Raw genomic sequence first — 72,089 nt, 5'->3', positions numbered from 1 at the left:
TACAATATCATCCACAAATTTCCCTATGAACTTGTAACAGTTCATATTTCTTCACTTTAGATTCAAAACGTTGATTATCCATTGATTACTTTTAATCCTAAGTAAAGTTTTGAACTGACCTGCATGAATGAGTTTTCTGATTCTTATCAAGAGGCCCCTTTTGACACTGATGGGATGTCTATAAACAGCATCCTCTTGCTACATGTACATTAAATTTTCTTTCAAATCAAACAGCTGAGATGAAATGTGCAACTTGTAGATAAGATAGATGAGTGATGACAGGTGGATAGATAGATAGATAGATAAAGTATCCCTCTGTAGGAATTCCATACAGCGCTCTGCAGCAGAACTAGTTTACACTTGACACAAAATTCTGAATAGTGATTTTTCTGAACACTGAAGGAAAACAATGGCATAATGAAATTATTTGTGAGACCATTCCCAGGACATAGGAAAGCTTGAGTCTAGAATTACCACATGCCATGAAATGAGTTAAGCCTGCCAGCTTAACTGTTTAGGATGAGATCAGGTGTAAGTTGTCTCTTTTTTCTCCCTCTCCCTTTCGGTATTCAAAGAGGTAAGGTCTAAGAATCATTCTTCTGGTAGAACTGGATATGAAACAGCATACATTGGGTGACAAATAAAAGAATTATGCTTTTTAAAATAGTTACGTACTGCAAGTACAAAGTAGAATTGAAAACATTTTTTTTCTTTCTTTTATCATGTACATTTTCTTCCGTCTTTAGGATTTGGGTGTGAATTCAGTAGCTTATTACTTCCTTAAGGATTCTTTCCAACCAAAATGTCTGTCACTGCTGAATCTGAACACTCAAACAAAGTGCTGACATTAAGCCACAAGAACCAATTTTCACAGAGAGCTACTTAAGTATTCTAGAGAAGCATTTTCGTATCAGACAGGCCTTAGGGTGTTTGTGATTTGTATAGTTTTAACTGGAAGGGAAAAAAAAAAGCGTAGCTGATAGCACGCATAAATGCCAAAAGCAATCTGAAAAGATTTTAAGAATAAACCTGCTTTGTTTCTTCTATTTGTTTCTTAGTGTTGATATCAGAACTATGATTCCTGTCATCCACTATTCTTTCAGGGGGGAACTGTGATTTCTTCAATCTGCACTGAGCTGCTAGTTAAAGGAAGCCATAAGAAATTGTTCTAAGGTAGGGATACTTTTCAGGGGCAATAGCCTGAAATGTAGCTATTTATAAAGTACTATGAAATTTAAGCTTGGCTGTGGCTCCCTTTTGCCCCGTTTTTCAATGTTGAACTCAAACAGTAAATCAATTACTTTTCTATACTAATTAACTAATCATTTTAACAGTATTCAGTAACTTATTTTCTTTTTTTCTTTGTGTTATTATCCTGGAGGGAAGGTGGGCCTGAAAATCCTTTAGCCTCATATTAAATATTTGTAAGGCTACTGAAAGATAACACACTATGAAACCCCTCTTTGTAACAGATGAAGTAAAAGCATGGAAAACTCTTTGTCTCCAGTATTATTACTCAATCCAGATTTGGAGGGACAGATTCTATGAGATTAGAAAATAGTGCCTTTTTTGCAATCATTTGGGTTTGGGGCCAGTTAGATAATGATATTGTATATGAACTTCTACTGGCTTTTGAGGCAGATAATTACACTCACTAGGGCACTGAATATAATTAATGATTTTCTGTGAGTGGCCCAAAAACTAGCTTTAAGAATAGATATACTGGATCATATGCATCTATAAAATACTTATAACTTAGTATAATATTTTAAGGATGAAGTATAGGATTGAGTGGTAATAGCAATCCTAAATGGGGAATGTAGTAAAAATTTTGGGAAATAAAAAAAGGCTGCGAAATAAGGAAACCTTTCTGCACTTATGTCTTCATTATTCTTCCTGCTATTGTAAATTATTTTCAGAAAGGGCAAACACTTTTTTGATATTGTGCTGGTTTTGGCTGGGAAAGAGTTAATTTTCTTTATAGCAGCTAGTATGGGGCTATGTTTTGGATTTGTGTTGAAAAGAGTGTTGATGATAACACACTGATGTTTTAGTTGTTGTTAAGTAATGTTTACACTAGCCAAGGACTTTTCAGCTTCCCATGTTCTGCCAGGTGCACAAGAAGTTGGGAGGGGGCACAGCGAGGATAGTGTATCCCAACTGACCAAAGGTCTATTCCATACCATATGATGTCATGCTCAGTATATAAAGCTGGGGAAGAAGAAGGAAGGGGGGACATTCGGAGTGATGGCATTTGTCTCCGTTAGATGTGATAGAGCCCTGCTTTCCTGGAGACGGCTGAACACCTGCCTGCTGATGGGAAGTAGTGAATGAATTCCTTGCTTTGCTTTGCTTGCGTGCGCGGCTTTTGCTTTCCCTATTAAACTGTCTTTATCTCAACCCAGAATTTTTCTCACTTTTACTCTTCCGATTCTCTCCCGCATCCCACCAGGGGGGAGTGAGCAAGCGGCTGTGTGGGGATTAGTTGCCAGCTGGGGTTAAACCACGACAGATATTAAGAAAATGAATGTTGTCTCTCAAAAGCAGAGACACTTAAAAATCTCATGCAATATATAACTTTTTTGATCCATTACACTAAATGATCAGAATGAGGACAAAGAAAGGAATTTATAACCATTATTTTAATGTATTCCTTGATATATTTTTTGTTTTATTTTCCTTTGGTTTTCTTTTTTTAAGTTATCAATATCACCAGAGAGTTTTCCTCTAAAGTGTGTAAGGCATTCCATAGTCTGGAAAACCAACAAACAAACAAACACAACAACTGGGGAAAGTTAAGGTTAAAAAAAAGTTCAAAATGAGAGCCTGCTCTGCTTAGAATATTCCGTCCTGTTCAGGGAATAATACCTACCCATTTAAGTGCTTCAGTAATGTAGTCTTATTACATGAGTGTTTCTTATTCATCTTTTCTATACAGAATAAAACATTCAGGTGTTTGAAGACAAAAAAAAATATAGTTTTTGCTGAAGAGGATATAGGCATTTATCTTTTCAACCAGAATAAAACCATTGTGTGTGGTCATCCATGTTCTGAAACACAATAGAAGAAAAGACCAGAAGAGGCTTGAAAGACTTCAGCTTTTTTTAATTATTATTATCATTTCAGGGGTTTGCATTATGGTTATTCACCCAGCCAAAATTTTATATTTCTCTTTCTTGTAACTTTATTTTTAAAAGGGTTTGTTATATTGTAAATTTTGTTATAGTCAAGGTGAAATTTGTCATGCTTTTTTCCTTAATGAATCAGCTTTGCCTCAGTCTCTTCTACCTATCAATAGAAAAAGTTCAAATACAGGAATTAACCTAGGAGATAATCACATATGGTAAGACGATAAGAAAAAAAAAACATATTACATATTTCATGTCTTTGCAACATAAGCAATTAAGAGTTCATCTGAATTAAAAAAAGAAGTAGGTAATAGAATAGATGCCTGCTCTTTTATTCTTTTAATAAACTTGAAAATATTTGAAAATGAACAGATTAGAAAATAAAAATGTAAAATTAGAAGGCAAAGTTCACATGTCAAATATATCTAATGAAAAAAATGCAGAGGATAATAGAATCTCAGCAGGGTTAGGTTGGCAACATGGAGAAGTGGATGAGTTGTAATAATATTGCAGTAATTGGCATATTGAGGTGCATAAAAGTTTTAACGTGAAAGATTTCCATTTTGTAAATTGTACGCATGCTTTTTAGTACAAAAGTCTTCTGAAATTCATTGGTTGCTGGAAATGTTTACAGTACAAAGAACACATTGACATTAGAAATTCTAAACATACACTAGTAAAAATTTTAAGGACTTGGCTTCTAGTTTTCTTCTATAATGCAGCCTTTTGGGAAGGCCTATGAAGTGGTAAAGTATTTCTTAACTGTGAGGAATCAATTTATTGGGTTCTGTAATACAGCTCTTTCCAATTCCAGCAGAAGGTATTAATGGCTGCAGTTATCATATGAGAGCAGTTTATTCAAATGCTACATGGCAAATCTGGAAATGAGAGGCTCATGTTTGGGCAAGGAAAGGTAATTTTATAGTAAAACGAGGCTAATGATGACCGGCTGAGAGAGTTGGGGTTGTTTAGCCTAGAGAAGAGAAGGCTCTGGGGAGACCTTATAGCAGCCTTCCAGTACTTAAAAGGAGCCTAAAGGAAATATGGGGAGGGAATCATTATCAGGGAGTGTAGTGATAGGACGAGGGGTAATGATTTAAAACTGAAAGAGGGTAGACTTAGATTAGATATTAGGAAGAAATTCTTTACTGTGAGAGAGGGTGGTGAGACACTGGAACAGGTTGCCCAGAGAAGCTGTGAATGCCCCCTCCATGGAAGCGTTCAAGGCTAGGTTGGATGGGGCTTTGAGCAACCTGGTCTAGTGGAAGGTATCCCTGCCCATGGCAGGGGGGTTGGAACTAGATGATCCAATTCAAAACATTCTATGATTCTATGATTTCTCCTGTTTGGCAGTTGAATGGAAAATATAAGGCAGAGGAGGTGTTTTTTTTTTTTAAAGATTTTTATTTTCTTATTTCTTTGTTTTGACTGTTTTGAAATAAAGCTATTGTTTCAAGACAAAAAATAATTTAATTTTTAAAATACTGTCTGAACCTTTTCAGAGATTTTTTCCTTCTGTAAAAATCTAAATGTGACATATTTGAAGATATTTTTATTACTTCAAAGCCATCTATTCATGCATTTTATTCCAATAAATAAACATCTCTGCTTTACTTTCATTTTACTAAGAATTTCAGAAACCCTGATGAAGCTTAGGAGTTCATTGAGTGAAGGTTAAGAAAGTTGTAGAAATTACATAATGACATAATCCTTACAGGTTAGGACTGGCCAATTTTGCTAGGAAAAAAAAATATCTTTAGAGATACTAAATTAGGATCATCTTTCATCCCAGCAACAACAACAACAAAAAAGCAAGCAGGCATCCTATGGATTTCATCTGGAGAGACATTATGTTGTGGTATGCACAACAAAAAAGAATTAAGTATGTTGAATTTCATATTGGAAAAGAATAGAAAATAGAGAGGAATTAATAGTTTATACTAATTTTAGTTTCCTAGCTTTACTGATTTTACTAATTGGTCAAAAGTGCAGTTTTTTTCTGAAAAGGAGGAGGTGAAATTTTTGAAGATTGTGTATACTGTGATAATTTTACAGAAATAAATAATTTAAATCATTCAGTTCTGTCAATCAAAACAGCATTCTACTTGTTTGTAGAAGTTAGGAAATTAGATCTTGCAGTTTGACTTTCTGAATTATGAGCAAGTCCATTACAAAAATAAGAGTATATTAGGTAAGCATATGAAAATAATTTTTAAATATGAAGATACAATTAAAGTTCGAGAATTTTTTAATTCTAAGGGTATGCAGAAATGGTCATCAATTTTTATATCATAATTGAAAATATTTTGTTTGGCAGAATGTCCTGGTTTCAGCTGAGATAGAGTTAATATTCTTCTTTATAGTGGCTGGTATGCAGCTATGTTTTGGATTTGTGCTGAAAACAGTGTTGATAATACAGAGATGTTTTAGTTGTTGCTGCACTAGTCAAGGACTTTTCAGCTTCCCATGCTCTGCCAGGTGCACAAGAAGTTGGGAGCCCTGCTTTCCTGGAGATGGCTGAACACCTGCCTGCCCATGGGAAGGAGTGAATGAATTCCTTGCTTTGCTGTGCTTGCGTGCGCAGCTTTTGCTTTACTTATTAAACTGTCTTTATCTCAACCCATGAGTTTTCTCACTTTTACTCTTCCGATTCTCTCCCCCATCCCACCGGGGGGGAGTGAGCGAGCGGCTGTGTGGTGCTTAGTTGTTGGCTGGGGCTAAACCACGACACAGAAATAAGATTGTTTTGGGAAAATTATTGCAGTTATGAGGTGGGGGGGGTCACATACTAAAATGTAGAAATCTAAAGTACATACTATAAAAATGACAGCAATACATTTCAATAACAGAACAGGTTAAAGAGGAAAATATAGATATTGTCATCAAAATGAATGCTATAAAGTTTCTTCCTCCAAATTACATAAATCTTTAGATTTTTTACAATGAAACTACTAAAAATGGTGGCTACATTTTTAATTCAGGCTGAAAATTATGCACTTTCATCTCCTTTGGAAGATGCTACATGCAGTCTACTAGAACTGAAGGCGGGGGAACTGGGACAGAGTGACATGAGGCCAAATGCAAGTGCTGAGCCATCAGATGTGTCCAGTGTTTTCTTGGAAACCAAGGGAGTGGAGGAAAGTCTATATTGCTTAACTACTTAGCTAGTTATACTAGTTAGTTCTAGTATAAATGCTTAAGAATCTTTTCTTTAAGAAAAAGCATTTATGGTTGTGGATGTTCAAGATAGTTGTACATAATCCAAACTGGGAAACTGCAGATAAACTTTCATCTCAATTCTGAGTGCTTATGTTCATTTTGTAAAATGAGGTCTGCTTCATCTGACTATGAACTTTATTCCAAAGCAACAGATGGATTGTTTTGTATCTTATGTAGGGAATAAAGGTAAAACCCAAATCACCCCAGGGTTAATGTAAAACAGATAACAGTGCAGAAGCTGTTGCATACTATGTCACAGAAAAATAGGATAAGAACATTGTTAAATGATCTCAGGAATCATGAAATTGTTCTAAGTTTGACAAAGGAAGAAGATGGTGTACTAAGAATTCGTTATCTTCAGGAATCCTCTGTTCCTCAGAAAATGGCACATGGGGTGAAGCATAAGGTTTTTATAGGGTCAAAAAAGATCGTGTCAGGTGTTGAAGGGCCTGATCAAGAACATGGGATTTGCCAAGATAGGTCAAAGCAAATTCATAACGTTATTCTAGAGGATCAGAGAGGAACCTTAAAGGAAAGAAAAAAAATCGTTCAATATGCCTGTCTTTTTTTATTCCAGTTACAACAACTGAATTACATTAATAAAGAAAGAGACATTGTGAAGTTTTAACTAAATATTAAATTTGCTCTTAATATTTCAAATCACGTTGTGATCCTTTTCAGCTTCTCACATTGTTGCCTTGACTCTTCCCAGAAATTCATAAGTGAAAACTAATTTTAGGTTTGTTCACATCCCAAGATAAGTACAGTGATTAACAGTGCGCTGATTGCTCTGTAATAACTGTTTGAGTATACTCTTTTATCTTACTTAAGAGTGAAACAAATATCTTCAAAGGTGGCTTTCTTTTTTTTCTTTTTTTTTTTTTTAACGCCTGAATACAATACACCAACATACTGTAGTCCATGACTATCAAGCTGGTTAAACAATAGTCAATTTAATAAGTGGTGTCATTCAAACTATCATATTTAAATGAAAAGCTAACAAAGCATGTGAGCTGCATGAAAAATGCTCATTAAGAATTATGTGTATTTAGGACAGAAATTAAATGCAGGGAGTATCTGTCTTTTGGGTTTTTTTCTCCCTTTCCCTTTCCTTATTAACTTGCATATATAATCATTTTAGTACCAGGATTTGTTATCATTGCTTTCATTTTAATCAACTAAAAAAACCCCCAATAAATGTTTTTTCCAGATTTGCCAAATACTAGATGATTTCATAATTTTTCCATTTCACAAAGACAAGAAACTAAATCCTTACAAAGTTATAGGGTTTGGGTTTTTTTCATTTTTTGTTTATTGTTTATCTGAAAGGATAAAGAAATGATCTTTTGTTAAATGTTTTAAGAATCAATATCCTGATGAAGTTGTAATTTATTGATGAAATCCAGTACGATTCTTTTATTTGAATATGTAGGACTTTTTCGTGCTGTGACAAGGACTCTTTAGAGTTCATACATGTTATGCATTTATTTTACATTCTCTCCCCCTTCCCACTGCAGGGGAGTGAGCGAGCGGCTGTGTGGTGCTTAGTTGCCGGCTGGGGTTAAGCCACAACAAAATGTTATTTAAGTAACATGGAAGAAGTGGGGAAATAGACTATGGATAAAAAGAATCATTGAAGGCAACTGGCAGAAATCAGATTTCTAAAAAGAAATTTGCTTCATTCGTTTGAGGAAATTTTAAGAACATTTCATGGAAATCTTAATAAGTTCTCACAGGACCCTGAATCAAAGATTAATGATTCCCTGGATTAATGAAATCCATAAAAATTATCTCCCAAAGAAACTGTAAGCTTCAGGATATATTTTTTCAGGCATGTAACAACTATATTTTTGTTAAGCTATAGTTATATTTTCATGTGAAAAATCACAAGAATACATGGTTTAACTATAAAGAACCATATCTCATTTTGCCTTTCTCAAGTGAACCAGTACTTATTTCAACTGAGCAGTTCCCAGAGACAAAATACCAAATTTAATCCTGATTGTATTATCTTTTAATCAACATTTAATTATGTTTTCATTTTTTGTATAATAAAGTCTGATCTAAGTTCTGAAGATTTCCTCTATACTGACAGGCATACAACTATTAATGTCTCCTGAGACTTAGAAGGATTTGTTCATTAGCATTTTAGTTCTGAAGTTTTTTGAAGTTATGGAGAAATTTGTTGTTGTTTTTAAATGAATTAAGTGATTGAAACAGCTAAATTGCTCTCCAAAGGATACATAAGGAAACTGAGAGGTGACATTCCTGTCCCCAGGCAAACTCCTAAAGGCTATTTTACCCATTGAGGATGCAAGTTGTAGAACTATTGTAACAGAAATATTCTTGTTTTGTGTATGAACATTCAATCAATTTTTTTGAATACTGCAAACTGCAACATTTTAAACCAAAAGGTAACCAAAAGGTGTTATTCAATGCCAGGATTTACCAGGATACAGATATATTAAAATTCTGTATTTCAGTTGTTAATAAGCTATTTAAAATACAAACAAACTGAATGTCTATGTATTTTTAGAATTCTATATTTTTTATTTCTATCATCTCCAACATATGAAAATTAAATGACAATTGTGTTTTAGATATAACAAGCATATCTTGAATAAACGCAGTGAGTATGGCAAATTTACACACACATTTAATAATTTTAATACATTTCTAACCATTTAAGACCTGTCTAAGCTTTAAGCTCGATCATACATTTCTGAAAAGGGCTTGATTAAGAAAAGAGTGAAAACCATCATAATAGGTGTAGTGTGTGGTACTGTAATAGCATACTTCTTTTACAGAAAAGTTAATTTTCGAAAGTAATTTGACCTAGTAGTCCTGTTACATTGGATGGTACCATATACAGTGATGTTAATTCACTGCAGTAGGAGGAAGTCTGATGTTGAAAGGCCCTAATCAGTAGTAAAAAACAAAAAAACCTAAATGTTGCTGCTTGTGATTAAGGTATAGTATAGGCAGAAAGAAAAACACTATTAAGCAATTTAAAAGACTAGCATATGCCTTCAGTCATTTTGATCTCCACAGACAGCTTCAAAATTTCTCAGTGCTGTTGGAATTGAAAGGCATAAAATGATATTCAGAAGTAGACCTTGGAATGGGAAGAAAAATGACTACTGGAAAAGAAGAAAACCTCTGAAATTAAGAACAGTAACCTTGAGTAGCTGTTGCTTGGTATTATCTAGCTATAAAACAATTTGTTGAGATGTACAGTACTCCAGATGGGGTCTCACTAGAGCGGAGTAGAGGGGGAGAATCACCTCCCTTGACCTGCTGGCCATGCTTCTTTTTATGCAGCTCAGGATCCAGTTGGCTTTCTGGGCTGCAAGCGCACATTGTTGGCTCATGTCCAGCTTTTCATCCAACAGTACCTCCAAGTCCTTCTCCACGAGGCTGCTCTCAATCCCTTCATCCCCAGCCTGTATTGATACTAGGGGTTGCCCCAACCCAGGTGCAGGACGCTGCACTTGGCCTTGTTGAACCTCATGAGGTTTGCACAGGCCCACTTCTCCAGCTTGTCCAGGTCCCTCTGGATGGCATTCCATCCCTCAGGCATGTCAACTGCAACACTCAGTTTGGTGTCGTCTGCAAACTTGCTGAGGGTGCACTTGATCCCACTATCTATGTCATTGATGAAGATATTAAACAGTACTGGTCCCAATATGGACCCCTGTGGGACACCACTTGTCACGTATTTCCACTTGGATATCAAGCCATCAACCACTACCCTCTGGATGTGACCATCCAACCAATTCCTCATCCACTGAACAGTCCACCCATCGAATCCATATCTCTCCAATTTAGAGAGAAGGATGTTGTGGGGGACCATGTCAAAGGCCTTACAGAAGTTCACATAGACAACATCCATAGCTCTTCCTTTGTCCACTGCTGTAGCTCTTCCCTTGTCAACTGATGTAGTCACTCTGTCATAGAAGGCCACTAGGTTGGTCAGGCAGGACTTGCCCTTGCTGAAGCCATGCTGGCTGTCTCAAATCACCTCCCTGTCCTTGTCTCATCCCACTCGGTGGGTTGCGAGATGGGTGAATCTTTTTGATTCCCCGGGGATTTGTGTACCGATAAAGGCCGATCTCTGCTCGGCAGAGCCGCAGGCCATTAGGGTCACGACAATGACTCAGAGGAACAGTCTGACTAGCAACTTTATCAACTAGCGAACTACAAACTTAACGAACTAGCAAGCTCAGTGAATGAACAGAGGCAATTTGGCAATGGAGCTATTTTCCAGGCAACCCATCACAATTCATCCAAAACTCATATGCCCATATATATATATATATATATATATTGGAAGAATAGAGGAAAAGAGAAGTGAGAAAAGGAAAAGAGAAGAGAGGAAGATAAAGAAAAGGAAAGGTATCACCACCCTTGGATACCGCAATGACGGTGACAGATGTGGCAATCCTCCAGTGATGGGCACATGCCGTTCCCTGGGGAAGGTGTCTCTTTATACTCTAATCCCTGCCTCAGGTCACACCCCTGGAGGACTTATGTTGTTCTGGTCCTCAAAAGTTCGCAGGCACTGGGGGAGGGGGGTGGTTGCGAGGAGTTTCATTCCAAGTTTTGGGTGGTTGCAGGCCCAATCCTTAGATAAAGCTGTGTGACTTCTGGCCATAGATGGTAACTGCGCATCCTCCAACGCACTCTTCTCATCCCGTGCTAGCTGACGTGCTGCACCTTATCTCGCTACAATGTTTGAGACAGTACCTCTTTCAGCGTCTCACAAGACAATACCTCTTTTAGTCTCTCCTCTGAAGAGCTCTCCCCATTCCATGCTAGCCAACTTGCCGTTGCCATGCAAACCGTGCCTCATCTCTTCACAATGTTTGATACATTAACTCTTTCAGTCTCTCACAGTCCTCCATATGCCTTAGCGTAGCTTCTAGGAGGATCTGTTCCATGATCTTCCCAGGCAGAGAGGTGAGGCTGATAGGTCGGTAGTTCCCAGGGTCCTCCTTTCTACCCTTTTTAAAAATGGGTGCAATATTTCCCTTCTTCCAGTCACCAGGGACTTCACCTGACCGCCATGACTTTTCAAATATCATGGAGAGTGGCTTGGCAACTACATCAGCCAATTCCCTCAGGACTCTGGGATGCATCTCATCAGGTCCCATAGACTTATGTATGTTCAGGTTCCTCAGGTGGTCTTGAATCTGATCTTCTCTTATAGTGGGAGGGGCTTTGCTCCACCAGTCCATCTCGCAGTCCATCCACTCGAGAGGTGTGGGAAGTGAGGTTGCCCGTGAAGACTGAGGCAAAAGAGTTGTTGAGTACCTCAGCCTTCTCCTTGTCCGTTGTTACCAGTTTGCCAGTCTTGTTCATCATCAGGGATATGCTTTCTCTGACCTTCCTTTTCTGGCTGACATAACTGTAGAAGCCCTTCTTATTTTTCTTTGCATCTCTTGCCAAGTTCAGCTCCATCCAGGCCTTGGCCTTCCTGACCCCATCCCTACAAAACCAGGCAGTGTCCCTATACTCTTCCCAGGATACCTGTCCCTGCTTCCACTGCCTGTGCATTTCCTTCTTGCCCTTTAGTTTAACCAGCAGGTCTCAACTCATCTATGCCGGTCTCTTGACTACCTTTCCTGATTTTTTACACTGGGTATCAAGAGCTCTTGCACTCTATTGAAAGTGTCCTTAAAAATCTGCCAGCTCTGTTATTGTTTAACTCCTTGAACAGCTGGAAGGGTTCTGACTTTCTAAAATTCAGGGTCCTGACTATACTCCTCGCCTGACCCATATCCCTCAGGACTGTGAACTCCACCAGTGCCTGATCACTGCAGCACAGGCTGCCTCCAATCTTGACGTCACCAGTTAGCTCACTTGCATTGGTGACCCACAGGTCCAGTATTGCATCCCCTCAGGTAGGACTGTCTATTACCTGGCTTAAGAAGTTATCCTCAATGCACTCCAGGAGTCTCCTGGATTGCCTACAGCTTGCCGTGAGCACTCCAGGAGTCTCCTGGATTGCCTACAGCTTGCCGTGCTACTTTTCCAGCAGATGTCGGAGTGGTTGAAATGCCCCAGTAGGGCAAGAGCTTGCAAGCGTGATGCCTCCTGTAGCTGGAGTAAGAAAGCTCCATCAACAGGCTCCCCTTGATTGGGTGGCCTGTAGTAGACACCAACCACAAGGTTCCCTTTGTTGTCTGTGTCTCTAATTCTTACCCATAAGCTTTCAACCTGCTCATGGCTATTCTTCAGAGACAGCTCTTCACGCTCTCCATTTCTTGATATAGAGGGCAACCCCTCCACCCCTCCTTCCTTGCCTGTCCCTTCTGAACAGCCTGTAGCCATCAATAGCCACACTCCAGTCATGGGATTCGTCCCACCAAGTTTCAGTGATGGCAACTAGGTCGCTGTCCTGGTTTCAGCTGAGATAGAGTTAATTTTCTTTATAGTGGCTGTTATGGGGCTATGATTTGGATTTGTGCTGCAAACAGTATTGATAATACAGAGATGTTTTAGTTGTTGCTGCACTAGTCAAGGACTTTTCAGCTTCCCATGCTCTGCCAGGTGCAGAAGAAGCTGGGAGGGGACACAGCCAGGATAGTTGATCCAAACTGACCAAAGGGCTATTCCATACCATATGATGTCATGCTCAGTATATAAAGCTGGGGAAGAAGAAGGAAGGGGGGACATTCAGAGTGATGGCGTTTGTCTTCCCAAGTAACCATTACGCGTGATGGAGCCCTGCTTTCCTGGAGATGGCTGAACACCTGCCTGCCCATGGGAAGTGGTGAATGAATTCCTTGCTTTGCTTTGCTTGTGTGCATGGCTTTTGCTTTCCCTATTAAACTGTCTTTATCTCAACCCTCGAGTTTTCTTACTTTTGCTCTTCCAATTCTCTCCCCCATCCCACCGGGGGGGAGTGAGCGAGCACCTGCGTGGTGCTAAACCACAACAGTCGCAGCTTTCTAGCAGCACAGTGGCTTCCAGCTCCTGTTTGTTGTCCATGCTGTGCGCATTGGTGTAGAGGCACTTCAGCAGGGCTGTCAGCCATGTCACCTTAGAGGAACACCTATTAATTCCTTTGAGGTATTTCACTGGTGTTTCCCTCTTGGCTCCTATAACCTCAGGAGCCCCTGGCTCATCTCCATAAAACTTCAAGTGTGCTCCATGTACCCAGCCCATCTCAGAGCAACAGGCTGAGGGCCCGCCCTTGCTAGCACCCCACCCCTCTAATCTTGCGTGCCATCCCACAGTCTGATATTATCCCCTTCCTCTTTCAAGTCTAGTTTAAAGCTCTGTCAGTGAGCCCCGCTAGCTCATGAGCAAAGAGCTTCTTCCCCCTTTGAGAAAGATGAATCCCATCTGATGCCAGCAGGCCTGGTGCTGTGTAGACCATCCCATTATTGAAAAAAACAAAATTCTGGTGGTGACCCCAGCCACAAAGCCATGTATTAATAGATTGTGTCTGTCTGTTTCTTCCAGTGTTGCTGCCCACAGCTGGAAGGATAGAGGATAGAAAGAGGATAGAAGGATAGAAAAAGGATAGAAAGATAGAAAAATAACCTGTGGTCCAGATTCCCTTGCCAACCATTCCAAGGCCCTGAAGTCTCTTTTCATTGCTCTTGGACTATGCATTGCAGCTTCATCACCACCCACGTGGAAGAGCAGTAATGGGCAATAATCTGAGGGCCGTACCAGGCTAGGAAGGTTCCTAGCAATGTCCTTAACCTGGGCCCCAGGGAGGCAGCAGACTTCCCTAAGAAGAGAGTCTGTCTGGCATATTGAACCTTCTGTTCCCCTCAGAAGGGAGTTGCTTACAACTATAACCCACCTTTTCTTCCTCGTGGAGGTGGTTGTGATACAGGACACACCTGTATCACCTTTGTGACCTTGGCAACACCTCTGGTGTAGAGGGACCATCATCCACATCCTCCATTGACTGGCCTTTCACATCCAGAGTCTCTTACCTGTTGTACAGAGGCACCTGGGAAGGCAAGGTGGGCAAGGGAGTTCGCCTGCTGCCCTGAGCGTCGGCTTGCCTCCACTCACTGCTTTCCTTTAAGTTACTGCCTTCAGCCTAGTGGTGGTAGGGTACCGGATCCCCTTGATCTTGGTTTTTTTCTGGTCGCTGTTCCTGTTTCTGTCTAAGGGAGGAGAGAGCATGGTTCCACCAGTCTATCTCTTTCTCAAACTCCCTGGTGCTCCTTAACCTTTCTACTTCCTCTCATAGCTCTGCCACCAGGCCAAGCAGATCATCCACTTGATCACACATCACACAGCTGTTCTCACTACTGCCGTCCATTACCAGCAAAAGGCTCTGGCACTCCCTGCAACCTGAGGCCTGGATGGCTGCATGTCTTCATGGGAGCTCTGTCTGGGTTGCCACATCCATTCTGGTGAGTGCAGAGGACATAGCTTTCTACTGCATGGATACCTTAGCTAAGCTCCTTCTGAGGGGGTGATAACCAGCAATTGAACTCACCTCTCGAGCAAGCAGGGTGACAATGCCATTCCTGCGCACCCTTCTGTGCCAACTGCCATGCAAACGGCCACACCACGTCCTGGCTGACGCGCCATGCTCTGTTTGCCCACTCTGGTCTCAATGTTTCTGGTCACTAGCAGTCCCTAGGCTTTTTTTCTATAGGTGTGGGGGTGGCCACGGTTGCTCTGGCAACACACAGGCCTCTTCAGCATCTCCCACGAGAGCTGCTGGCACATGGATTCCAGACTGACTACCCCAGAATTGGTGCCATCAAGATTTTGAAATGTGGGCTGGGACTACCAATGTAGCCAATGTCTCTAGAAGTACCACTTAAAGGCATGAGAAATTCTCTGAGAGCTGGGAGGGTTAGGTGCTTTTCTGGAGCTGATAATGAAAAAGAGTGAGCAAATGGTCTAGTATGTTCACAGGCAATTAATTTTTCAGTTTAGCTGAAAGCCAAAATTTTTCAGTTCAGCTGAAATAAATAAAAATAACTTACAAACTTTGTTGTTAAGTTCCTTTTACCTTCCTCTTATTTGGGTGAGACAGTATGAAAAAGAAACCTGTTTGATTCAGCAAAACAGGGCAATAGCCAATTCAAAAGAAATACAGGTACTAATATAGAAGTATGCAGGGAAACAGCAAAAATAAATCTTCAGAAAATTAGGGAGTTGAAAGGAGTGAAATTTATTGTGGTTATGCAAGAGTGCAGTGTCTGTAAGGTGGAAACATAGAAGGAAGGACCAATGACAAGACCTTGACAAGGAAGAAGTGATCATGTTAGTGCGTAAAATTGTGTATATATATTTCCATAGCTTAGAATGGAACACAAGATTGCTGGACTTCATAATTTATCTTCTAACAGCCAGTATCACTAAAATCCCTAGGCCAAATGTCCATTATTTTTATGTATTTTAGAGCAAGAAAAAAAGCAATATTGTGATCACTTGCTCCTTTAGCTGAAATAGCAGAAGATTTAGTTCATATAATATTACACACATAGGAGCAGACACATTCGCTTTAGGTATGTTAAATGGACATTAAAGCTGCACACTGAACTTCTAATTTAATAATAACTAATTCAATATCTTTTATGGGGTTTTATTGATTGTTTATTATTATCTTACACCAAAATGTTGTTACATCAATGCATGGAATAGAAGTTCCTTGGTGATAAATCACTGTTTATGGAAATGAATTTTTTGTCTACAGATCGTATGTTTCAGGCAGAAGGCTTCCCAAATAAATAAGGAAGAATAAAAAGAAATAAAAACCCCTCAGGTTTAAAACAAAGAAAAATTGTTTTCCTGAGCTGGTTTCTATCGCTGGTTCTGTCCAAAATTGCCAGGCTAATAATCAGAATTTTTCTAAGTCACCAGTTACTTGGTTTTCTGTTTTTCTGGGTGTCTGATCTCAGATTGTGGATGCCTCATTTACAGCTGTACTTAGCAGTTACAGATGCAGTGTTGCTCAATGGCAGCTATGCTTTGACCATATGAAATACTTTATAACATTAGGTAGCTGAGAAATCAGGTTCTGTGCATTCCAAATTCAGTACCCAAGACAGGTAAATATACTTTAGATACTTCAGATCTTCTCTGTAAAACAGGCAATATTACCCTCTTCCACACTACAGCCATTGTGAAAATCCGTTAATTAATGTTTTGAAGTAATCAGAAACAACAGTGATGTTAAATGCTTTAGAAAGTCTACCTAAATTTTTTTCTTTAGAGAAATAGTAAATAAGATCTGGAGCCACAGATTGAACTAGGAAGACAAGGTAAATATTCAAATACTGCTTATTGGGTGATCATCATCAATCCTATGCAACAAATAAGGCAGAAGGCCTACGGAAAAAAACAGTAAATGACCATGAAACTGAAGTCTGTATCATATTGTCCACCTACAAGTGGGATGAATTAAGTCTAATACTTCCTAACCTCAGAATACTTGATTTTGCAGCATTAATAATTCACTTTTAGCATACTAAGGAGGGGGAGATTTTTTGCTATGCTTTTGATATTTGACTCTTTGAAAGCAAAAAGCTCCTCATATTTTTGTGAGAATTTAAATTTCCTATCCAAAGAGCACAGGTACATCTTGAGGAAGGGACATTTTATTCCTCTTCTGAAACCAAGGAACTGTTCACAATCATGTTAACTCATGCAACAGGTTTGCTTTAAAGCAATACATATTCCTTCCTAAGTTCTTTGGCAATGCTTGCAAGCCTAAGATTGAAATCTCCCAGGTTTTACTTCCGTGATGTTTATTAGATTTGTAGTTATTTTTGTAATAACTTTTTCAATCATTGTATTGATACAAAATGCAGAAACCTTTCCCCAGTTAGATATTGCATATGACATTCTCTTTGTAAGCCTTTGCCACTTGTTTCAGTGTCTTCTTTTCCATTTTTTTAAACTATATTCACAATTATATTTGAAAAGGATTACTTCTCTCTGTTTTCAGAAACCATTCTCCAAAAAGTAGCTGAATTTAAGCATAAATAAAAGAGATTAAGTGGAATTTGCCTTATGATCCACCCTCTTTTTCCTATATTTACAGATCAGACAAAGTTGAATTGCCATTCTTATGTATTCTCATTTTTTTCCTCCTGTCTGACTTCATTTCATGCCACTTTCCTCACTATTCATATTAGGTGATTCTTGATCTTTCCAACAGTCAAATCAGAGGGATTTTTCTGTGGCAATTGAACTGACACAGCATGTGAATAGATGGTCTATCAATCCTAATATCTGATCCATAATTAAAAGTAGAAAAAATGAACTTTTAGAGTAATTTTTTTATACTGTGTATTTCCCTTCACATTTGTAAAGGTCCACTGTAGCTTAATCTACTCTTTATTTTAATAGGAAGATACCTACTTCAAGAGGTTATTCCATTTGTTCGATATACTATTGCAAGCAACCATTGTTTGAAGTTAACCTACAGTACCGTGGTGGCATATGTAACAATTTATAACCCTGATAATAAATTCAGATTCTTTAAATGGAATTAACAGATATCTGGGTCACTTTGGTCTGACAATTTTGAAGGAGAACAAACAACATGAATCAACATCCCTGTTTCTCATTCACATCTGAAAATTTTTAGCAATTTTTGTAATCATAAGAACAGAAAAACAATAGTTCTCAATGACAGTATTTGCTCCAGTCAAAACTTAGCTAATGACACTGAAGTTGCCCTCCATCTGCTGTTCCATTCTCTCTTCCAGTCCTTTTAATGTAAGCCAGGTTTCTAGTGAATGGATTCCCCCCTGTCAGTGATGTCATCAGTCTGTTGTCATAGGCCTGCAGCTTTGCTGTTACATCCACTAACAATGTCAAAACTGAGTGGTTTCCATTTAGAGCTTATTTATTTTTCCTCTCAGATGAAGACAGTATCAGAGTAGTTTGTTTTCACTGTGGGTTCCTAACTCCATATTAGCAAAAATTACTCCCAGAAGTCAAAAGAGAAAGTGCTTTTGGCTATCATCTTGCAGACTTACACAAGTGCTCCAATTCATTACTGCAAAGAAACATCATGCCTGTCTCTCCACTTAAGGACTGAGGTTTTCAGTTGTTGTTGTAGAATAATTTGTCTTACAGAGACAGGAAGAGGTACAAGACAATGGCACTCATTTGGCTTTTCTCAATATTTTTGTTGTTTCAGGAAACATGTTTAGTATTTCTGTCACTGGAAAAAAAAAGCAACATAAACTACTGAATAGGTTCAATCATAATTCTAAATAGGAAATTATGTTTTTATTCAATCATACATAGAAGGAACTAGATATTAACAAATTAAAAAAAAAAACCCAAGCTTATAAACAGTTAAGTAACCCTGCCTAAAGCCATGTTGTAAAATTCTGTATGTGAAGAATGGATTGGTGTTAATATATTCGGTCTAAATCACCATTGTAGAGTGTCATCACAACACACATAGATTTTTAAATAGATACAATACTACAATATCCTAACTTCTTAATCCAATTGTAAGAATATGTTTGAATTCCAAAGCACCTTATGTTTTTTTTGTTTCTTTAAAAGATTTGTTTATGACTTACCATGCTTTAAAAGATATGTTTAAGGACATATGAGAACTGTGGGCTTCAAATAAAAAGAACCAAAAATGCATCCCTCCCAAAGATTTGTCATTCTATTTTTTAGTGATTTCCTATAATCTAGAAATGCATGTCAAACATACATACATGCACAGAAAGAGAAAACTGCTATTGTAAAAGAGGAGGTTTGAGATTTTGATCAAAAGAAGTCATACTTCTATGTATTTTTATGATTCTATAGTGAAATTTGGGTTTCTACAGCTGCAGCAGGAAAAATGCATGAGCTAATACAAATGTGAACATGTATGCCTAGCTCTAAAAGAGACAGAAGAGTTACAGAAAAAAAATTACATCATTATCCAATAGGCAGAAGTCCACAGTGCAGGAGTTTGAAGTGCAGCAAAATCTTTTTTTTGGTTTCAATTCTATTCTTTAAATTATCTAAGCTGATAAATGAAGTATTCTTCAATGATCGGATTTCAGAAGGTGAAAATGTTCATTAAAATAGAAGCAAAAAGCTGTCACAATGAATTTTTTTTCATATCTACTTATGAAGAAAGGAATATCACACAGCTGAATCTCTATCACCGGTGTTTAACAAAGCAACACCCTGTCTTCCCAGGTTTCTTTCTTTCTCTCCCCCTTGTTCCTTTCCCCAGAAAAGAATCCAAATAGTAACAACAAACAGATATAAAAACATCTATCAGAAAAGATTTAGACAGGACTTATCTAAACAGAACATAACCGATATCTTATGGTCTCTATATATACCTCTATATTTCATAATTCTAAATTATGAAATACCATTTTGTAATATTGTGCAAGACAGTCCCTGTGTAATAGAATAATATAAAAGATTAAAGATAATATAGGAAAGAAAAACATATCAAAATACAATATAGTAAAGGGTATAAGAAATCATTCTTTAAATCATTTTATGGCAAATATTGTTTTTATTTTGTTTTGGAATTTAAAAAAAAATTGCACAAGTAGTGTTTTTCATAAATTAATTCCATCTTTTCAAATGGCCTTTATCCAAAATTATTTTAAAACATGAACAGGAGATGGTGTGGAACGTCTCACACCCTGTGACCGTTTTATTAATCTGTGGAAATAACTTTCATTTGAAAAGGTTTTACAATAACAGTTTTTTATGAGTTTATTTTCTTATTAACTTATTGTGAAAGATATATTCTATTCTCCAAAACTCTGCAGGTGATCCTTCTTTCCTACCTCAATGTCGAAGATGAAAATCTAAAAACAACTTTTGCTAAGGTAAACACAAATTTTATTTATTGTTTAATTTTGGGCTTTACTAGTAAAATGAGAAGGTAAAATATATATTTTCTTGTCCAATAAAATATGGAAATAAACTTTTTTTTTTCTCTAGTGTTTCTAGCCTGCAGAAAAGGATAAATTAGCAGACAAAAAACTCCATAGTTAGCCTGTACCCATTACCCAAACCTTTTCAAAATACTACTTCTATCTCTTCTTACAGTGCACTGTTCTGGCCTTTTCTGCAGAAGGAAAATATGAAGTGTTGGAAAATGTGTTTGCCAACGTGATTTTAAAAATGGTTTCTCAGCTAGGGCAGGGAAAAGTTCAGCACTTAAAAATGTGTTAGTTACTTGTGCCCAATGCTAAAATATTTTCTCTGGAGAAAGTACAAAGTATCATTAAGAACACCTCCAGAAATTGAGTCATCTTTGGATATCAGCTATTAACCTTAAAAAATGGGGTATACTTCTCAATAAAACAAATAGTAAGTGTGGTAGTCTATCCTTCTTACACCCATTTGCAGAACAAATGAGGAAAAGAGTGCACACTGTTAAAAGAACTGCTGCAGAATTAGCAGTAGTTCAAGAACTTGCAAATGCTGTTTTGTCTGCTAGGAGTAGCAGGAGTTCTGGTGACAGACTAAACCCTGAAATCCTCAAATATACCACAAATGTAAAATGAGAAGTGAACAAATATTATTTGGAAATTGTCCAAAAATTGGAAGAAATGATACATCTTTTCCTCTTTCAATCTGAAAAGGGATATTCTGAAACATGCTTCTTAGGTACTAAACCTTAAACCTTGCCATTAGTGAAGGGAGTCACTCTTTATGACTAAAGTGATTCCCTCTTTAAAAGCAAGTAATTAATAATAGTCATAAGAAAGCAAAATTAAAAAAAACCAACCTCTAGTCCCATTATCCACAGGCGCTATTGTCATGGGAAATAAGCTAGGATAAACCATTCAAGAATATTCTGATGAAATGGCTTATCATTACTTAATTTAGATGCATGCTTTTCTTCCTGAAGACCTCATTTGAACATGAAAATATTTATCATATTGAAAATACAATTTCTAGTGAAGCACACAAAGGGATAGCCATTGAGAAGATATTAGAAGAAGGGAGGGATATGCAAAGTTAAAAAAAAAAAATCCTGATTTAGGCATAGTCTTGAACCCAGATTGCTAAAAGACAAATAAGGCATTATGAGATTATTTTGGATGTGTTGGTGAACCTAATTTTTGTGAACTTTTTTATGTCTTGGGTTCATGTCAATGCAGAACAGGAACTCCTGACATGTCTGCAAGATGAGATAATTTTCTTGCCCAGGTCTAAGCTAGGGAATATGAGCTGTGAGCCTAACCAGATTTACTGAATTCTTCTGGACACAAGCTATTTACTTTCTGTCCAGACGCCACCAGAATTTAGCTTTCTTGATTCTGAAAATACTGATAATTTGTTGCAATTAGCTTTTGCACATTACTGGTATATGGAATGCAATTTAGGCAAATAATAAGGAATGATTAATAAAGTTTAAGTATGTTAGAAAAACTAGAATAACTGCAGAAAAATAAGAAGATATTTTGTCAACTATATCCTTTTAAAAAAGTAAATGTTTTAGTAACTTCAAGTCTACAACAAATTGAAATAAGATACAGAAAAATAAATCCTTGTCTCTTAAACTGGCTTTATCTACACTGTAAACTCACTTATCTTTGTTATATAGCATTTCCTTGTAAAATGTTTATTCATCTTAAAAATTCAGTTTACAAAAGAGTTGTCAAGTAGTTGAGAAATTTTTCTCCCTGTTTTCTCCTAGACTCTGTAAAGCAAACAAAAAGAAACAAACAAACAAGCAAAATCTTGCGTAGTAATACGTATTGGCCTGTAATAATGTAAAACCTGATGGTTTTTAGTGTTTAGTTCTGCCTGTTCTTCATACCAAACTTAACTGGTGTAAATGTCAAGTTTTGTGTTGGCAAATATAAAACACATTGATGTAACAGTTCATGTAATCTTGTTTCAATTTCCACTCTTTTGAAACATTTTCTGCAAATGCCAGTAATGACAGCAGTGTACTTGCATTCTTAGTGCTGATTATATGAAAAAAATAATGTTGGAAATAGCCAACTTATTTAGAAGTGTTTACCCAAGACATGTCACTTTGTCAGTATTTTGAAATGTCAACTGTCATGGAAACAAGCCTGAAGCAGTATTCTAGCACTTATTTATTAGATGAGCAGTAAAAAAAGAGACATTGGTTATTGAAAAACTAGATATTGCTGCATGCCTACAGACATGATAGAGTTACGCAATTCAACATCTCATATATGACTGAGGTAGGTTACCCTACCTGCCATTCCAACATACAATCTTTTTTTATATTTATTTATTTCAGTTGTGCACTTTTGAACACAAACTTCATTAAGCAGAGACTTCAATGGCCATGAACATTGGCAACAGGAACTAAATCTCAAAGACAAATGCATATTTATTATCAGAAAGTACCAAAATGATCAAACATGAATTGAGAAATACATATTTTAGGCTTATATTTAGCATGTGATGCTCCTGATGATAAACTCTGAATTTCACATCAAACACACCTATCAGACCACTACTGGAAAACTACTGGAAAACGAGTTACAACCTTGAAAGTTTTCTCATTACATGTGACTTCACTAGTAGTGAAAAATATGCTGTCTAGAAATAAAATACGCTAATACAGCTTGTTTGACTTTGAGTTAGGAAAACTTCTTTAAGGAAAGTACACCATCTCACCTCTGAAGACTTACCATAAGGTCAGAATGTACTGTGGAGCCTAACCAGGGAAATGCGACCCTTGGGCTCAGAAGAATACCAAGTACATGAGGGGATATGATTTTATCATTGTACATGACATAATCATATGAAGCAGTTGGCTTTGCATTTTAGAATTCGGCAAGATTGTAGAGCATTGAAGGAAGGACACTTAAATGATCCAAAGCATAGAAAACAAGATTCACACTGGGAGACTCAACAAACTCAGTCTAATCAGTTTATTGAAGAGAACTTTGACAGAGTACTTGATCATTTGATATTAGTATTTGCCCTGAAAAATTGTATGTCATTAAGAGGCTTTTCTGTCTTGAATACAGAGATATAACAAGATGTGGAGGCTGGAATTTGAACCTATTTAAATTCCACTTTGAACATCATTGTATTCCTTAACAATAAGGGTAATTAAGCACTAAAAGACGATACCAGTAAAAAAACGGTAGGCTCAGGGTCCTAAAAATGAGATTAAATATCTTTTGCTGGTCTTATGTTTTAATTCAACTTCTGAAGGAAAAATAAATATGATGATGATGTGCAGTGGTTTTTTACATCAATCTATTATTATGCATAATCATATTCTAGATGAAATGAATAAGTGAAAAAGATTATAGTACCCAAAATCTTGAAAGTATTTTCTTATTATTGTCTTTTAAAATATGACCTCCAGTTATGAACTAGGTTTCTGTAGTGCTGGATGCATGCATATAAACAGCAAAAATGAAAGAATATCTGTCACAAAAATATAAGAAAAGAATAAGAAGACAAATATATATATATATAAAGTGTGAGCCATGCCAAAACACAAGGCAATATCAGTCACCTCTCTATGCAGTGGTATCAGCGTATCTGCACCTTTCCATTGTTCATTTTTTGTACGTATCTCATATTAATAAAGAGATTAAAGATAAGATTTGAGGAAAGAAAATTAAGTACCATTTAGATTCTTATAGTGATTTTACAGGCCTGATGGACAATCCTGGAAGACATATATGACCTATAATATCTTGTAATCACTGAAAGAGGAATTTTTGAGAGATCTGAAAAAAGTCTAAGTACTTTCAGCTACCTACATATGCATTCCCAGAATTTGATGCTTAATAAGTACACTGCACACAACTTTGTAACAGTAGCATTAGTTCAATATCAATAGTCAGTTCTCACCAAAAAATTCTACTTGAATAATTGTTACTAAGGAAAATGCAAGACAAAATCAGAAGTCCTCCACTGGCCTTTCAGTTTTTTAACCAAGCTACCTCTACACGCAGAATTTTGCATAATTCGTAATTAATAGCAACACAACCAGTCCTGCTATTAATGACTTGTTTCAAACTAGCAAAAAGAACTGGAAAACCGTGTATAGATAATAAAAATAGTTTTGAGGTCATCACTGGAAATACCTATTTCTCTGTTTGTATTGCATTATCAAAATAATTGTGTACACTGCTGTGAAGATTAAAAATTTGTAGAAGTTAAACACAAGCTATTTTTTTAAACAGGACAATCACGCCTCTGAGCTAACTGTGGTAGTCAAAGGCTACATAGTCAAATATGACACCACGAAAACATTTTACCAGCTAATGCTAAGTTTCTTACATACTTTTTAATTCAGTAAGTCCAGTCTTGCTCACAAACTAAAATGAAAATCTGTATCTTTTAAAAAATCTGTCACTTCCTGTGCTTACCCTTTTACCTGATATTAGTATTCAGGTCCAATATAAGTGATGTCTAATTACATTGAGGTTTGGATTTTTTTTCAGTGCCTTTCAGGGTATCAATGAAAATTTGCAGCAAGTATCATTAAAAAATCCAAGTCTTGCCTCTTTGAAAGCTTCTGGCATTAGTAATAAAACAATGAAAAGATATAAGTAACTCTGTCAGAGACCCTGCATTTGTTACTTAAGTAATGCTTTCTGGCTCTGTTCATATTAGCTTCAGCAGTGCCAGGTCCTAAGTAATTCTGGCTTAAGTAATTGGCAATGCCATTCATTTTCTATAATGAGAATGGAAGTTCCATACACAATTCTGCATGGAATATAATAATGGAAAAAGCAATAGCCAAATCTGTCATCTTAACTGAAGGGACGGAATTTCTACTTCTGTCAGTGAGTCTTGCATAAACTTGGTCAGAAATAGATCCACTGCTACTACTTCACTGCTGTATTAATTCTAGGTTTATCAGCAAAGAGGTTAGTGCATTGGCTCCTTAAATCAATGGTACATTTTAAAAAGTTGAAAATCAGGGAAGTACATTATATCTAGCTTTAATTAAGGACTTTGAAAATTAATTTTATATTGCTATGCAGATAAAATACAATCACATGAATGAACAGGCAAACTTTGATTATGGTGTCTTCATGTAAATTGGTGTTTCTTTATGTATGTATCCTGTAATCAGCATAAAAGTAATTTATTCATTAACATATTCAGATTTTCAGATAAGTAGTTAGGATATTTCTATACTGTATGTCACCATAGGAGCCAATGCACAGTGGGCTGGATATTAAGTGTTGTTGCAGAAGACATAACTGGTGGCATTTTATCATTTAGGTAAGTCATAACCCTAACTTTCACACTATTTGAAATTATGATGACAGTGACGCGCTGCAATACAATATTAGTCTGTTCAAGTTCTCTGTTATCCATGAGTATAGATGTAGCACACAAATAAGCCCAGCAAAGAAAACAGAAGCTATGACTGAGCCAACTATGGAACAGAAAGCAGTATAGCTGTATCGACAAAGTGAGGCAGAATTTGTAATCTCAGGCATGACATCACGCTACACTACTTGAATAGCAACAATCTGTCTCTATCATTAACAGTTTACTTCATAGCAGCTGAAACACTTTTCTGAAAAGTAGAGGTCAGAGTTAAATCTATAGTCTATGCAATGAAAAACTGTGATTTGAAAGAAATGGTGTAAGATTTCAGGTAAAAGAGGCAAGAGATCTTTGGATCCTTTACGTGTGATTGGGAGTATGGGCCATTAGATTATTAGACAGATGAGAACTTTCATGGTAATTGATACTTTCCCTTTGTTCCCCTAAAAAAGTATTTGTCTGAAAGTACTAGAAACAGGCCACAATTTACAAGTAATCCTACAACTACTAGTAACAGCACATTATTAAAGCAAAAAATCACCCAGCTCTGGTTGCTTTCTCATCAGCAATGCCGTAGGAAAGAATTCAGTAGCAAAACTAGTGATATGAAAATATGTTTGACTAAGATTGCTGCATATACTCTATGCTAATCAGAGAGCCATATTCCCAGGACCCAAGAGCAGTCTAAGACTATGTACAAGTTACAAGTAATAAATAGCAAAAGGAACGTAAGATTTCATATAGTGAATAGTTAGTATTGAGGACCCAGGAAATTTTACATTGGACTAATGGACTAATTCTACTTGGTCACTTGAACGTGATAACCACCAGAAGTCTGAGCACATTCAGTGTGCTCCTGAAGAGCATCTTTGTCTTTAGTTTCATTCAAAAGAAAACCTGTAAGGGTGATTTGAAACCGTTATGTGAATCAAAGTAGAAACAATTGGAAAAGTAACTTCTAAAGCACACTGCTCAAGAAACCTAAAACACTAACATGGAGGCACCTTGAGTTCCCCATGAGACATAGCATCCCTTCAGAGGCAAATCTTTAAAGACTCTTCAATGCTCCCTGTGTAACATCACAGACACCTTAATAAGTTCACAGCTGTGTCAGTGATGTTCCACAAGTTTGACTCCGAGCAGACACAAACCTGTGCTCTGAGCCAAAAAAACACAGACTGCCTTTGAACAGAAGCCGTATAGGTATTATATTTCTTCTCGGTGAAGTGGATTTGTATCTTGCCCAGACTGGAGCATTAGTAGAGGGACCTGTCATCAAGTGGGAACTAAACACAGATTTGTTTCAGTTTTGTTTTCAGTATTGTTTTGGCATTAAAAACTATGTAAAACTTAACAAATATAAGGGGTTTTATGTGTCCATAAGTCATAGAAAAAAAAAAAAACACAAGTTTTTGCAAAATTTCATTGGGAACACTAGCCACTGGAGTATTAGACAAAAAGGAACTATCCAAATCCAACCACTCTTCTTCCACAGAAAAAGTTTCCATTGACTGTAATTGAAAACTTTGATCAGAAGTTGCAGATTCCAGGATCACCAGTTTTTAATGCAAATTTTGGTGGACATCTGAAGAAAATCACCCATCCCTACTAAAATCAGCAAATTAACATAAATGGCAAACAGCAGACTTTGTCGGTATATATATATAACATCTCTTACATGCTTCTTATACATGCTTTTTATATGCATTGTAGCAATATAATAACTAAAATAAATGTTTTCCTTGAAAATTACAAGCAAGGCCCCAAGTTCGTCATCCCCACATCCTGGGGCTTTAGTGGACTGGGCTCATGGCCAAGGTAGTACAGTTGGTGACTTTGGGGAGAGGCTGCCAAACAGCTCTGTTGAAAGACCTCTGGGAGGGCTGCCCTCATTCCCTTGGGAGGTGTTATTAAGCTGTGGCTCTCATCCTGAACTCTTGCCTGACCTATAGTTTCAAGAGCATTGCAGCTATACCTGTGCCAGGCCCAATTATCCAGGCCCAGACCTGTCCTGCACACTGACACCCCAGCCTGGCTATCCCGAAGCCGTGTTTGGCCCTGGTTCCCCTCGCTGGGGGCCTGATCCTGATGCCTACCCACAGGCTGATGTCCCAGCCCAGCCTCGGCCCATCCCCAAGGAGATGCCCAATGCTCGGGGCTGCGTCTGCCCCCAGCTGCCACCCAGCCTGCCCTGCTCCCTGGCTGCCATGGTGGGATGGGCCCTGGCTGCGAGGCTGCCCTGTCTGCCCCGGGGGAGCCCCCACTACTCCCCACGTCTCGCCCCCAGGGAGCCGCCGGCCTCCACTGTGCCCTGACACTGAGGATGATATGCCATTGCTCCTCTACAATTTCTGCACTTACATGAAAGCCTTTTTTCTCACTCATGTACAAAAAGAGTATAGAGACTTGTTCTGTAATTTTGGTTAAAAGTGAGGTCAGATTCTCTACTATAAGTATGGAGGATTTGGGAATGCCTAAAGGACAAGTGTAAACTCAACCATAGGCTTCTCCAGTCATAAAGCCGCTCTAATCTTCTTGTAGCTATTACTACTTGTATTACCTGTCAGAAAGATTACTACATAATCTACTGTGGAAATCTCTGGGATGGAAGAACTTTCTTCTAATCGACATCTCCATGAAGACATTACCAAGCAGCAGATGAATTATGCATATCCCTAGCTTTTACCAAAGAAAAGATTAAAAAGGTCATATTGAAGTACAGTTTTAAAACCTATTGCATCTTGTAAAACTTTTTGTTTCTGAATCCACTTGCTTTTTTTACCCACTTACACTTTAAAAGTTTATCCCATCTGAAAATCCACAAATTTTCACTGAACTAGAAATTTTATCAGCAATCCCTACTGGCTACCTGCCTAATCACTTCAGTTTCTGTGACTCATCACTGGTGACATGGCACTTTGGGCTCTGTCAGCATGGTTGTGCCATGACACTGCTGTCAGAACCCATGCATGTTCTGGCAACAGAAGAAAAGGTCTTAACAAGCTGGAACACCTACTTTTAATTTTTTAATGAACTCTAAGAAATCAGAAAAAAAATTAAAAGTAAAATTATCTTTCCACTAAAAGAAAATTGCTATTACAGTACAGTAATTGAGAGGATGCAGAGATTAAGGAAAGATATGCCTTTGCTACCAAACAATATGCCTGCACTATCTGGAAAGCCTTACCTGAAGAGATGTAGTTATGAAAGAATTTAGAAATAAGTTATTCATTAAACACAAAGAGGAAAACTCACACCAAATCATTAATAAATATGTAGCATAAGTGAGATTGTCATACATTTTGTAATTTTTAGTGAGAGACTACCTGTTTACTGATAAGCATCACTATCTATAGCATTGATTCTTCTTTAATTGATACTGCATAATCAGGAGGTAACTCCTTTGCTTCACATATCATAGCAATCATAGCACCAAAGTCCAGCACAATGGCTAAAGCAAGGCAAGTTTGTTGAGTATTTGATAGTATCTTTGTGGTAAGAGCCTTCAAACTTCAAACAAATAAGTCCACTTGTAAGCTGTTTTCCTTTTGTTTTGGAAGCTGCTTCAGTTTGTCTTCATGCATGAAACAAAATTTTGTGTCTTGCCTAGTGATGAGAAGTGGAAACAAATTTTAACCTGTAAAGGGCATCTTTAACGTGCCAAGGAGACTATTTTGGAGAATAATTCTCTTCTCTTTGCTTCATGGGCTCTAGTCCGGAAACAGGGTAATGATCTAAGGGAAAGAGTGTTAAAAGGAAAATAGAGTACACATTGAAAGCTTAAGCCTCTCTCACACACAGATATGGTTTATTTTGCTTTTGAAATTTTGCATTACTATGGCTATTCTTCTGTCCACAATATGAATATTGTGTGCCTGCATGTCTATAGGACATAGCAAACAGCACAGCAGTATACTCAGCAGGACTGTTTCATTTCATATATCGTTCACAGCTTGCTGCTGTGATTCCAAAACTATCCATAACTTTCTCATAATGTTAGAAGGACAAGAAGTTGTAATTGGTTTTTAATCCTAGAGAAGTTTTTCAGGTTTTTTACTTCTTTGTTTTTTGTTTCTCCCCTGAGAGGATGGATTTTTGAAGTTTGATTTTCTAATAAGAAAAGCAATTGAGATACAAAGCTGGGATCCAGGAATATATTAAAATTTAAATTTTACCAGTTTTCAGAGAGTTTATTGCTGTGCATTTGCACAAGAAATGTTGCTACATTTGTGGGTTAACTGTGGGTACAGTTTACAATTAACAACTGGATTTCAGAGCGTGAGACAAACTACATGTAAGTGCCTGTATAATCTATCTGTCATTTTTAGTATTTGCATGTACTCCATTACTGAAAAAAAGTTGTCATCTTACTGTCTTTCCTTCCCGTGCTGGGAAAGGAGGAATATGGAACAGAAGGCTGAGGGCAAGATTTTAGATCTACAAGTATTTAGATATCTACTGGCATCCTGGAAAATTAAATTAGATGGCTAGCTATCAAGCTTCCAGCAAAAAGAGACTACTGCCACAGAAAAAATATGTTAAAGTTGCTGTTCTGAGTCAAACATCATGCAGTTTTTAGATGAATTGTTTCCAAATGCAAATGCTGGTTGATCTTCAAGGACAACCTCCTCAGGGCACAAGAATGGTCCGTTCTTGTCAAGCAAGTGTGGGAAAAGGTCAGCATAGATGAACACTGAGCTCCTGACTGAGCTCAACAACAAAAAGGAAATACACAGATGGTAGAAGTGGGGACAGGCTAAATGGGAGAAATGCAAAGACATTGGCCGCTCATGTAGGAATGGACTGAGGAAAGCCAAAGCTCAGCTTGAGCTGAAACTAGCAAGGAAGATGAAGAGCAGTAAGAAAGGTTTCTGTAAGTACGCTGTCAGAAGAAAGGTTAGGCCCGTTGCTTAGTGGGGCAAGGGGTCTAGTGATAAGGGTAATGGAAAAGGTTGAGGCACTCTGTGCCATTTTGCCCCTCAAATAACAATCAACTTATAAAGAACATTAAGATAGGAGTCAGCACATTTGTATGTAAATTAACTACAAGCCAGGCATGCTCAAAGTCTTTACATAAGTGTTTAATTTGTGTCTGGTCATCTAATTGTTCAAAGCTTTATTATTCTATTTGTGGCTCAAAGTTGAATTTGTTTCCCCAAAATCTTCAAATTCTTTCACGGTTCTGTTTAATTGATTAACATTAATCAAATCTATGTCTTAGAAGTAAGCAAAAGCATTATCAGGAGATTTGGACCTAGAAACTGCATCCTTTTGTAGCTCTAATCCTAGGTGACTTTGCAAAACTCTTTGGGTCCCTAAAAACTTTTAAAATTGTAGACCAAATATATGGTTAAAGGAAAGCTGTGACAAACAAGGGAATTGTTTATTTTGGTTTTCTAACCTTTTAATATCTTTCAGAATTTAGTCCAACATTTCACTCTGAAATGTAGGCAGTGAACTTTCCAGAACAAAATTGTGGAATCACTATCATATATTTGTGCTCAATATCAAAATACCTTTTGCTATATTATAATTACAAAATCATACTCTCTTTCTGATTTTATCCAAAGGGTTTTGGCAAACTAAGTAGAAGTGATGCTGTTGAGAGAGACATAAGGTTCAGGACTTCAAGTTCTGTTTTGATAAATGAAAAAACACTATTTTATTATTATTTATATTTCAATAAAACTTGCCTTGATATCTACATATTTTTACAGCATCACAAAGAACAGTAATAAAAGCACCGCCACATCATGCCTATTGTTGTTTGCATGAGAATGGAAGAAGGAAATAGCTACCTTACCTAGGAACAATTATTGTTAACTCAGGATATGCCACTTTGCCTTTGTGTTGAAATGTCAGCTCTCTGATGTAAAGCAGCCTGGAGCAGAATTCAGCACTGATGTTACTTATTAGATAAGCAATAACATAGAGGACATGAGGTTCTGAAGAGTAATCCCTGCTGTGTGCCTAAGGGCACTGTAGAATTATGAAATTCAACATGGCATATGTGACAGGGGTGGGTGACTCCTTTTAATTACGTGTGCTTTTGGATCAAGGCATCACACAGAACCCTTAGTGATAGAAACTGGAGCATGAAACCTACAGTCCCAGGATAGACATTCTGTTAACTCAGCAGGACATTGGATAATCTACTGTAGGTCTGCGTTGGGACATAATGAAACCAAAAGATTCATCTGCTGGTGTTAATAAGTATATCTTAAATGACTTCTAACATCACTATAAAATATCCTTCTTTTAGAAACCACCAAATGTAATTTCCCACTTGGAGAATGTAGAGCCTTCTAACAACTGTATATTTTAAAGATATCCCAATTAAAATGTTAATTAATTATTTAATTAGATATCCTAATATTAGTTTTCCTTAAACCCAAATATGAGCATACTAAAACAGTGTAATTAATAACAGTATATAGTATTTTTTTCATGACATAACCAAACACAATGTATAAGCATTTTACATAAGCATGAGAGCACTGTGACCATTGAAGGGACACATCTATGTACGGTTGCACATAGGAAACAACTAAGGGATAAAAAGTTGCCAGACAGAGGGCAAGATAAACACAAGGCATCACAAACAGACAGGACATCCTGCCTAATGCACACCAAAAAGCAATACTGGAATCAGAAGAGACCTGTTTTTGGGGGGAGGGGCAGGGGGGCATTAGACATCAGACTTAACTGAAGAAAATGGGAGAAGAAAGATGACAAGCCCATCTTTGCTTTGTTTTCTCTTGTCAAGGAGCTCTCAAGCCTGGTCCCCTGGACCTTGGTCGCTAGACCCATTCAGGACTGTAGCTGCTAGTGCTAACTATTTTGCTTCAGCTTCATGGCATTGTACACTCACATCTAATATATAATACGGTTGCTAAAGACTAGCAGTTTTGTGTAAGTAGTGATAACAATTAATAATGTGTAAGAATTAACAATTATCTTCAAGTGTGTGGTTATTGAGTGAATTTGATAAGTTTACTTTTCAAGTTTAAAATCAGCCCAACTTGTCAGTTTTCCAGATGTTCCTGTCACAGCAATATCTATTTCCCTTGTATACATGCACTTATACAGTTATATTTGTGTGTTTGTATATATATATATATTCATACACACAACCAGTTGAAGATATGAGGAAAGATTAGTGGCTATACACCTTTGTGTATCCCAGTGACATTATTTTACCCACAATACATATATACTTTATGACATCAAGAGTACACTTAGGCCCGTCTCTTCAGCAAACAACCCAGGAAGTGCCCTTCATTCTTTGATTCAGTCTGCTTTTAACAACCAGTAGGATCCTTAGAAGCAATATAAATTGTGTCACCAAGGAATGAGAACGCCAAGAAAGGTAGAGAGCTTTTCTCAGAATCATCAATACAGTTCATAAGAATAGATATCAATATTGTTTACACTGATATTTTATCTTATGAACATTATTACACTGTATGTTCTTCTATATATTTTGCAAAAGTGGTATAAATTTAGCGGTTAAGCAAGTAAGAAGTCAGTTAGGAAGTTTATTGAGCTTTTCAAATATGAACTTCACAAAACTTTTTTTTTTTTTTTCCACAAAATCTTAAAATGCTTTGAGGATTTTAATTCAACCCTGTAACTTCCATCAAATAGGAACATTTCTGCACTAAACTTACAGAGATAAGAAAATGGAAGAGCAAAGAGTTTTCATGATTTCTCTAACACTGTGAGGTGGCAAGCAGCAGAATAAAATCCAGAAATTGTCGTAGGCTGAAAATCTTTCCATAGCTTTTTAAATAAATAAACCGTTAAAATTGCACATGTAGTGCTTTCTGGACAAGTTTAGTGTTTAGTACTTTCACTATATGATGATAGCTGGCAAAAAGAGAATAAGTGTTATTCTTTGCTCATTGTTTTGAAAAACAGAAGGAATTTCAGCACTTTCTAATTGTCTTCTCAGTATTCAAGGTTACTTATGTGAGTAAAGGCTGAAATACCAACGTACAGGAATTGCTTACAATATAGATAACCATTATCACAGTTACGTGCTGATAGAGTTTTGAAGACTCAATTTTCTTGCACCTTGTGTGGTCTGATCAATGACAACAAAACACATTGCATGTAAAACATAAAGTATAATGTCTATAGCTAGTGGATGTGAAAACAAAGCAAGAGGGACGTTAAAAAAACCAAGATAACAAAAATGTCCACTATTCTAAATTGAAGGTGGATTCCACCTAAATAGTGCAAACTGCTATTGCTAGTGTGAAGCACTTACATAAAAGCTCACCTATGTGAGAATGTGGAAAAATAGCACTTACAAAGGCACTTGGACACTTGAATGTATGACTTTTCTACAGCATAGTAAGTATGAAATGTTGATGTTAAAACAGATAGGGGAAGGAATTTTACATTTTAACAGATTTATATATTTCTTACATCTGGCATAGATGTAGTATCTATGTTTCAACTGTTTATTCTCTAGAGTTTACAATGTGAGAATTTTCTCATTGCTTTCTTGTGTTTTGGCAAATAGAAAATCCTGGGAAAGTTATAGTGGATTTAGTTATTTACACTACTTTAATTATTAGTATATGTTTTTAATAAAAATATTGAGATATTTGATCCAATTTTTTCTTGAAAGAAAAATCTTGTTGAGATAAATTCCTTCATTCTCTACATTATATGAATTTCCTTCTGGAAAAGGTTACATTTGTTGAATAAAATAAAGCCAATAGCTTTTTTGTTCACATTGTTTTTCTGTTAGTAATAAATCCCAGTCAACATAATATTTGGAACCAGACTTTCAAAAAAAAAAGTAAAAAGCGCAAAGATTTCAAATGTCTGAATGTTTTCTTTGTTGCTTTGTGGTGATGAATTCTGCCTTGCTTGTTAAGTGGATGTACATCAAGAACTCGTAAGACAGAATGCCTATTTGTCAAAGAAAGACAGCATTTCTAAAACTGGACTTCTGTCTCTTTGTACTTAAGAAGATTACAAAAATTAGACATCCAGTCTTTGAAACCACAGTTAATGAATTACTCTAATCTCTCTTTCAGTGACTGCAACATGCTCCCTTAGTTTGTTCCAGATATCTAATATACTAAAATTTAAAGTCAGTGTAATGAATGATTGCAAAACCTAGTGTGGTTAATACACAGGCTTATGCTTTGTTCTAGAACTGGGAAAGATAAAGACAAATCCTGTTCACATTATTGGAAATGGGGTGAATAAAAGGGACTTTTAGTTCTAAACTCCATATTTTTGTACGGATTGAAAATTTGGGATTTTTTTTCCTTTCATTTTGTTTTTTTAAAAACAGAACTGGTTTAAATTTTCACTTCTTTTTATATTCTAGAAATGTATAAACATGGTAACCATAGAAAAATGAAATAAAAAATGACAGAGTCATAGTTTCTATGTAGAAACTGTTTACAGAATTTCAGTCAAATTTAACAGTTTTTCTGTTGTATATGTGTATGGGTGTGCATGTGTGTGTGCACTTACTTACACTCACTTTTTATATATAGAACTTTGTGTTATACAACTAAATAGGTTTACAGAAATTAAACATTTAGTAAGATCCTAATATTAACAACTTACAGTTATTTCTGACTAGTTAATTTTGGATGTTATGAGCACAGCTTGAGTTGGCCTGCATTTTGCCATGGAACAATCTCTTTTGCAACTTTCTTACTCATTTCTTACCAAATTGTATGGCAAGCTTTGCAACAACCCACAGTTGTAGACTGCTAGAGAGCAACTTCTTCCAAGATATATTTCTAACATGGACTGAGAAGCAAGGACCTGACGGTTAGGGGATTTTTGAGATTTATGATTCTACAGTCCTTACCTTGGATCCTCTGTGTGAGTGGTGTGTGGGCTTGAAGTTGAGGGTTTGCAAAAAAAAAAAAAAAAGAACAAAAACCCAACAACAAAAAAAACCCCAGATGTTAATTTTCAGTGATAAATTGATTCTTCATATTAGATGCATATGCGTTTCATAGCAGAAATGATTACAAGTGAAAAAACTAGACATGCTTGAGAGGTCTTAGAGGAAACATGTTTTCTCTAATGAGAAGGCTGTCACTCTCTTGATTCCAAGTCAAAAAGTATTTGCAAGTAAAGGGAGCAAAGATCATGGTTAAATGGAAATAAATCATATCTAAGGAAATTATATTTGCTGCTGGAGTAGGGTTGAACTGCCAAATATTAGAATAGACTAAGGTGACAAGATAGCCAGACACAAGTTTCTTTATGAAATACTGACTACTGGAAAATCTTGATGCAGCTGGATTTAACAAGGACTGGGCTAGAAGAATATGAACGTCTTAATAGTCTTTCCATCTCGTAATAGTCTTTGCATCTCTTGTAATCTTTTATGGGCTTTGTTTAAATTAGATATAGAAAGCAATAAAATAAATTCCACAAACCCCACCCCTTATCAACATAGTATCCAAGATGAGCCTTAAAGGTCCTCTATTCTGTGTATATAGAGAATTGCATTTTCAACCAGGATTGATGTAATGCTGAACTACTGTCTGCTCTCAGGTGAGCAGTACCTGCCTCAGCAGACATAGCAAGGGGAACAGTCAGATGATAGTAGGGGGTGATACATGTTGATTCTTTTTCAGGTCAAGGCAATTTTCTGAGTACCCAAAATTTGGTAGTAGCTGCTTCAAAGTGCTTATGTCAAGAAGACAGTAATTAGTTCATTCATCTTTGTCCAAGATGCTGAGTGTTTTTTATTCTGTTTTTTAACCACACATTTGTTCATAGGTAGAAATTCCCACCCTTTTAGGCACCTCAGACCATTTCTGGACCTGCTCCAAGATATAAAACCAATCCATACAATCCGGTTCCTAACTGAAAATGAAATGAAAGGATAAGAGTCTGTTGGAAGTCATATACAGATAGGGACACTATCAGGACCAATGCTAACACTAAACTGTCAACTAACATATTTTATTGATAACAATCTAAATTGCTGTCATTCTTATTTGACTGTAGTTGAAAATTATAAGACTCATCTTGTACATGTTCTTAGAAGCATCATCTACTCCACAGAGTTAAGGGATCACTATGTTCTTGAGAGACCTCAAGAGCATAAACCATCCCAAAGGTCAAAACTGTGGAACCTTTATCATCCTGCAGTATTACTTAAACATAAAAGTACTATGCTATTACTATGTATCTGTGACTTTCTAAACAAGAAGTCTATTCTGTACTTTTAAGAAGAACAGCGAAGAGCGTAGATGGGACAGTTAAGGGGCAAACTTACTTTTGCACCTATCCCATTCTGTCCTAGTTTTGACATTCCAGCAGAAGCTGTCTAAATCTAAGCAGCTTGTTTTCAGCTAACTTTTATTATTCATACTTACCAGAAACTCCAGGATTTTCCTACTGAGGACTTCTACTTTAAGCATCCCCTGCACCTTGAGACCTGTCCCCATTTTGTGAAATAATCCTCATAAAAATGGTTGTTTTCTTCCCTTCACCAGAGAATTTTCCTCTATTCAGATCTAGGAGTTTAATGTCTCTATGCACTTAGCAATAAAATAGAAAACAAAAGCAATACATCTTGACAGGCTGAGCCAATTCAGGGATTCTAAATACTGTAAAATAGCTTCATTTTGTCACCTTAAAGGACTTACATTGTCCTCATTGTTGGGATGGAACAATTCAGTTTTGCTGTAGTATCAGAACACCTTTTGGGGTTGAGCCTGTGAAGAAATACAGGGGACAGAGGTGCTTGTAGCTAAAGCAGGCTTCTGACACCTCCGGTTCCTTTTATTGCAAAGGATGTGGGTAGCAGCTGGGAGGAGCTGCTCCATAGCTTCCAAGCTTTTTTTTTTTTCTGTGATAACAGAAGCAGAAAGCATTGCTCTGCAGAATCATAACATAGGCATCCTTACTGAAATAATTAGGATAGTTGTCACTTTGTCACCTGGTGAGATACCCATTTGGCTAAGCATAAACGTGGCTTTGCTGATGGTACATTATCCCTATATTTGCTGTGTTTCAAATGGCATCATTTAAGCTCTGCAAAATGTTAGGATTTGATCTAGGTATGAGAAAACAACAAGTTCAGATGAATTTTCAAATAGAAATTCCATATGAAAGATAAAATAAGATAGAGGTAGCTCTAGGGCTGCTTGAGAAAGCAGTCTTTGCCATCTGCATTTTGCTACAATATTCGTTAGACATATATAGCATGCTAAAATAACACAATATATCATCATGTTTATATCCTGGCCTGAGGTTTAGCTAACTGAATAGACTGTGAGAAACTTCTGCAGATGACATGAGAAACTTCTGAACATAACAAATAACACAGTGAGATCTGACAAAAATTACAGAGCACCACAGGGATGGATGCATTTCACAGGTGATTAAGGGGGAGCAATGCGACCTGTGGACTGACCTCCCAGCCCAGCCTTGTCCCCACGGCCAAGCCTGGCCATCCCAGGGCTGTGTCTGACTCCAGTTCCCCTCACTGGGACTGATCCTGACCCCCACCCACCAGCTGATGTCCCAGTCAGGCCTCAGCCCTGCCCTGCCCTCCCTGGGGGACGCCCGTCACTCTGCTCCTGGCCCCTGGGGAATTACTGTATCAAATAATTAACTTATGTGGGATCATCTCTTTGAAGCTCTCAATTTGAGAATGACTTCAGTGACTGACAAAAGAATTGGGTTAAAATTATAAGTATTTCAATATTCACACAATTCTAACTGATATGCAGCATACTTTTTTTCTTTTTTTACAGTTACTTTTTTGAGAACTGGTGTTCCTTAATTTTATGTAATAAACTATAAAGTTAAGTGGTGTAGATAATTTGACGTAATTAATTGTGAAATATCAAAACATGTATAAAAAGCACAGTCAGTAACGTGCCAGAAGTAAGAGCCTTCCTAAAGTGGATCACAATATGTCTTTTATGATCACTGGGGTTTTTTTTCCCCACAAAGCTAAACCTACTCCCTCTAAGCATTTATTGCTGTATGCTTCTGCTGACATCTAAAAATAAATATTTCAGATAGTAGATCTGTTCTGATTCTAGAAAGAAATAAAATTAATATAAAAATTTTCCAATAACAACCTTTTTTTATTGTACTATTGTTGAGATTTAAAGTGACAGCATCTAAAGTGACACTCAGAAATAAAAGAAGGGATACAAGAAGCTTTTTCCAGAACTGCTACAATTACATATCTCCTTGTTTACTTATGCATATAAGGAAAAAATATTTAATTTTTTTTATTTTCTTTTTTTCCATTCTTAACATTTTTCTTTTTTTATAAAGTGACTGTTACTTTTCTGACAATGAAAGGTTACTGGTTGTCCTGAGGTTTGATTTTGGAATATATGCCTTTGAATCTTCCAACAGGGGATATATTTTGTAGTCTGTAATCACAGCTGTGAGCCAGTCATGGGAAAAGTAAAATAACGCTCTATCCCTCTAAAAAGGAATTTGTGGGCATTCAAATTTGTCTGTGTAGCTCAGCAGCAGAAAATGCAAACCTTTCGTCATCAACAGTTTCTGTCAGGGAAGATAATAGCAATGTTTGGTTAGTGGTTCAAGGAAACAAAATGAACCGATCTGGACACTCTGATTTCTTTTATTCTATTCTAATACTTTATAGCATTGTCGTGGTTTAGCCCCAGCCGGGAACTAAGCACCACGCAGCCGCTCGCTCACTCCCCCCTGGTGGGATGGAGGAGAGAATCGGAAGAGCAAAAGTAAGAAAACTTGAGGGCTGAGATAAAGACAGTTTAATAGATAAAGCAAAAGCTGCGCACGCAAGCAAAGCAAAGCAAGGAATTCATTCACTCCTTCCCATGGGCAGGCAGGTGTTCAGCCATCTCCAGGAAAGCAGGGCTCCATCACGCGTAATGGTTACTTGGGAAGACAAACACCATCACTCTGAATGTCCCCCCTTCCTTCTTCTTCCCCAGCTTTATATACTGACCATGACATCATGTGGTATGGAATAGCCCTTTGGTCAGTTTGGATCAACTGTCCTGGCTGTGTCCCCTCCCAACTTCTCCTGCACCTGGCAGAGCACGGGAAGCTGAAAAGTCCTTGACTAGTGCAGCAACCACTAAAACATCTCTGTATTATCAACACTGTTCTCAGCACAAATCCAAAACATAGCCCCATACCAGCCACTATAAAGAAAATTAACTCTATCTCATCTGAAACCAGGACAAGCATGCAGTTTCATTTATGGTTTTACATTGTAATTCATCGCAATTCATACTGGTTTTGTTGGTATGGATTTCTAATGGTCATCTGGCATCTGTTTAAAAAAGTAGTGCTTTCAGAAAATCATAGAATCATAGAATCACAGGATCATTAAGGCTGGAAAAGACCTCTAAGATCATCTAGTCCAACCGTCAACCCAACACCTCCATGCCGACTAAACCATGTCATGAAGTGCCACATCTACATGTTTTTTGAACTCCTCCAGGGATGGTGACTCCACCACCTCTCTGGGCAGCCTGTTCCAATGCTTGACCACCCTTTCAGTAAGGAAATTTTTCCTAATATCCAGTCTAAACCTCTCCTGATGCAACTTGAGGACATTTCCTCTCGTCCTGTTACTAGTTACTTGGGAGAAGAGACCGACACCCACCTCTCTACAACCTCCTTTCAAGTCTCCCCTCAGCCTCCATTTCTCCAGGCTAAACAACCCCAGTTCCCTCAGCCGTTCCTCATAAGACTTGTTCTCCAGACCCTTCACCAGCTTTGCTGCCCTTCTCTGGACATGCTCCAGCAACTCAATGCCCTTCTTGTAGTGAGGGGCCCAAAACTGAACACAGGATTCAAGATGTGGACTCACCAGTGCTGAGTACAGGGGCACAATCACTTCCCTACTCCTGCTGGCCACACTATTTCTGATACAAGCCAGGATGCTGTTGGCTTTCTTGGGCACCTGGGCACACTGCCGGCTCATGTTCAGCCGGCTGTCAACCAGCACCCCCAGGTCCTTTGCCGCTGGGCAGCTTTCCAGCCACTCTTCCCCAAGCCTGTAGCATTGCATGGGGTTGTTGTGACTGACGTGCAGGACCTGACACTTAGCCTTGTTAAACGTCATGCAATTGACCTTGGCCCACCGATCCAGCCTGTCTAAGATCCCTCTGCAGAGACTTCTGACCCTCAAGCAGATCGACACTCCTGCCCAATTTGGTGTCACCTGCAAACTTACTGAGAGCGTAGTCAATCCCCTCATCCAGATCATTGATAAAGGTATTAAACAAGACTGGCCCCAAAACTGAGCCCTGGGGAACATCGCTTGTGACCAGCTGCCAACTGGATTTAACTCCGTTCACCACAACTATCTGGGCTCGGCCATCCAACCAGTTTTTTACCCAGCAAAGAGTACACCCGCCTAAGCCATGAGCTGCCAGCTTCTCTAGGAGAATGCTGTGGGAGACAGTGTCAAAGGCTTTACTAAAGTCCAGGTAGATAACATCTACAGCTTTTCCCTTGTCCACTAGGCGGCTCACCTGGTCATAGAAGGAGATCAGATTGGTCAAGCAGGACCTGCCTTTCCTGAACCCATGCTGGCTGGGCCTGATCCCCTAGTTGGCCTGCACATGCCTGTTGAGCGCACTTAAGATGAAATTCAGGGGTATTTGTAAAATCTATTCAACTGCACAAAAAATAAGAACATGTTACTCACATTCATGGGATTTTAAGACTAAATTCTGCTCTAAGTTATACTGTAATTACTCTGGATATATTCTAGAATAATTGACAGGTGTAATTGGCTCTTTTCAGCCTCCACATTGTAAAACCTGGATCCTGAGAATTTCATGTAACGGTTTAGAGGAAACAGCTAACTCAACAAGCAGAAAAAATTGCATATTGTCTCTGAAAAAAGAAATAAAAGTGCCTAAAATTCTCACAAATGACTCAGCGTCTTTGTGATTCATAGCAATTTACTGTTAAATAGTAGTTATTCAACAAGTACAATGTTAAAAAAAGTTTTCATCTGACTTCTGTTTTCTACCTATACTATAGTTTTATATCCTTTTTAGAATGGTGCATTTGGTTCAGCAGTGGTTTTGTTTTGATTTTTTCTTAGTTCTAGTCATCGGGGAAAGAAATATATGCATAGGCAAAACATATATGTGCACAAGTATGTGTTGCTGATTGGTGAATTTAGAGGAGATGAGAACAATATAGTACCAAATCCAAATCACAGGAGGATGCCACGAATTTATATAGTATATCATATAATTTATATTATGATTATTCACCTTTTGAGTCCTGTACCATGGGTCTCATCAGCACTGTTCAAAGAAAAACCCCTCTGGTTTGTCCTCTTTAATTTTTGAGAGCCTACATTCTCAATCCAGCTTTAAGAAAGGAGATTAGGTCTTTTCTTTCTTCTGCTAGCAAAAGGCATCAAGAGAATAGAGCTTCAATTTGGCAGACATTCAAAAGTTTCAGGCTTTAAAAATGCTTGGATTAATAGGCCAACAATCAGACAAGTTGTACAGTCCAATGAGAAAACAAATGCAGAAATGGATAATCAGCATGGGGTAGAAGCAAAGATCTGTTGCTGATTTGAAGCATATGCAATAATTGCACAGAAATAAGATTAGAATAAATTCTGCATTTTTGGAGGCCCTCAAATGAGACTTGGTGAATATTTTATATCAGTTCATTTCTTAAAATTGTATGACCAAACTCCCAAATCAAACTAGTATGATTACTGCCATGTCTCAAACCCAATATTGTCTTACATGTTTTTTACTCTACCTGAGTCTGGTCAAGAAGACTGGAAGCTCATGTATAATGGCTGTTCCTTGACTAACACAATTATTTGAACAAGAAATCACTAGGACTAAATACATTCTCCTTAGAATCGGAAAGAAAGAAAGTTCTTCAGCTGAACATCTTTAAACTCAAATCCCCTATAGATTGCTAAACAAAGGGAATTTTAGAATATAAAATATTAAAACTATCGGTGAATGCGATAGGACTTCCAATGGAAAAATGTTGGAGGAAGACATATTCAATATGTGTGCGGAAGGTTAATTTTCTCTCTATAAAATGGATCTTGAGATTGCATTAACTGTTTACCAGTCCCTCTCCAAACTGAGAAACTCGGAACAGGAAACTGGTAGTTCCCGCAGGTAACTTTTCACTGGAATTTTCTAAGAAACAGAATTATAACGGACTTATGATGCCAAGAAGCAAGAATGAGAACAGAAACAGCTTTGAAGTGCAGTATTTCTTTGAAATTGCCCTTGTATTCTGAAAAAAATTGATAACGTTAATTCTGGAGACAAGCCCAGTATCTCTTTGATGAGAGAATCACTTATGTTGGTACCAAGATGAATTTTTCAAGTGAGTTGATATTTGCCTTCGAATAAACCACTTAACTTTTATCACCTGTGTCACCAGGACCTTACTCATACTAATTAATTGTCTGCAAAGTACTCTGAAGATATAAAATAAGGGTTAATCATACCATTATTAATTTTCATTATTTTCTATTTTTTATGTAATATAGAAATTCACTTTTATAAGAAGTAGTTCCTTTTTTATTTCTGTATATAAATATTTTGAAATAGTATTTTATTAGGATTATATACACATACACACTTATTTTAAGCAATCATAGATTAACAATGCTAGCAATTATGTTAACCCTATGAAATGAGACTATTTTTGCTCCTGATGTCAGTTAGAAATACTTATACAGTTAAGAAACTGCCTGGGGCATTTCCTGGGGATTAATGAACTAATCGCCATTTGGGAGAGTTAGTTGCTTGAGGCAAAGCTGCTCATTAATTCCTTAGGAAATATTTTGGGTCGGGTTTTGTGATTTTTTTTTTTTTAATTCATCCACAGAGTAAAGTCTTACAACTTTCCCTGGGAGCAGCTTCGTTTTTCCACTGTGCCAGAAGCATATTAAGTTTGAATGGGTGATACTCTTACATTGGGCATTCATGCAATATTTATAGCAAGCACAGCAGTATAAGAATTTTTTATTTTAATTCTTAATATTCTGTCAGGAATTATCATGCTAATATATTATGCTCCTAGTCCTTCCCTGACAAAACATTTATAACACATCAAATAATACTAAGATAGAATCACTGTACTGAATCCACTGAGCAATGTAACAAGCCTAAATAGAGTCAATTCCAGGACAAAACCACACGGATCATCTGAGAAAATGCCAAGGGATTAACAACTACATTGGTTATTTTAACAAAATTAGAGGCCAGTTGCTGAAACTAAATCCAAAATATTTCTGACAGCACTCTTCCTGTATAGCAGAAGAGTATCACTGAGTTATTCAGAAGTGTAGGTAACACAGGAAATGGTACTCAGCAGGAGCTAACCAAAAATGATTCATAATTTAAATCTCTATCTCTAACCTGCAAAATTCTTCTGTTTTAGGAAAGATAAAAAATCACATTGAACGAGATCAGGTTTATTTGTCTTCTAAATAAAACTAAAAAGCAAATAGAAAGCAATCATAGTTTTATTATTTATTATATAGCTCAACAGATAAGAGTTAGGCAGATGTGTTTTCTTATAAACTAGATTAATTAATATGAACTTCTTATGATGCAAAGTTTTTATCAACCAGCTTAAGTGGTTGCTTTGCAGCAATATGACAATGAGTAAAACTCACTCTCCTGATAGATCTTGTCTTTCGGTCAGCAAAAGCGTTCACATTTCAGTGTTTATTCAATCTACGTAATCTGTTTGGAGTTTTATTACCATAAATTATATGCAATTCCAGTGAAGTTGTACTGGTTTAGTCTCCACTGAGAACATATGAACATAGGAAATTTTAGACAAAATAAAAGGTAAATTGTTCTCATGCAGATCAGATTCCACTTGACAAAATAAATTATCACCCAGCTACTTCATTACCATGTTTGCTTTCACAGTTTTGCTTAGAAGCTGTTTTGAGGGGGGAAAAAAAGGGCCAAAAACAATCATGCATTTTATATTGTAATGTCTTTTGGTAATATATGGTGACTCAAAGGCAGAGAGAGATCACCACAGTATGATCCCCATGATTTTAGGAATATATTGAAAAAATACCTTATAGTAAAGTAGAATCATAGAATCACTTAGGTTGGAAGAGACCCTTAAGACCATCAAGTCCAACCATTAACCTAAGACTACCAAGTCAACCACTAAACCATGTCCCTAAGCCCCACATCTACACGTCTTTTAAATATCCCCAGGGATGGTGACTCAACCACTTCCCTGGGCAACCTGTTCCAAGGCTTGACCACCCTTTCAGTGGAGAAATTTTTCCGAATATCCAATCTAAACCTCCCCTGACGCAACTTTAGGCCATTTCCTCTTGTCCTATTGCTTGTTACTTGGGAAAAGAGACCAACACCCACCTCACTACAACCTCCTTTTAGGTAGTTGTAGAGACCAAGTATTTTCATGTCTATTGAAAAAGTTTTCCCTTTTTTTTCACTTCATAACTCTATAATGATTGGACTGTTGTGGGAGCATATACTAACATTTACAGATATTTTGCCAATTTTTCATCCTAAATATTTTGAATTATGAGGTAAATCTTCAATACAGTCTAATCACTAAGAATTCTAAGACTTAAAAAACAATAAAAATTCCTCATTTATGGTTTACTAAAGAAAACCTCCACAGACCAACAACACACTGCATGATTTGGAGACCAGATCATCTGTCTCTGACCAAGTGGTGAACAACCAGTGTCTCTAATACAATGTGCAAGTGTCCTCACTTGCATAACAAAGATTCTCTGCCAGTGATAACTTTTAATTATATTTCAGCTGAGTACAATGGAGATGTTGAAATGATCATGTTTCATAATTCTAGCTTCTGGCCCTTTTCTTGCCCATCCCCAGATATTTGCCGGAGTCCTCAGAGAACCCATGTGGACATAGTCTTAAGAAAGAATTAGAAACAGTGTGGAACTGACTAATTTTTGTAACTTTGTGAGAGAAATAGAAACCTAAATTCACAGAGTCCTCTTTATTTACATCTTTATAAGGTAAGATTTAATAGAATTATATCTTTTACTAGAACAAGGAGGCTGTGACATTAGAAAATGTTCCCTTTGTTTATCTGGAATATTTTAATAAGATTCTTAGGCTAATGAGCCATCCAAAAGTTTAAATCAAACCACTGTCAAAAAGAAAACTAATGACTGGGTGTTCAAATATCTGGGTGTTCAACAAACTTGAACACAAAACAGTTTATTTGCTATTGGAAACATTCTACAGAGTTTAAAAAGGATTAAATCCGTAGGAGACTACAGAAATGGGGGAGGGGGTGTCAATTTTTATATATGGGAATTGCTCTAAAACCCAGCAGAAAATAAGTGAAAACATCAGCTTTTCTGCATGTTTCACTGAGTCATCCTGTAGAATTACACATAAAGATAGTAACTCTCTGGAAAGCTTATATTATGTAAGTTAGTCACACCAATTGAGCTAAGAAGGATCAACCACCAACTGAGTTGGTATTGTATGTTCAAAACCCAGTATAATTGTATTGGAACTGGTTAAATTCTCAGAAGATGAGAGTGGGAAATGGACATTTACTACTTCTTTCACAGATTAAATTAAATGAAATCCTGCATTTAACATTAATTTACTTGATGAGCATCTGCTCCCCTATTTTCACAGAAAAAAAACTAGAAGCTACTGCATTTTGCTTGCTTTTGTCATGGTAATGTTAGTCATCATGTCCATTTGAACATGGATTGATATTACTTAGCATATGATTGATTTAATTAGGCATTACCTAAACAGAAAAAAAGGATAAACCAGTATCCCATAAGCACACAAATATAATTTTACCTGTACAACCCCACATTTGACCCTCTTACTTCAGCGCAAAAGTGTAATTTTTGGTTTAACATCAAATTGTTTCAGCAGCTCACTTCTAGAACAGGAGTTTTTACTTGGGGTATTAAAACAGCTTCAGTTTATATTGTAAGAAAAAAAAATTAGTTCCCAAGTATTCATCACCTTTTGAGGAAAATATTCTACAGTGAATGACAGTTTCACTGACATAAGTCACATATAGCAATATGTCAATAAAGGTGTGGAGGGAAATGATTAAATAAGGACAAGAAAAGTGTGGAATCCACAAAGGTACAGTAATCAGACTTTAATTATAAAACATTGGAATTAATAAGACTTCTCATGTCACTGGACTCTAGTCCAAGTCCCCGGGCTTCAATAAGAATAAGGAGAATAGGGAATGTATATAATAATTACGAAAAGAACAGGAATAAGAGACTGGATAGCAACTGCTCTTCTATAGTCCTAATTCAGTCATCCACTTAGACACTTTTGTGTCTATAAGCAGAACAATTACTAAAAGAATAGGAGAAAGGAAAAGAGTGGTCCTTAATTTACATCATACTGCATTAGAGAGAAGGGAGAAAATCGAGAGGTGTTACAAGAAAGGAAATAATTGAAATACAATCATAATCATGAAAAACTACACCGTGAAGGAACTGTTTATAGTATATACCAGTCTCTTTCATTTCTTGAATCCTTTTTTTTTTTTTCATATTATGAATTAAGAAGACCATGATGAGTTTTTATTGATTGATTTTTGATGGTATTGATGGTATTTTTGAATTTCTGGAACTTCCTCTTGATCAGGCTTAATATCACTGTCTAATTGGCTTTACTTGAATGTGCAGGTGGCACTCCACCTGAGTTTGAATTGGTCTTTAGGGATCTGTGATTGCAAATTCTTCAGGGCAGATTTTCAAAACAGTTCACAACAAGTTTGTACTGTTGGTACCTGATGAGTGCTGAGTGCTTTTGAAATTCTATCAATCATAGCTCTAGGCTCTGAAAATCTGGCTCTGAGCTTTTTTTTTTTTTGTGCTTATTTTTCCTTTTGCTGTTGTTGTTGTTAATCTGGACCATGCAAGAAAGATATTGCAATAACTATCATTGAACTCTTGTAAAAAACACTCAGTTTCCTGATTAGAATAAAGCTTGGTCAAAAGGCATTTTCTGTAGAATCTGTCAGTGTGTTTGCTTAGAGTATATACAAATCTTTACTGTTATTACATAGTAGTGTGAGCAGGAGATTGGAGATGGCAAAGACATGTGAGAATCTAAGAAATGTTCACCTTTTCTCCTTCTCTTTTATTCCCTACCTTTCTCTTCACAGAGATCTCACACCATAACGATTGTCTTCTGAGGACTCAAACTTCCTAATTTAGTTCAGTGATCACGGCTTCTTTGAAAATTTTGCCACTGATTAATAAAGGCCACACATTTCATAAAGGAACTACATGTGCTGTTCTTACTTGTTTTTCAACAAAAACTCATGTTCTGAAGAAAATGATAAATTTCTGATTGTGTTTTAATGATTTAAGTGAAAATCATTATTTGCAGCTATTTTAATTTCTTTTAAATACTGGTAACTTTCAGTCTTCTGTTTTACTTGGGAAAAATTGAGATATTTATGAGAAAATGACATTGTAATAGGCTGTTCCATATCAACTTTAATCCTGGTGGTATCCTGACCTTATATTATCCTTGGCATCACCCTATTAGACTGTTGCATTCAAAATAAAATGTCCTTGGTTTGTACAGTGTGATTTGACAGGTATAAAGAAAAGTATAGCATCTTAAAAGAAAATAATAATGCAAAAAGAAACTTTCCAGTAAAAATAGCTGTTGAGCTAAACAAAGCTTCTTGTGCTCTTTTCTGTTCTTATGTGTATAGTAAATCACCCAGAAAATTATGCACAAATTCACTGTCAAAATTGCATTCCTTTTTTTATGGGTACCTGCAATAAGTTAATTTAATACGATATGCATTAAAAAAGTAGTAAATTAAATTCCACAGCTGAAACAGAATGGGGTAACCTAAAGGAGGAAAACGAAGTGTCATAAAGGGAACATATAACATAAAAATAAACATTCAAAGTAGCTTTCCCAGTCCATAGCCATGAGATTAATGGCAAAGCACCAGTCATATGTCAGTACAATATCATAGGTCATAGGCTCAACTGCAAAAGTTAGGTACCTTAAATCGATCTGCATTTGTGTACACCAGATACAAATAAAGATGCATACTTTTATTTAGAAGGTAGATTTAATGTTGACGGACAAGTAAAAAAAGTTCCTGGAGTATATGTATATGTCAATATCAACTTTTTTACATCTCCCTATATGCTTGACTTACTTATGCTCACACTTTCATCAAAACTATAATATTTGTGTTTTAAAAACTAAAAATATAACAACTCATGCAATTTTCTGATTTTATTTAAAAAAAAATTTTTTTTAGATATTTAGAGAGAATTAAGGAGCTGTCTGTCTAAATCTGAATTGCAATGAAAATCTAGTCTGGAGAAGAGCTGCTCAGGACACACATGACACCTAGAAACCTTGGAAACTAGAAATTTAAGAGGACTGCCTAATGGATTTAGAAGTAGAAAATTCTGTAAAATAAAACTGAGATCTTTCTTTGGGCTTTAAATGAGGTTTGGATGCCTACATCCCCATTAGGTGAACTATATCCAGTCTAAATTTTCTAGTATGCCCTAAGCATTTGATAGCAGGTACACTGCTGGCTCACTAACAATACAAACAACAGACTTGCATTCAAAGTAATTTTTTCCAACAGATTTCCTCCCACATTTTTGTGAGTTTTAGGCATTTATTTCAAACGGTTGAACCAATCTAGTTTTTTATTTCAGTACTGCTTTAAGTTAGTTCTGACTGAAACTGGCCTGGGTGAGTTTTATTTCACGTCAGTAACATTTCTTTTAACTGCTTTGATAAGTCCATTCTGGGTTTTTACTCTATCAAAATGTGGGGGACACCAGTGCCAGAGTACAGGCACTCTCTGTTTCTCAGAACAATATTTCAACATCTCTCCAGTTTCCTAAATCCAGCACATGGGAGTTAGGGACATAAACGAAGCTGAACTGTAATGCTACATGTCTATCAACGCCTTAATAGTGATCAACAAAATGGGGGGGGGACACGGACGGGGGACAGGGAGGCGGGGAATCTCTTTTCACACTGCACTTTCCATGGCACATGAATATGGTAATGCATACACATGCACAGAGTGATGTTCACTCCTGTGGGAACTAGGACAGACCTTTGATTGACCGGGCCTTTGCAGGATCTTCTGGCAGAAACAAAGGTAGCTGTCCACTTAGAAGAGTAAGAACTTGGAATATTTTACCTGAAGATCTTCTTGGGAAAAAAACCAACACAATACCAGGCTAAGGTAAAGAAAGAGAAGGTTCACACTGCACATGATGGCAAGTCTGACAGTAAAACAGAGAGAATGATGTTCGGATGAAAAGGCAGGTATAACATGAGGCTGCTCTGCAGGCTTTACTAAATGCAGAGACTTCATGCTGATTCAGATCCTGCCAGGAGATGTCAGTTTTTAGTTGAATCAGTAACTGGACAAGTGTGTTATGTTGATTTCTGATTTTGGTTCAGCAAGGACTTCAAAATACCTTTTAACCTTCTTTTTGATTCAAGAAAAAAATAATTATTCAAGCAGATTTACAATTGATGCACATGTTATTTCAAATCAATTTTCCTTCTAACAATATTCCTTCTAACTTCTGGCGTGGGGAGAGACAGGCTGTAAAAAGACACAAAGGACTAGATTAATGTGTGAATACTGTCAGAACTGATTAAAAGTTCAGTAAAGTTGCTTTCATTTTTTAGCTTCTTTATTTAACATCTCACTTCTACACTTTTCTTTTACTAAAAGGGTATTTTCCCATGTAGGAGAAGCTGGTGCTTCAGATAATCCAAATGTACCCCACCTTAGAACGATAAGCTGTTGTGCCCAAACAATTTCAGAGATTTCAAGAAAAAAAATACCTCATGGCTAAAATGGTTAATTTTCTTTTAATTTATATTTAGTTTAATTATAAGCTGCTATATTCCATATCATAGGACGAATGATGAAAATATCAGAACATTCTCTTAAAGGAAAACTCAAAGAATATATCACATTGGCCTTCCAGGCATGTTATTATTTGTTCATAAAAATGAATTTACCACAGCAAGTGTCTTCAGCTGCTAGGTACTGTGACTATAGCACTAATTACCATCTCATATTATAAGACTGTAGTGTATTCACCATGGCAATGTTAGTATGTTAACATTCACTGCTTTTGTAGCATAGAATGTTGAATTATTTATGGTGTGCTTTGTGAATTAAATTAAAATGCTTTCATTATTGCAGGGATGCTGTTTTCTAGGATTTCAGTATTAAAAAAAGCATAAACATGACTTTTAATAGTAGTGCAGATTTTAATATTCAGTCATTCCTTATAAACACTGATACTTCTATCTTAATCAAAAGAATTCAAAGGACAGCATTATATGTTATCCAGATTTTAATTTAAAGATAGATTTCCTTCAAAACCTTAAAAGCAATATTTCAACGGTCTCGTAAAATTTGACCTGAAAATACCAAGAAGATACAATGTTCACTGCAGGATGAAGAAGGATGTTCTCAAGTGTATTAAAATAGTTAGATTTTAAAAACTACTGAGTTTAAAGTTTTAAACTACTCAGTTTAAAATCTTTCTCCTATTAGTTTGAAAAACATTCCAGAAAGGAATTTGTTTCTTTTACATTGTGCTCTGTGTAGGTACAATGTCTTGGATAACATTTGTATTGGACTACCAGTGCCCAGGCAATGAAATGGGCCAGGACAGCGTCACTAATTTCAAGACTTCCATATTACAGAAAATTGGAAATGGAGCTATATATTTCCAAATGTATTGTGAGATTTACAGGAGATAGCAAAATTATCATTTACCGATTAAGAGTATGTTTCATTTAACTGCTAAATAAAACAGCAGTTAACCCCCTGACAAGTATATGCAGATAATTAATAACCAGCCAAAGAAATCACAGCTGGGCATCCAGGCCAAGTCTCAAATAAGGGTTTGAGATTACTTTCTGGATAACACATGTTTCTTTTCAATGTAGTTTTTTCTGAAGAGGTTTGATTGTGCATATTGCCATTGTCAGCCATTGGGTGGAGAGTTGTTCCTTCAGTTATGTTAGGAGCACTCTCAGTTAGCATTCTAGAAATTCCCAGTCAATAGAGAGCAACATTTTTCCTTTGTTTGCATGTTTGTTGTCCCTTGTATAGAAAGTCCAAACATTCAGAATTTTAATCCAAAATTATTATCATTACCTAGTCTTAACTGCACTTTAACACAGGTCATGCTTCAGTAATGTCTCTATGTCTCTATACATACACCAGGTGACTAGGTGTACTCTGTATGTACATGGTGACTTTATGGGAAGTGTCGTGGTTTAACCCCAGCTGGCAACTAAGCACCACACAGCCACTTGCTCACTCACCCCTGGTGGGATGGGGGAGAGAATCGGAAGACTAAAAGAGAGAAAACTCATGGGTTGAGATAAAGACAGTTTAATAGGGAAAGCAAAAGCCTTGCACGCAACCAAAGCAAAACAAGGAATTCAGTCACTCCTTCCCATGGGCAGGCAGGTGTTCAGCCATCTCCAGGAAAGCAAGGCTCCATCATGTGTAATGGTTATTTGGGAAGACAAAACGCCATAACTCTGAATGTCCCCCCTTCCTTCTTTTTCCCCCAGCTTTATATGCTGAGCATGACGTCATATGGTATGGAATAGCCCTTTGGCCAGTTTGGGTCAGCTGTCCTGGCTGTGTCCCCTCCCAACTTCTTGTGCACCCCCAGCCTCCTCGCTGGTGGGGTGGGGTGAGAAACAGAAAAGGCTTTGACTCTGTGTAAGCACTGGTTATCAGTAACTAAAACATCCCTGTGTTATCAATCAACACTGCTTTCAGCACAAATCCAAAACATAGCCCCAAATGAGCTGCTATGAAGAAAATTAACTCTATCTCAGCCAAAAGCAGCACAGAGAAATACAACATTGATTTAAATTTCTCCTGTATAGGAGGTACTATATCTTCTTTTATAGAGTTTTTAAGAAATTTACCATGAATAAGAGGAACTTGGGTATAGTGTCCCTTATCCGATGCAACAAAGACAACTTTTGCAATGAGTCACTTAAAAATTATGTGCAAATGTCAGTTTAAAAACACAATTTACACTGGATTCTTTAATTTTACTTATGCACATAGATGCATTACAAGAAATACATGTACATATAAAATTAAAAATCAAACTACTTCTAAGGGGAAATCTTTCTTATGTAATTCAAGCAGTTCAGCAGTGACCTTAGACCAAGATCAGTCAGGTATGTAGGTGATTTCAATCATTTGATGTAGGTCTATTTCTGTTTTTGAATTTTACTTATTGTATTTAGTACAGTTTTGAAAAACTTCATGCTGCACCCTATCTTGACAGAAGACCTTAAATTTATCCCCTATATTCTCTCTTATTTTATTATCTCATTATATTGTTAATATCGTACTGATTTTAGGTGGTATTTGTTTGAAAACAGTAGACTTCAGAAAGATATGCCTGAAGACTGGATATCTATTTGCAATAAATTTGCTGTTTAAGCAAAAAAACACATTACAGATGTATCTGGAGAGTAATGTTTTGCCCTTTGTTGGAATTTGCAACAAATATTGACTTAAGTTCAGGATTTGGAGGGGGGGATATCTGTGACATAGTAATGTTTCTTTTTATTTGCAACTATGTTTCTGCTGAGAAACTAGAGTATGACTTGATCAGACTACATGTATGGCAATGATGCATGACAACATGTAACCTAATAAGCCTAAAGAACAAACCTGAAGTTCGGATCTTTCAAATACTGGTATTGCTGAAAAAGCTAAGTAAGATATAAACCTAAATAGTGAGTTTAATAAGCAAGAATTTGCATGTATCAATTGTGATTGAGCACATGAATTAATATCTGAAACAAATCAATCTCTATGACAGTTACCATCTTTGAAATTATTTTTAGCAACTTGAAAAGTAGACAAATTACTTAGAAGAATAAGTAAAGTTGTTATACATGCCACTACTTCCTTCTTATCCTTAATTTTTTCTTTTTTTTTAAATCTTCTGAAATATTTTGCTTGTTCCATAAAAAGAAGACTGGATATCTAATTAATTGAATGCTACCACTCTTACTATCATTGAAAAGAAGTGATTCTGCAGAAGTTTGTAATATCCTGACTAGAAAGCCTCAGAGGTTAGAATCTGCAGTTCTTAAGGTATATGTGCAGCAGTTCATTACAAAAATCATACAGCTACAATAATCAGGTAGGATTAAATTGCCCAGATATCAGCAAAACTGTCATTTAAATGCAGCTTTGATGCAAAGACTGAAGGGAAGAGAGTTCAGTGGTGAAAGTATAAGAAATAAAATAGGAAGAATCAAAAAGAATTATGATTAACCAGCTGCTGGGAGGGATTTCAGATGAACTTTTAGATTCAGCTTTAAAATCCAAGATCTCATGTTGGTTAAATTGACAGTATCTCTTCTATAGTATTGTCTTCAGGATGGATGTTTGCCCTTGACCAAATACCCCATTCACATGTACAGTGTGGCAATGTTTGCAGTCTTGTATTCTAGAGATCTGAGCATTTATGTGATGATGTGCATAATGCTTTTAATACATGAAGCATCTGGAGATGTCTGAAGACGAAAGACTTCGTACACATAAAAATATTATTTTCTTTGCTACTAGATGTCTGGGAGTCTTTAAAACAATGAAGTACTTTCTAAATATATTAGTAAGCTTTGCACAGGAATTCTCCAGCTACTATTTTACTTATTGCTGAGGTTGATGGTACCTTGAACGTCTTTCAATTTCTCTTTCATAAGCAATGATGATGCAAGTATAGGCCAGGTGCTATCAATTAAAAGCTATCTGCACATCAGGTCTGAACAAATGTAAAATGAATTTGAAAGCAGTGAGACACAGTAGTGTAGTGATTGGCAGAAGGCATAGCTTTTATACTCTCTACTGACTTTAGAAACAGTGAAGTGTTTAAAAGGAAAACATGCATGTTCGTAACAGTGTTTGATCCATGTTTATTCCCATCATGATTTAACCCCAGCCGGCAACTAAGCACCACACAGCCACTTGCTCACTCCTTCCCGGTGGGATGGGGGAGAGAATAAGAAGAGTGAAAGTGAGAGGGGGGAGTTGCCCAGGGGGGCAGCGGTTGCTGCTCAGGATCTGGTTGGGCATAGTTCAGCCGGTGGTGAGCGGTTGTATCACTTGGTTTTTTTCTGGGCTTTGTTCCTCTCTTGCTCTCTTGTTGTTTTCCTTCTCATTGCAAATTATTATTATTATTATTATTATTATTATTATTAATCCAATTATTAAATAGTTCTTATGTAAAAAGAAAAAAAAAAGGCGCCCAACGTGTGGCTCGAAGGATTCGAGATAATGACATGTTTGATTGGAATGTGCTAGATCAAATTTATAGCTGTTATTGCTGTTTAGCTATTAATCACCAGAATTCTGTGCTTGTCACAGAGCTTGCTTGCCTTACTGTATATTAGAGTCTAGTACTCATTAGAGGCTGCTTTTTGCTTTTGCTGCTTGCTGTGCTGCTGTACTGCTTCTCACTTTCCTCTGCTGTGCCTGGGAACATTTTGATAACAGCAATGGTGATGTGCCTGGGCTGGCAGACGGCCAGGGCATCGCTGCTTTTTCTGTGCTGCTGTACTGGACAGGCTGGAACTCCAGTATGAACTTGAGTCAAAGGGACTGTGACCTGTGGATGAGTCCATGCGGGAGCAGGACACTCTGAAGCGTTTGTGGCTGTGGATAAGTCTATGCCAGAGCAGGTACATCTTGAAACGTCTGTGGCCATGGTTACACCTGTGCCACAGTAGGTATACCTCTGAAAGGATTGTGGCCCAAGGATAAGTCCACATGAGAGAAGGTACACCTCAAAGCATCTGTGGCTGTGGATAAGTCCATGCTGCAGCAGATACACCTTGAAGCATCAGTGGCTGTGCATGAGGTCATGCTGGAGAACCTCAAAGCTGGTGGCCATGGATAAGCCCACAACAGAACAGGTACAACCCTGGAGGGACTGCAGCCATGGGTAACACCATGTTGGAGCAGGTGTACTTCTGAAGGGACTGTGGCTCTGGGTAAGGCCACACTGGAGCAGGTCTATCTCTGAAGGCATTGTGGCCCATGGAGAAGGCCACCATGGAACAGGTGCACCTCAAAGCGACTGTGGGTGTCGACAAGTCTATGCCACAGCAGGTATACCCCTGGAGAGACTGTGGGTCATAGATAAGGCTCCACTTGGAGCAGGTACTCCCCTAAGGGACTGCAGCCTGTGGATGAGTCCAAGCTGGAGCAGGGGCAAGGGGAGGAGTTCATTGCAATGTTAAACCCAATGGTCTGGTCCAAAGGGGCCAGGGGTGGAGATTGTAATGGAAATACCTTTAAATTGTTGTAACCCGGGATTTGAGTCGCATGTTATAGAAATTACTATAGCAGGAACCCCTTGTTGCTAGCCAGGCTAGGAGCAAGGGAAGGAGTTCATTGCAATGCTAAACCCTATAACCTGGTCCAAAGGGACCAGGGATGGAGATTATAATGGATATACCTTCAAATTGTTGTAAACCAGGATTTGAATTGCATGTTGTAGGACTTACTATAGCAGGAACCACCTGAACCAATGGAGGACAAACCTTACAAGAAGCAGTGCAAGTACAGCAGTGACCCGACCTGAGCTGGCTTTCGTGTCCAGTAGCTCCATGCAACACACCACCTCTCCTGTCCTGAGTGGCCACCATAAGAGATGGAGCCCAAAGTCATGGACTAAATGAATTCAATGGACATATCTGGACCTTTTATGGACATTTTACAAGGGTGGTCCTTAGACTAAGGGAATGATATCTGTGTATTGTATGAAAGGATGGGAAGTGGGGCGGTGGTTAATGAGGATGTATTGGATAGTGTGGTACCTGAGCACGACGTAAATGGTGTGGAATAAAGGGTGGAGAATGTGCTAGTTTTGGCTGGGATAGAGTCAATTTTCTTCACAGTAGCTAGTTTGGGGCTATGTTTTGGATTTGTGCTGAAAACAGTGTTGATAATACAGAGATGTTTTAGTTATTGCTGAGCAGTGCTTACACAGAGTCAAGGCCTCTTCTGCTTCTCACACCACTCCACCAGCGAGTAGGCTGGGGGTGCACAGGAAGTTTGGAGGGGACACAGCTGGGACAGCTGACCCCAACTGACCAAAGGGATATCCCATACCATATGACATCATGCTCAGCATATAAAGCTGGGGGAAGAAGAAGGGGGGACATTCATTCAGAGTGATGGTGTTTGTCTTCCCAAGTAACTGTTAAGCGTGATGGAGCCCTGCTTTCCTGGAGATGGCTGAACACCTGCCTGTCGATGGGAAGGAGTGAATGAATTCCTTGTTTTGCTTTGGTTGCGTGAACGGGTTTTGCTTTACCTATTAAACTGTCTTTATCTCAACCCATGAGTTTTCTCACATTTACTCTTCTGATTCTCTCCCCCATCCCACCAGGGGGAAATGAGTGAGTGGCTGTGTGGTGCTTAGTTGCCGGCTGGGGTTAAACCATTACAATACCCTCCCTGACACGCTAAGACCACTGGAACAATGCTGTCATAAATAAAATGCTGCAGGACAAGCTACTCCTTCTCCTCTTCCTTCTCAGATCTCAGGAAGTTAAGTACACACCATGAAACAGATATTGTAAATGGCTTAGAATGTACCAAAATACAAAAGACTGGTATAACAGCAACAACAGCAACAAAGCTGGTGAGGGGTCTAGAGCACAAGTCTTATGAGGAGCGGCTGAGGGAACTGGGGCTGTTTAGCCTAGAGAAAAGGAGGCTGAGGGGAGAGACCTTTTAGCTCTCTACAACTACCTGAAAGGAGGTTGTAGAGAGGTGGGTGTTAGTGTCTTTTTCCAAGTAACAAGCCATAGGACATGAGGAAATGGCAAGATGCACCAGGAGAGGTTTAGATTGGATATTAGGAAAAAATTCTTCACCGAAAGGGTTGTCAAGCATTGGAACAGGCTGCCCAGGGAAGTGGTTGGGTCACCATCCCTGGGGGTATTTAAAAGACATGTAGATGTGGCACTTAGGGACATGGTTTAGTGGTGGAGTGATGGTTGGACTTGATGATCTTAAGGGTCTTTTCCAATCTAAGTGATTCTATGATTCTATAACCACATTGGTGCCATCTGCAGGGGTAATAACAACAAAAAAACCATTACATTCTTATTTCAACTACAATTTTAACTTCTAAGTTAAATAAATACACAAGTTGTTAACATATCTGGCCAAAGGTAGTCTCCTACACACTTCCATCAAGAAACATAGCAGACCTAAAAATCTTCACATTTGAAATTATGTGATTATGGCAGTAAAAAAACAATTCACATGTTATGTAAAGCATTGAAAAAATATTTTTAGTTCAACAGATATTTTACACTGTTCATGTTTGCTTACAGTAAAATTGTAATAGCAGCAGCAACAACCAGTATCACAATTTGTCCTATGTCAGACAGAACACTCAGATGAATACTGATGCTAAATTCTGTTGACTCAAGTGATTTCACCAAAATTCTTGCTTCTTTCATGCACTTGCAGAATTCTCACACAGTCCTATGGAGATGACAGTCGTCAAAGAGGGTTTTCTTTTTCCCTTGAGCCTCCTAAATTTGAACATCTTTTTCAACTCATGATACATGTGAAGCCTCTCTTGCTTCCATAAATTTTCTCCTTCTTACTCACAGTGTCCCTTTTTATTATATTCATAGTGAGCCTTCAGACTATATTATGACCTGTATTATGAAGCAGGACTGACAAATCAAAACTTTTCCAGTAAAAGAATATGTGTATTCATACAGAACTAGTGAAACACCTCAATAAAAATCATTATTATTTTACTTTATAATTTTTTTTTTCCCAAGGTAATAAATGGAAAACTGGGGATGTCAGATATTTGAGTTTACTTTTAGGATCTGAACTGGGCTCTTTTTGAGTCTTATGTCAGAGGTAGATATCAAGATGCTCAAAAGTTTTATTTCAAATCACAAAGGTATTTGCAAGTTATTTTTTATTACAATAAAGAAAATTTCTAGTTCAATGTACCAGGGTATATTTAATGAAAAATGAAATAGTTTACATTGTCTGATGATGGGCTTATTTTAATTTGAATTAAATTAAGATGTTAGATATTAATTACATATCATGGATCCAGACACTGAAAAGATCCACAGACAAAAGTTGATATATAAAGGGTTATTTAAAAGGCAATGGTTCTCCAAAACACAAATCCCATATACTTCTTTCAATATTCAAGGTAAGATAGTAGAATTATCTAAAACAAATAACTGTAGTAAAATAGGTGGTAATAGTGAAATTACACACTCATTTTGCAGGGAGTGCAGTAAGCAAACATACGCAGTCCTAGGAAAATATTATTTGTGTATAACTAATATGACTTAGCTGCTTAATTTTTTGTTTGTAAAGCTATGCCAATTTATATCACTATTTGTCCAGGTATCATTCTATCTTACTTTCTACCTTACTTTCTATCTCACTTTTTTTTTTTTTTTTTTTGTTTTCCCCCAAAATCCTGGTTGACTAATCTTCCATACAAAGGTGAAGCAGGGAGGATCTAATTAAATGATAGAAGACATCATTAAGTAATGTAAACCAGTAGAGGTGTTTTGATGAGAGTTACATTATGTTGATCTTCACCAGCTGAGGGGATCACCTGTTTTTTCTAAAGTACTATTAATAGAGTTCAGTACCAGTATGAGAATGATGTAAAGAAACTGAAAGACATTCAGAAAAGAACCACAAATTTGATTGAGAAGATGAAGGGAGTTTACAAAGAAAGGTTAAATTGTTTACATGTACCCAGAAAAATATAATATGGTAAATATTTACATTAATTTAAACATTGCAAAAAACAAGGCAAATAAGAAGTGTTTATCATTACAAATTAGATTGTATTTAAGGATCATGGGGATAGAAATAGGCATTCTACTATATTTGAGCAGTGCCTAGCATTGCGAGGACCTATGCTTCTTAGGGCCTTCAGCTTGTAGCCTTATATAACTCACAATAATAAGAGTAGTACCGAAGGACATTTATAGGAATGAGTGGGAAATGAGCCAGGAAAATTAAAGCTTAGTGTCAGAAATAAAGCCTATACAAGCTCAACAGAGCCTACATATTGTTTTTATATAGAGATAAATAGTACAATTCTACATTAAGCCTTACAACTGAAATATTTGGTTTTTTAAAAAAAATTTAACATACTGTAAGAATATTGTTAATAAAGCACAATACCTATTTATTTTGTTTTGCTTTTATTTAGTAGAAATCATAGAATCATAGAAAAGTTCAGTCTGGAAGGGACTTCTGGGTATCATTTGCTCGAACCATCTGTTGAAAACATAGCCCTAGGCCATGTTATGCAGGGCCATGTCATGCCAAGTCTTGCATTTTTGGACAGTCTTTTCCAATGTTTGATTGTTCTTACAGTGAAGAATTCATATCCAGGCAGAATTTCCCCTGAAGTAACTTGTGCTTGTTGCTTCTCGTCACCTGCAGCCTTGTGGAGAGAGCACCTCCATTTCTCTATAAATGCCTTTCAGATACCTGAAGACTGGTTAGTTCCCATTGTTCCCTTGGGTGAACAACTCCAATTCCTCCACTTTTCTTCATGTGTCAAATTCTAAAACCTTATAAACAACTTAGTGACCCTCTGTTAGACTCTTTCCAATTTTTCAATGTCTTTCTTGAACTTGTAGGGCCAAAACTGGATACAGTATCAGATGTAGCCCAGAAAATCCTGAGTAGAGTGGGGAATAATTACATGAGCTGGCTATACCTTGCTGATGCAGCTCAGGACAAGGTTTGCCTTTGTTACTGTAAAGCCACAGTGCTGACATTTAATTGGCTGTCCACCAGGATGTCAAGGTCATTTTCAGCAGAACTACACCCTAGACAGTCACACCGCAGACTGTACTGTTGCTTGGGGTTATTCAGTCCCAGGTACAGGGATTCACATTTATATTTGTTAAGCCTCAGGTAATTTTTGTCAGCCCAGTCTTTCAGTTTGCCAAGCCTTCTCTGTACAGTGGCTGTTCCTTCTGGCATATCTACCTCTCTTCTCAGTTTGGTGTCATTCACAAATTTCATCAGAGTGCATTCAAGCTTGTCATCCAGATTGTTTATACAGGTACTGAATAGTATTGGACCCTATATTGACCGGTGAGAAGCTCCACTTGGGACTGGTCACCAGTTCAACTTTAAGCTTGGTAGTTGAGCCAAGTTTTCACCTATTGTCAGTCCATATCTTATCAGTTTATCAAGAAGGATTTTGTAGGACACCATGTCAAACACCTTGCTAAAATCAAGGTAGATGTCACCTACAGCTCTACTGTTACACATTGCACAAGTTGTTACATCATAGAAGGGAATCAGTGTGGTCAAGAACAACTTACCATGTTGATTTTTTTTGTCACTTTCTGGTCCTTCATATACTGCTAAGATCTTCCATACTTTTTCCAGGGACTGAAATGAGCTTTGTGCAAGTTTCTCTAAAAACTGCAAAGTGGACAGTTGAATGGGCAAACAGCAATTGTGTAAATGAAGAGCCAAAGTTGCTTGAGTCAGGGAAAGTAAGAACAGTGTTCAATATCCAGGACAAGTAGTAAGTTGTTCTCCTCTATTAAAACAACAGAAACTCCAGGGGAGAACTCTACTTTCACAGCTAATTAAAAAATAAGAAAAAATTCTGACTAAAACTGTATAACTGCAATCATCTTCATTACATGTATTCAGCAACCATGGTATGAATACTGTGCACATGATCATAGAAATTATGCATATGCTACACTTACATTAGGCAACTGATGAAAATTGGTTAAATCATGTTAGACAGAAAAAAATGCTAGAAAGAAACTCTTGACATATTCTGAAAGCTTTTCCTCTGAGCAATAAATATATTTAGAGGCAAGTCCCCTAGCTGTTTGCCATTTTAGAGTTGCAGAATTGTCTACCTATGCATTATCTGACTCTGAATTCATTGGATTATTAAAAAGTTCATGCTTTTATTCTTCTGCAGTTGTATGAGTTTTATGTTGGAGTCCAATCTACTACAGTTTTGCACTCCGATTTACTACCTCCTTGGGATTCAAAGCAGCTGATGAATGAATTTAGTTAGCAATCACATTGTTGAAGGACACATTTCAGGAAGAAACTTTTGCATATTTAAGGGCAATAATAATGACCCCTTACTGAAATATTTAATAATTACTCTTGCTACCAGTGGCTTCTTTACGTGTTCAGGGTTCTCATAGTATTTATGAATGGAAGTTTGGTCAAAGAAAATAAAGATTTGATCTCTTTTCCACTTTCTTCTTCTATTTCTTTACTTTTTCTTCTCCTTTTTAAACAGCTTTAGAATTGCACTGCTCGATTTATTTTTTTTTGTTTTTAATGGATATTTAATTATCAGTGGCATTGCAAAATGAGGATCTTGGTCAAACTATGTCTTGATATTATTTCCACTTTGTCTAAAACATATAGGTTCAGAAAATTTAAGTTAAAGGATTTATGCTTTGAACATTCTTGCATGTTATGTAATAATTTGTACATAAGTAAAGCAAGCTAAAACAGGTGTAAAAGAAACTTGAGTAAAGATTTCATTTCTATATTCCATGAACATGGACAAGGGTTTTCACTATTTAAGGGGGGGGAGGGGATTTTCCCCTCACTACTCTTTTTTGACCATAAATTTTGCAAAAGACCATTTTAGTTTTGTTTGTGCAAAATCAGCACCAAATTGGTTTGATCTAAGTTCTAATTTTTATTTTTATTATTGAGAACCATTCCTGATTCCATCAAGAGAAGCTCTGAATTCAGCTTTCAGTGTACCTATGCTGTTAATACAGGCTGTATTTTACTCCAAGATTAAAATGTCCCCTTTTAACAGGTGCAAAAAAAACTTAGCAGGAGATTTTATGAGTCTATAATTTGAACCAGTTGAAAATGCTCTTTCTAGCAGTCTATAAAAAACCCAAACAAACATAGAATTTTCTAAACTGCAAAAAGTGTGAACTTGTTTCAGTTTTGATGGAACTTCCAGACTGAGATTGTGGTGGGTTGACAAGATGCTCACCTAGCTGCTCTCTCATTCCCCCTCCTCAACAGGACAGGTGTAGAGAATGAAATGAAAAAACTCGTGGGTCGAGATAAAGGCAGGGAAATCACTTACCAGGTAGCACCATGGGGAAAACAGTCTCAATGCGGGGAAGATTAATTTAGTTTACTGCCAATTAAAAATAGAGTAGAAGGGTGAGAAAGAAAGACAAAAACTAAAAATTACATAGTGTCACTCCTGACACAGAACTCCACATCAATAAAAGATATATATCAAGGGAGTGTATACTTATAATGATGAAAATAACTTTTACAGAATTCTTAAATAAGGAACATAGTTTCATAAATATGGTCACTAAGCACAGTCATATGATTAAGTATCACAGTAATATGTACCTTAGACTTAACATTGCTTTTCTAATGCTATGTACATCTCACCTATGTATTTAGATATTTTAGTCCAACAAATCAACTATGCTAAGAGCTAACCAAGTATGCTTTGTTTATAGGGTCAGATTGATTAACAAAGCATAGAGCTCTGAAATTATTACCTACTGCACCTAAAATGTTTTGGGGAGAAGAGCAGAAGACGTGGATGGAAAGTGTCCATGTGCAAAAAAATGTTATTGGGAGCAAGAAGAGAACAAACTTATCAACATATCTATTGAAAATGGTGCTTCCCGAACTTTCACAGAAGTAAATGTACCAGAAGTAGTCTTTTGATTCTGTCACAGCTAGATTGTTTGAAAGCACGTCTGTAGCTCTCATTTGCATATTTGTGTTGCCACATTAGACAAGTACAGATGAGAAAAATTACCTATTTCTTGAAATTATGGTCAGTAGATATAATATACTTCAAAGAAATGCATTTGATTTCTTGTCATCTAGAACACTGGTTGATTTCTATTCCATTTTCTAAACTGGCTGGTGAGTTTGTTTTACCTGAATTTGAATTTTTACACTCCAGTTGATCACAATAATTTACCTTTGCTGTCACCAAAAAGCACTCTATAAACTTATAATATGTTTTTTTCACTTGCATGCTTTTAATTAAGCAAAAATTGTTAAGTAGTATCTATACACTGAGTCTTGTTCTTTAAAATAACTTCAGGATCAGTGGTGAAAATGTTACTTTTAAAAATATATATATAACTTATAGAAGCAAGAAAATTAGAGAAGCCTGTGAAATATGTTGCTCTTTTCAATGATCACAGAAACCTTTGGTCTGTAATATGAAAAAAGCAGAGAAAGTATGACTTGAGAAATTAAAGACAACATAAGAGATAAGGAGACAGAATGAAGAAAAAAATAAAATTTCTAAATCAGTCTGAAAAAATAACATGTGCAAAACCCACTGTGCATTTTACACACTGTACTGTACCCTGCAGAGGGCCATATTTTTTGGAACACAACAGAAAATGAATTTTTTCTTGGATTTAGTTCAAAGAGAATCATGAGAGCAATTAAATTTTGATGCCATTCCAGTAAAAAGCTATTATGTTGATTTCCACAAAGTTCATCAGTTTAAATATGTAACTTTTATTTATTCCTGACTCATTATTTAACTAAAATATTAATTCACTATGACAAAAATGCCCAAAATAAAGGCAACAATTATTTGAAGATCTGCCTTCGAATTGACCACTCGTAGTAGCCAAGTAAAGGATGTGCAATAAAGCTCATAAAATCCAGTATCTCTTAAAAAAAGGGTGGGTTCAGGATTACAGTACTTTCTTGCAAACAGTTGATCAAGCTCTATCTCATTTCATGAATACGATTGGTACTATTTTAGTCTTCTTCCCAGTTATCTTCACCTCATCTCTTTAAATCTTTCTCTGATATTATTTCCTGTTATTCAGGCGGTCAGTGACTGATGTGTTATCATTTTAAATCCTGAGACAACTCTTTCATTACCCAAGTTATGATCTGCAGAAAACATTGGGAGTCATGCAATCCCACTCTAAATCTACATGGGATAGAAATATGGTCTTATGCCAACCCTCTCACATAGCTGAAGGCAGATAAAAATGGCACAAGAATCTATAAAAAAATCATTATGATACTTCTAGTTGTTTGCTATCAGATACCAAGGACAATCCATGATGCAGTGGGGCATAGATAAGACACAATGAATCACTAGCTAACACCATAGAGAGTATAGGGCATTCTCTGGATAACCACCAGTCTAGAAGGAGATGGAGTAACTAATGCCTTTTGGAAAATACTTTCTGGAAACCATCCAATATTATTTTGTCAGAATATTTCCAGCAGTTTGATTCTTGCTTTCTGATGACACTACTGACTGATCATAGCAGCAACGATGGAGCTTTTAGACTGCAACTATGTATTGCCCTTGAAGTAACGTGCAATTCAAACACCTGTCTAGAGCTTTGTATTAGGGAATTGTGCATTATAACCAGGTGGATTAAAGTGATTGTAAATTGTTATAAAGTCTTAAAGTATACAAGTGTTTGGAATGCCTATAATTTACAGAGGGTAAGTTTTTAAAAGGCAAAACCAAAAACAAAGGTAAGAAGAAAAATAACAAAAAAATTCCTAATGTTGCCATTCCTTTCTAAATTTCCTTCAACCTCATGAAGTTCAATAAGGCCAATGCAAGGTCTTGCACCTGTTCCAGGAAAACCATCAATATCAGTACAGACTGGTTGATGAATGGATTGAGAGCAGCCCCGCAGAGAAGGACCTGGGAATACTGGTAGATGAAAAATTGGATATGAGCCAGCAATGTGCACTTGCAGGCCAGAAAGCCAACCATATCCTGGGTTGCATAAAAAGAAGCATGGCAGCAGGTCGAGGGAGGTGATTCTCCCCCTCTGCTCTGCTTTGGTGAGACCCCACCTGGAATACTGCATCCGGCTCTGGGACCCCCAGAACAGGAAAGATGTGGACCTGTTAGAGCAAGTTCAGAGGAGAACCACGAAAGTGATCAGAGGGCTGGAGCATGTCTCCTATGAAGAAACGCTGAGAGACTTTGGGTTGTTTAGCCTGGAGAAGAGAAGGCTCTGGGGAGACCTTATTGCATCCTTTCAATACTTAAAGGGGGCTTATAAGAAAGACAGAGACTTTATACCAAGTCCTGTAGTGACAGGACAAGGGACAATGGTTTTAAACTGAAAGAGGGTAGATTTAGATTAGACATAAGGAAGAAATTCTTTACAATGAGGGTGGTGAGAGCCTGGAACAGGTTACCCAGAGAAGTTGTGGATGCCCCCTCCCTGGAAGTGTTCCAGGCCAGGTTGGATGGGGCTTTGTGCAACCTGATCTAGTGGAAGACGTTCCTGTCCACGGCAAAAGGCTGGGACTAGGTGATCTTTAAAAGGTCTCTTCCAACTCAAACCATTCTATGATTTTATGATTCTATGATAAATGGAAATGACTTAATGTTTACCTTGAGAAAAATACAGATGTGAGACATTTTCATTTTAAAATTTAACTGATATAATTCCTTACTGTATTCTGATTGCATAATTTCTAATCCTTCACAGAATTTGATCACAGAATTCTTAAGCATGTGAAAGATTCAGGGGAGAAAATCAATGAGGTGATGATGCATGTTCAAAAATATACATATAATTGAATGATATGCTGAAGAATAATATACTTTCCCAGGAATGTGCAGGATGAAACCCTCAAACATGTTGAAAGATTCCTAAGCACATACCCATGGGGGTTTGGCTGCCAGGGCTGGGGGACAGCTGAGTGCCAGCATGGCCAACGGTAGCCCTATCCTGCTGGTGGCCATGGTGAGAGGGCCTCCTGGGCACCCTGTGCAGAGGTTGCTGCCAGGCCCTACTCCCTGTCCGTGGGTGCTGCTTTTGGCCAAGGCACTGGTGCTGTGGCTCTCACTCAGGGTAATGCGGTGCAGGTAATAATCTTTCTTCCTTTAGCATTGGGCTAACCATTCTGTGAAAACCTCTCTGCTTGCCTATGTTCCATACAGTAGTTAATATGGCTACATTTAACATTGTAATATTTCTCATCTTTCTTTCCTTCAGTGAAGAACAGTTATGCTGGTAGATTGATATTTATCTGACAAAATACTTCAGAAATAGAAGTATTTGTTAGCAGTAACTGACCATGTGTTTCTGAATTTCCGTGTGTTTATTATTTATAAAGATTGTTGAATGATTTGACCGACTTATTTTCAGAGCAAATTACGTAGGCTCTTCAGTTCAAGTAACAGTTTGTCATAGCACAGACCCAAGTGGGACAACAAAAACTTTTTTACGTTGGAAAATGAATTCCAAATTACGGCAGACAGTGAGTATTTTGAACACTGCCATTCTTCTATGAAACATATTTGAGACAGTTGAAATTATCAAGTGCTCTCATGAATATTTGTATTGTCTAAATGTTAATGAATATTAATAGCATAAAGCCAATGAATCATATATAAATTATTATTTATGTCTATCCATCTTTTTCTGCAGTTATTAAGCCAGTGTTAACATTATCACATACTGTAAAATACCCAAGGTACATTAAAGAGAAAAAGAAATCTATTATAAGTTTCTGTCAGCTTCAATACTTGCTTTTAAAACTTGCAATTTTGGCTTTGTTCTCTATACAGCCATCATAGACATCCATCAAATGAACTATTTCTTTTAATTCTGTTTTTTTCTTAATTTATCTGTAGTTTTGTAGAGATTATGAAATAAATACAGATTCATATGGCCATAACAAGAATGCCTAGCTGTGATAGGCTAAGATTTATTACTGAAAGTTATCTACAATAGGATAAGTTTTGTTTTACTGTAGGTATAAAGAAACTTTCATGCTGCATGAGGCAATGAATTAGGTACAGTATCGCATGCAATTGCGTCATCAAGTGCTACAGTCATTAAAAGCTCAACAATAGCCCATGCATGCCTTGAAACAGTACAATCTGCTTTATTAAGAAATAGAATATTACTAGGACAACTCACTTAACCACTTCAAGAAGTTCCCTGGAAGTTAAAACATCTTCAACTAGTTACTAGTAGAAAAGAAAAAATATCTGTGATAGTTCAATGTCTTTCAATTGCACTGCAATGTCAGCACTGGAACTGCACCCAGGTCTCAGTAGCTGTTCTCTAAAATGTACCATAAATTACACCTTAGTTTAAAGTACACACTTTCAGTGTTATTGAAATGTTATTATGCTCAAATGTAGCCACTGATGGGTTTTGGTAAAGGAAAAAAAGGTATCAGAATGCAAACAAAGACAGTGACAAATTCCATCTCATTTTTTATACTCTGTAATTTCATTCATGTCTTAGCGTTGAATTACATAGAAGTCAGGGCAGTATTTGTCAGTGTGTCCTTAAATGTACAGAGAAAACCTGATATTTCAAACAAGTACAGAGCCCATTTTAGAAATTATTTCAAAATCCGTCATCTGTTCCTTTTGTCATTTGACCTATTTAGTCAGATATAGAGTTCCCTGCTTATCCCCCCACCTGGTATCTTTAAAATGACTTCAGAAGGCTCTGCCACAGTCAAAACCAATAGACTGAAGCAATATATTAAAAAGAACAACTTCACACTTCAATGGATTCTACTATATTAGATGCAATTTTCTTCACAAATACTTCTGACATACTATTGGCAAAGTCACCTAAATTTGGCTTTCTTTTCAAAACGTATTATTTCTTCCATTTTAGGATGTGCCATTGACAAGTTATTAGGATCATGATTTTTTTTTCTATACCTACATTATGTTAACTTATTTATGTAAAAACAGAACATTTAAATGTGGAATGTAAAAACAGCTATTACTTGGTGACACAGTACATCAGCTCCTTCAACTAATTATTTCATAGGTGAAAATTAGCAATAAAAGCAAATTCATGATTCACATCAACTTTCTTTTTCTCTCTTTTACATGGCAAGCGCCATGTGCTCACCATGGTGGAAGCAAACACCGGATGGCTGGAAACATATCCTGTGCCCCATGCCACCGCCCGGAACACCATCCTGGGCCTTGAAAAGGAAGTCCTGTGGCAACATGGCACCCCAGAGAGAATTGAGTCAGACAACAGGACTCATTTCTGAAACAACCTCATAGACACCTGAGCCAAAGAGCATGGCATTGAGTGGGTATATCACATCCCCTATCATGCACCAGCCTCCTGGAAAACTGAACGATACAATGGACTGTTAAAGACTGCACTGCGAGCAATGAGTGGTGGGACATTCAAACATTGGGATACACATTCAGCAAAGACCACCTGCTTAGCCAACACTAGGGGACCTGTTAATTGACCTGGCCCCAACCAATCAAAACTTTTATGTACTGTAGAAGGGGATAAAGTCCCTGTACTGCACATAAAAAATATGCTGGGGAAGACAGTCTGGGTTATTCCTGCCTTGGGCAAAGGCAAGCCCATTTGTGGCATTGCTTTTGCTCAAGGACCTTGAGCACTTGTTGGGTAATGTGAAAGGATGGGGAAGTTCAATGTGTACCTCAAGGGGATTTGATTTTGGGTGAGAGTAAACGATGCACTGAACCGTATGAAGTTACTTGCTATATAATACTGTATGTCATCACTCCTATGGTTGCTATATGCCATATCAGCAGTATTACAGTAAGAATCACACAGATTAATGAAGAATGAACTGTGAATAAACTGAGCAAAGTGCAGGGGTGATGGAACCAGAACTGGCTTCAGCATGCAACAATCCAACACCACACACCATCTCTCCTACCCTGAAAGACTGTTGTGACAGATGGAACCCAAAGTCATGGACTAAATGAACTCAACGGACATTTTAGAGGGATGGCCTATAGACCAAGGGAATGATATCTGTGTGTATATACCAAAAGACAGGGAAAGTGGTGGTGATTAATTGGCATGTATTGGAAAGGTTAGGACCTGGGCATGATGTAGATGGTATGAAATAAGGGGTGGATATTGTCCTTATATCATCTGGGATAGAGTTAATTTTCTTCCTACTAGCTAGTACAGTGCTATGTTTTGGATTTAGTACGAGAATAATGTTGATAACACACTGACGTTTTAGTTGTTGCTAAGTAATATTTACAGTAGTCGAGGACTTTTCAGCTTCCCATGCTCTGCCAGGTGCACAAGAAGCTGGGAGGGGGCACAGCCAAGATAGTTGATCCAAACTGGCCAAAGGGCTATTTCATACCATATGACGTCATGCTCAGTATATAAACTGGGGGGAGTTGTCCAGGGAGGAGCGATCGCTGCTTTGGGACTGGATGGGCATCAGTTCGGTAGGTGGTGAGCAATTACATTGTGCGTCACTTGTTTTGTACATTCTTTTATCATTACTATTATTATTTTCTCTTCCTCTGCTGTCCTATTAAAATGCCTTTATCTCAACCCATGGGTTTTACTTTTTTTTTTGTTCCTGATTCTCTCCCCCATCCCACCAGGGAGGGAGGGAGGGTGAGTGGCTCTGTGGTGCTTAGTTGCTGACTGGATTTAAACCACGACAAACTCCATCATAATTCTTTTTTAAAAACTCATCATTTACATGAACATGTTAAAAACAATAATTAGAAGAGCTAAAGTTCCTTCTAAATGTTTCAAATAGATGTTTAAAAGAAGTATTGCAATATTTTCTGACACCGATTATAATTTAATAATTGCTTGGATCTTATACAGAGCATCTATTGAAAAAAAACAAAACAAACAAAACCCAAACAAACACATACAACCTATGGAATAGCAGTGGTTTCCTAAATGAAAACTTATGCACTAAAATAAATGGGGTTTTTTGGCTTTAAATGGCATAAAAATGTTTCTTATAACTATTTTTCTACCTCATTCTTTTAGCACCTATGGTAACAAATCTCTGCAGAAACATCGTTAAAGTCAATTAGATCTTATGTGAATCTGATCATAAGTTAATAATGTTATGCACCAAACAAATTATAAGTGTGAAAACATGGCTGTAACATATGTAGTAATATTCTGCCACTGATTTTGAACAAAACAGACATTTTCCCCATCAATTATCTTTGATATTGTGGGTTTTTTTCTCATTTTCTATCACTCTTAAAAAAAAAAAACCACTTGATAGTCTGTGCTTGTAAGAAATCATTGGAAAGACATTTGCTATCAGTGACCTTTTCCATAATTGCAGACTAAATTTTGAATGTTTTTTACAATTGTTGTGGAAGAAATATATGAAATCATGAGACCCTCATGAGGTTTATTAAACAATATTAATTATATTTCTCAAGTTCTGTAGTTGAAAAAGTTCTCTAGTTAAGTTATCCTGTGCATGATTCTTTGTTTTTAAGTCTTTTGAGCCTGCAAACAGCTAAATTTCCACCATATGTAAAATTACTTACTTTCCATAATGTATAAAATTTTATTTTATACTTTGATTTTAGAGGGTATAAAGAAGCCTTCTCTGAATAACACTTAATAATATTGTTTCTTAACAGATTGCCTTAGCTAACCACAATCCATATATATTTATCTAATCTTTTAATTATATATGCATATATGCTCTAGTTTATGTAGAGACTCACATATTCATGGTATGTAAAAATGAAGCTCCAAAATTATTATTGTTTAATTAGCTGAACTGAGATAAATCTGTTTTTCTCAGTTTTTCTCAGATTCCCTTGAAAGACCAACATGTACAATTAATTTCAGACTAATTAAGAAGATGTATTATATTTGCAGTTACAAGATTTTCTAAATCTGCTTACATATCATTGAGAAAAAGTGAAAAAAGGGTGTGTGAAAACTGAAAAAAGGATAAGTACTCTGTGAAAAGATGAATATCGTGCTCTAGATTCAGTGTAGTTTTTGTGAAGAGTTCAATTGATAGAGCAAACAGAAGAAATAGGGAAAAATGCAAAATACTTTGTGCTGCTCTTTTAGAAGAAACATTATGTTTGGAGACTATTTAAATAGAAGTGTACACATAGAGAATTAAGAAACAGTTCTGTAAAGGTAAGAGATCTGAAATTAATTTGTTTTGAAAATATAAAACTTAGTTTCAACAGAATATTTTCCATATATCTATCTAAAACCGTACAGCCAATTATATTTTGTTGCTTAAAGTGATTAATTATTTTTAGTTTGTATTAATTATAATGATTCATGGTCATTATGGAGTAAGGCTGAACAGGTCAAAGTGAACAATGATAGTGCTCTTCACTGCCAGTTTCCTAAGAGAAAAAAATATCTTGTATTTTATTATCTAAATTGATTATTAATAATAATTATTCTGGGTTTGGATCTTCAACAACAGTAGGAGTACATGAGTTTTCTAAAGACCACTTCTCCCCATTTAAAATAAATTATTTGAAGGATTCAAAGCACTAGAAAAAAATTTGGAGCTCATCATTAAAGGCTGTCCAGGTACGACCATCTACTGCTTACAATATCTCCTATAACATCTTGAATTTAAAGT

Source organism: Ciconia boyciana, chromosome 5 (genome assembly GCF_034638445.1).
Source record: "Ciconia boyciana chromosome 5, ASM3463844v1, whole genome shotgun sequence".
NCBI classification, from domain to species: Eukaryota; Metazoa; Chordata; class Aves; order Ciconiiformes; family Ciconiidae; genus Ciconia; species Ciconia boyciana.
This window is presented reverse-complemented; position numbering follows the sequence as displayed.